Source organism: Lonchura striata, chromosome 1 (genome assembly GCF_046129695.1).
Source record: "Lonchura striata isolate bLonStr1 chromosome 1, bLonStr1.mat, whole genome shotgun sequence".
Classification (NCBI taxonomy): domain Eukaryota; kingdom Metazoa; phylum Chordata; class Aves; order Passeriformes; family Estrildidae; genus Lonchura; species Lonchura striata.
In genome coordinates this window covers 153,549,685-153,621,773 of record NC_134603.1, presented here as the reverse complement: position 1 = coordinate 153,621,773, position 72,089 = coordinate 153,549,685, and the positions used below count along the sequence as shown (strand labels likewise).

The 72,089-nt window shown below is 40.2% G+C and overlaps 1 protein-coding gene across 1 annotated transcript; it reads right to left on the bottom strand.

The window, feature by feature from the left end:
- Positions 1-44,099: 44,099 nt before the first annotated feature.
- Positions 44,100-62,754, bottom strand: GHRHR (growth hormone releasing hormone receptor). Its single transcript, XM_021541862.2, has 13 exons — positions 62,698-62,754; positions 58,842-58,947; positions 58,177-58,284; positions 56,921-57,021; positions 54,177-54,274; positions 52,558-52,690; positions 51,524-51,677; positions 50,197-50,257; positions 50,022-50,091; positions 48,391-48,482; positions 47,745-47,874; positions 46,255-46,296; positions 44,100-44,222 (listed from the first exon to the last, which is right to left on the bottom strand). Exons 1-13 carry the CDS (start codon positions 62,752-62,754, stop codon positions 44,100-44,102), a joined length of 1,275 nt encoding a protein of 424 aa, XP_021397537.2.
- Positions 62,755-72,089: the final 9,335 nt, after the last annotated feature.

The following is a 72,089-nucleotide window of genomic DNA, read 5'->3' as shown; positions in this document are numbered from 1 at the left end:
TTGTGGCTTAGGAAAGAAAAAAAACCCTGTGTTGTGAGGGATGTGGATACCCATATCCCCACAGACCAGTCCATCCCTGGATAATGTGTTTATCTGTTCTCTGAACTGCCCCTTGCTTGTGAGCATTTAATGCCTTTTGCTCTGCAAGCTTTTGAAGCTGGATCATTCAAACATTCATTTAAGCTCTGGTCAATATTGCTGCAGCAGTTTATTGACAAAGCCAGGGCTGGGTTCACAGCCTGGGTCACCCAACAGTTTGCAGCGTTGCAGGGAGTTAATCCAGCTGCTGATTTGAGGATTTAAAGTGCAAGTTATGCAAATCTGCCAGGAATTATTTCAGCAGCTGTCCAGCTTCTTGTGGTCTTCTTTGCCTGTAAAGAAAAAAATAAAATATCAACACTTTTGGCTTGCTGCAGACAAAAGTTTTCCTCTTTCTTATTTTAAAAAAGGTTTCTCTCTGTGGTGTTTGGGGTCTTTTTACATTTGTATGCATTCAAACATACCATGAAATAAAAAAAAATCCATTTCATGCATCCACTCCACTTGAAATCACCTTGAAGCAACAAATCCTTGCTGTTGGCTGATTCAGAAGTGCAACCCCTTACACACTGATTTTGAAACTCAGCACACCTTGATTCTGTATCACTTATGTCCCCAACATCTACAGAACAACTTTTATTTGCTCCCTGCTGGAGAAATTGGAGGAAAAAGACCTAAAAAGCCCACACTAGTTCAGTGCTTCTCTTGGCTCCAGTGTGAAAAAGAGGGAGAAAAAAATGGAATCTGATTTCTAGAATTATTCTTTGTCCCAGAATTCAACCTTATTTATATAAATTCAGGAAATTTTTTTTTTCTTCCCTCAGTCTGGATGTCCTGATTGCTTCATTCTTCATTACAGCACGTCTTTACTCCAGGACTGAAAACAAAACAATGACCAGATGCTCAAAGAGCTGGTTTAGTGCAGGACCTTGCAGTGTTGAATGAATTGTTGGACTCAATAATCTTAGAAGGCTTTGCCAACCTGAATTGATTTGAAGTGTTCTCACTTGATTTTTTGTTAATTTGGACTTTTCTTTCAATTACATGTGCAGTTTAGAAAAGAGAGGAGGAACCAAAAATCCAAAGAGAAAAAGAAATATTGATAAGGGCATAAAATAAAACAGAAGCAAACTCCTTTGAATAAGAACCTGGTGCAAAACAAATTCTTTATTATTCTTGTTGAAGTGTTTCTCACAAGCCAAGGAAGAAGCAGGTGAGCACTTAAGGGCTCTTGTAGAAATCAAGAGAAATCTGACTCATAAATAAACATTCCTGTGCCTTCCATCTCTGAACATATTACAGCTCCCTTGAAATGAGGGAAATTCAAGAATAATCAGCTTAAATATGAAATTTGGACATCATTTTGAGATGTGCCAGAGGCCTACAGGAGAAAGTTATCCATGCCCATCTCCTCACCTTCCCTTTCCCACTTCTGCAGGCAGGCAGAGGGATTGGTTCAGCTGAAAAAAACACACCAAATCAATCAGTTTGCATCTGATAAAGCCTCTAATCTGTTCCTTTGTGGATCCCAGAGCAAAAATGCTCCATGGAGAGCAGCAGTTTTCTGTGGGCTGGTCTTGGGGTTCCGTGGTCAAGATGACCCCGAGATTGTAAAAAGTCTTTTCCTCCCAGCCCTTCAGCCAAAGAAAAAAATCCAGATGCATCAGTTTTGCTTCTCAAGGTTGTTTATTTTCTCTTATCTATAACATTCTTTTTCTGACCTGCTGAGCTCTGTCTAGCAAGTCAGATCGTGGCATTCTCTCTGCCCTCCAGAGCAGTGTTTACATTTTATACTATGAACTACGTGTACTTTATTTACAATTAATTCCCAATAGCTATCACCTACGTTAGACAGTGTGTCTCTACTCTAAACCAGTAAAAATTGTCACCATCACAGTGAAAGATGGAGGACAAGAAGGACAAGACACACCCAAATCCCTCCATCTTGCCTCCTGAACCCCATTCTAAAAACCTCCAAAATTCTACTTTTTCACCCTGTGTTACATTAACTCAAACTCTTGTGGCCTGTAAATCTTCACACAAAGTTGGCAGCTTTTTCCATGGGCTAAAATGGAAGCCACAGCTGTTTTTGATTTCATGCCAGGGTCCACCCACAGCTTGAGAATTTCTTTTGTCTCTTTTGGAGAAATGCTGCCACGTGTCAGGGTTTAATATCTGCAGAGGATATTAAATAGCAATTAAATCGTAGGTGTTGCAGAAGAACAAATTGTTTAAAAAGGGAAAGTTCATTTTTTGTTTTGTTTCCCTCTTATTCTGTGCAGAGCATACGTGACAGGACTGTCCTGTAAGATGTAAACATGGAATTTCTGACCTGAAATCCTGAAAATAAAATAGTGCCCTGGCCAGTGCTCAGTGTATTCCCAGCACAGCACAGAATGAGAGGCTAGGTGTTTTTAAAATCTCCAGTAGCTGCCAATTGCTTGATATAAAATCTCCTTGGTGTCAGTTGGTCATTTATCATTACAGAAGTGATGAAACAATTCCAAGTTTCAAAAAAAAAAAAAAAAAATCAAAACAATAAATGAAAAATATAGAGGTTTTTTTAATGTTTAATTGATTATAAATAGGTTTTACACATGTGCCTCAACCTCTCATTTTCCCTGCTTTCATGTTTTTGTACAAAAAAAGGGATTTAATTTTTTGAATCACAATTTCTGAAGTCCCTCCCATCCAAAATTTTCCTTCCTTGTTTCTTCATCCAGAAAACCTGAACTGGTCTTTTATGCTTTTCTTACTGATCTTTGCCTTGTTTAACCTATGATCCCAGCTTTGGCTTTAAGCTTTATTTTCATGTCTTAAACCTTGTTGAAGGTTCCCTCAATAAGAGGTATTTTCTCATGTGTTTTCCACTTAATTTCATTTCACACCTCAGTCTACCTCTCAGTAATCAGTGGAGGAAATCCTTCCTCACTCCTGTGGAATGAGGGGACACCTGGGGACATGAGTAGGGAATCCCTCATCAACCCATTTCTCATTTCAGATCCATCATCTCTCAGAGAAAAATCTGTTCCCTAATTTGTTACAGATCAACAAGGTTGACAAACGAGAGAAGAAATAATTCTAACCCTGGAGCTGCTCAGCAATCCTGAGTTAGAAAGTATCAAATCCACTGTTTTCTCCTAAAATTACTATGCAATTTTTAACCTTTTCCTTCTAGTTTGGTCCATAAGGAATGTCATGACTTCTCCCTAGCTAAAGCATTGGTAATGAAGTTTTTCAGCTCCTAAATCATTGCTTATATCACTGATATAACAATAAAGCATCTAAAAACCTGCTGATTGCTCAAATATTCAGCTACTGAATAGCTAAAAATAGCTTAGGTGCCCTCTGAAACTTCCTTTTATCTACACGCTTGTTTTCTCCTCACTCTGTCCAAAAACTGATATTACAGTGATTTCTTTTTCCTTCCCAAAAGGCATATTTGCTAAATCAGAGCTTTTGACTGTTTTACAGTCTGGATCCTTTTTTGGGTTAGAAAATCCCAGATTGCAGTGGCTTGTCACAACTGCTAAAGTTGGCGACATTTTATTGCAGGAAGATGAAATTTTCTTATTTTAAGACATTTTTGAAGCCATGTTGTGACATCAGTGCAGAATTTCCTGTATCATCCCTGGTGTCAGTTACATTTGCTAATCTGACTGGATCAGTCTGCAAATCTAAAATATTATTTGTGGTTCTCTTACAAAGGTGGTGTGAACATGATGCCTGAAACAACTCTTTTTTTGTATTTTGTTATTGCTTTTAAGGATCCTTCAATAAAAAAGGTATTTTCCACTCCCCTCAAACTCTTCCTCACTCAACACTACTGAATTCATTTATTATACTTGTGAAAATATTGTCCCCAAACTGACAGGAATGAACATAAATATTACATTGAGGTAATGTTGTCAATGCTATCAAGTCCCTGTTTCAGTATTGGCCAAACTCGTTCTACAATCATTGTGCTAAAAACCACAAAGACAAACACGTACAGATGCTGGATAAAGCTGAATCTGGTACTGTCAGCTAGATGATGCAGGAATAGAAACGAATTTTTCCACAGAAACAATCATTTAAATGCTGTTCATTTAATCTTTTTTTTTTTTCACATTGTAGCCTTAACCAGTATATTACCCTTTAAATTTCCTGTATTTTGTGAAATTTCTCTTTGCTGCTGCTTATTTTAATCCCAGCTTTAATAAGCTGCTCATCCTGAACATCACTGTTATCCATGGGTTTAAAACCAAACTGAAATGCAGGTTTATTTAGTGGAACTATGCACACCTACAAAGCAGGAAAATTATTTTTTGCTTTGTTCTCAGGGGTAGCATAAGCCTTCAGGGAAGGTAACAATAAACAGGAGACATTGTGCTTCTAAATGTAATTGGACAAATATAAAATGTAAAGTATCTGATTATAATAAAAGGTTGGTTAAATTTCATTTTATGCAAATGTACTTAATTGTAAAGTAATGTCAGTCAAGGAGTCTTTTTGTGAAATGACAGCTCAAGAAGTGTTTGGACAACTCTCTCAGGCACAGGGTGGGATTTTTGGGGTGTCTGTGTAGGAGCAGGGTTTGGACTCAATGATCCTTGTGGGTCTCTTCCAGCCCAGGATATTCTTGGATTCCATGATCCCACTGGGTTGGGAGTTGCTCCCTAATTCCCACTTGGTAGTAATGTTGTCCCAAGATCTGTCTTTCATTTTCAGCTGATAATTATCTTTACCAGATCTGGTCAGGAAATAGAGGATATTTTACCCTGTACCATTTAGGTCTCACAGTGAAAGGGAGGAAAAAATTCTTTAAATGGGTCCAGTACCAAAACCCAGATTTTCCTGTGTGGACACACAAGTTGTTGATTTGTGTCCCAGTAAAAAGAGCGGGAATGTTAGATCTGGAGAAATTCCCAATAACCCCTTTATCTCAAAACAAGGATTTCTGATCCTAAAACATAAACATACCCCAAAAATCTGGAAATTCAGAGAAGGAGAGATTTCAGTGAGCTTGAACTTTCCTCTGAAATCACTTCATGCTGGTCCCACTGATGAGATAATTTCATTTAACCAATGTGAGTTTCATGACCCACAATTCTGTAAAACACAACACACCCTGGTCACATTTTAGGAGTGTAATTGCTCATGGAAAGCAGAATGGAAAGGTAACAGGAATAAAAGGGTCACGGCACCTTCCAGCTCTTCCTTGATCTCCCCAAACTCCTGGGGCATCGTTGTACTTTGACAGCAGGAACTGGCCCTGACCTCAGTGGAATTTCTTTAAGAAAGATTTGGACAAGGAATTCTTAAATATAAAATCATTCAGGCAAATCATAAACTCACACTAGATCTTTAAAAACTGAGAAATCAGCAATATCAGCACAAAATAACCTCAAGTTACAGTTCTCCATCTGTATTTATGATTAGGTGGCAACTGAATATCTGCAATTCTTGAGTTCAGTGAAGAAAAGACCTCCAACTTCCACTGATTTTTATCAATAATTTCTATTAAAATATAAAATATTCCATTTAAGTTCTTAATTTAAGATCTGAAGCTCAAGAATTTGTTTAAATATAGTTGGATAATGTTTTGCTTGATGAGGCTGCGATTTGGCCTCATACAAACACAAATGTAGTCTAAAGAGAGAGATCATAATCAAAAAAGAAGGTACATTTTTATTTCCTATACAACACACACAAATTCCACGTGGCACTGAAATAGGCCATGAAAAGAATGCAGAATGAATGCAACTTATCCTACAGCCCTAACTCAAAATTAATTTCATTTCAGTTAAAGGAGAATTTTTCACTCCCTCTCCTCTCATTTCCCCAGAACTCCGGTTCATAAATGAGTGAATAATTGTAAGATAGCTTTGAAATTATTTTAATGATTCAAGGTTCTATCCAAAGGGTGACTGCAAGAATTTTACCATGAAGTGGGCACTGCCTGCTGCCTTTGTGGGATGAGGTGGAAGGAAGAGATCAAAGCTGAGCTTTAATTATTCCAAGGAATGCTGTGTGTACATATTTTCCCTTTGCTTTTGAAGAAAAGCAGCAAAGAGTGGCTTTCAGGTGAATTTCTGCTGCTCCTGCTAGTTCTGTAAATAGTAGGAATTCAAATGAAAAATCAGAACTTGTCATTTACACTTTCAGCCTCTTCACAAAATTAAGGTTCCGTGGAACTTAGATGAAATTCAGAAAGTTCTGGTTTTAGTAATTTTTCCTGCTACAATGGTAAAAAAGTCTGATCTGAGGGAATATAAATACTTTGGAAGAGGAATTCACTCCTCCAGCCTGGCTGAATTACCAACTCAGGCTTCCAAATCTCCAGGAGGATTCCTGAGACCCCTGTGTGGAAAATACCAATGTTTGGTGCATTTTAAATATCCTGTTAGTCAGAGAGGAAATTAAATGGAAAGTGGAAAAGAAATAACAAAAGTTTGATATCTACCTACAAAATTCCAAAGCCCATACCCATGGAAGACACCTGCAATGGAAGCATAGCACTGGCGGGGATTTAATTTAGGAGAAATCCTGGTTATTAATGTTCCTGTTTTCTGAAGAAAAAATATCACTTTTGGTTAAAATTTTTATATGAGATACTGGTGGTCTGGCCTGACTCTTTTTCTTACCACCTGTGAGTGGAGCAGATGGGAAGGATGTGTTGGCATCTAGGGGAAAACAGCAAATTGGTTTTTATGCATCACAAAGTACACAAAAAAAGACAACGTCTTGAAAATAAATATATACACTTACTAGAGCAATTGATTTAAAATTTAGACTATTTTATATACTGGTCTGGCCTTAGAGGAAAGGAAGAATTAGACACATGAATTTCAAAGCAATATTTTTTTTTTTTAATTTTAGGCGCACTAAACTATTAAAACTTGGATTCATAATAGAAAAACAACTATCACTGTGTCTTTCCCTGCTTTTATGAATTTGAGGCAAATTACCTGGAGAAAAATCAAAACAAAATTCTGAGTATTTTAAATATGCACAGAGAGCTGGTTGCATTTTCTTGGCCAAAACAGTGTTTGCAATAATAATAGGGTGGTCCAAACTGGAGAATACAAAGGCTCAAACTCAGGCAGTTTTATCCTACATTCAATCAAGGTTTGTTTTGTATGTGGGGATCAGGATGGTGGTTTCAGTTTTCCTCCTCGGAAATGCTGATTTAATCAAAACAACCTAAAAGGGAATAATTAATTATGAGTAGCTTTCAGCAGGAAAAAATGAAGAGATGAAGGTTGGGTAAAGCTTGGTCAGAGTTATGGCAAAATTAACACCTCTTCATGAAGCCCTGGACATTTAGACCACCTTCTAAATGGATTGAGCCTGTAGAATTCACTTCTCCTGACTTTAGGCCTGCTGGGGAGTCCAGACTGCCTTACACAAAAATCTGTATCTTAGCTCATGATTCATGCAGCACATTTAAATACCTGCCTTTGCAGGGATGAATCAGGCCTGAGTCTCAGTGATTTTTTGATGACTGTGTTGAAGAACCTGTGTTGAATAATTCAGATACTGATGATGCCTGGTGGGGAAAGAGCTGGACATTCCTCTTGCTCTGTCCAGGGTGTTTCCAGATGCCTTCTGTTCCTTTGTGGTCACCAGAAAATGATGCTTTGTGAAGGCTGACCTAGAACAGAGACCAGACAGAGCTAAAGAATAAAGCAGGGATTCATTCAAAGGATCTCCTCCATGGATCCACCTTGGGCAGCACCAGAGCCCAGCCAGGGCTGCACCCAAATGACCCAAAATGGTCCCAAAATGCACGAGCGCTCCCGGGGCTCTCCCTGGGATCAGTTCTGCTCCATTGGCACCTTGGAGTTCATTGTCCCATTCCAGCTCCAGCCCCTCAGTCCCACCCTGCTTGTTTTTCTCTCTGCAGCCCACGGTGTTTGTGCTCCTGGGCTGAGGTTTGGATCATTTGTCCTTGGTGCCCAGCTGGAGCAGGAATTGTTTTGTCTCCCTGCTCTGTGCACAGAGCTCAGCATGCCCTGGTATGGAGCTCAGACCCACACACTGAAGCCACACAGAATGTGAAAATATAAAAGCTGAAACCTGAGGCCTCACTGACACATGAAGTTAAACCAGTCATCCATCCTAAGGGTTTGTAATGGAATTGTCAGCTAAAGGTTGTTTGTTGCTTTATATCTATTCCTGTATTCTAAACCCTCAAACTCTGAGTTTCCCAGCCTGTGATATCACACACTTCTATTCAAACTCCACCCCCACAATCCCAGTTCTGCCATTCCATTTTGGAAGCTTCTCCACAGCCTCAGGAAAATGCAGTGTTCTCCAAGGGGTCAGTGCCTGGCAGCACAGAAAGTGAAATTCTCAGTATCCAGGGTTCCAACAGTGGTGCTGCAAAATTCCCAGGGATCATGGTGACAATTGCTTAAAATTTTGGGAAGTTGCTAATCATGGAAGAAGTAGTGAGTCCTAAAGGGAAGACAAAGCTTCCTCAGCTCATAGCCTCAACTTCAGCACTTTACCTCTTAAACTTTTCTCTTTACTCTGGAATTCTCTTTCCATGGAAAAAGAAGATGAAGGAATCTCAAGGCTGTGCTAAGACTGTTGAAAATAGAACCCCTCTTGGACCAAGGTCCCCACTGCTGCCATTTTCTTTACATGCAACCATTTCTTCATGCCTAGGACAAATAAACTCACATTTGTTTTCACAGGAAAATATCTCTACTGATGAAAGTCACCACTTGCTAAGAATTATGAATTATTTTTTTTTCCCAGGAAATGAGTCTCCCAAGCCAAAAAGATTTAATCAAGAAAAAATATGGATTTTTGTCAGCTTGTTTTTCCTCTGAAACTCTCTGAATCCCTTTGTCTTATTCCAAGCAGATGTCTTATATCACTGCTCACAACTTCTTTTTTGCCAAAGGCAATAAGAATTAAAAAATCACTTTCTTTTGAATTTTTAAAAGTAATCTATATTTCCAGCTCTTGTCCTGCACACCACCAGATTTTTAAGCATTTGTTTCCCCAGACAAGGGCTAAGTCCTGAGCTGGTAATGCATTTTGCAAAACTTGTGTACATAAGTCTAATCTAGGTGAGGCTTGATTTACCTTTTGTTTAGGAAAATCTAAAGAAATCTTTCTGAAAAATCAGGTATAGAATTTAAATACAGGGCAGAGGAGTTACTAGAAGTACACAAGGTCATATTCTGTTAAGTGGAAATATACCCATGGTTTGGAGAGTTTTAGGTCTGAATCCCACTGAAATTAATCAAAAGGTTTCAAATTATGTATTGGTTTTGCTTCAGAAAAAAACTACTTAAAAATCTTTACAGATAGGCTATTGGTTTTTCCTTCACCATCCAGCTGACACACATGAAAGGCTGCATTTCTTGTCATCTAATTACAGCACATCAGGGATAATGAAACTTTTTTGAGAACTGATCCATAATACTGCTCATGCCTTACGAAGCTATTTCATAAAAGCCGGAAATAATCCCCTCATAAAAATAAAAATTACAATGTCTGAGGAGCATTAAATGGAAAAAAAAAGAAAGAAGGGCAGTGGGGATGGATAATTGAGGACTTTTGAACAAATGATGGACAATATTTCTAATGCACAAAGAAGAAATAAAAGCTGTTTTAGTGTCTATTAAAGTGACTAAAGGATTTTTTTTTTTTTTTACTTCACCTGTACAGGACAGCTGTATATCTGAGGGTCTGTATCAGTGTTTCTTTTCAACTTTGCAGGTCTTGATGGTCAAGATTTCACCTGTTCCTGGCTTGTCAGCAGGGAATTGACTTGGAGAGACTTTGAGCACGAATCAAAGCATGGCTTGAGGATGGGACAAGGGATTGCTCAGGGCACTGCTGCATTGCCACCAGCTCTGCCTTTGTTCCTGTCACCCAGGAGGGAGCTGTGTGTAGAGGAAGCTGAATAGGACATGAAGAGTGCTGCAGAGTGAAGGAGTCCTTCTCCAATTAATTAATTAATCTTTGGAGGTAGCCCTACACACACTAATAAAATCAGCATAGTCATTTCTCTAGAAATGAAAATTGAAAAGAAAGGAAACATGGGGGTTTGTGCATGTATTTAAGTAGCTGCCTTCCCTCTCAGTGAGGTGCCTGAAATCTGATTTAATTTCAGGTTTGTTCATATTAGCCACTAAGGAGGCTCAATCAGATTTTCACAGTGGTGCCAGTACTTAAGTGAAAAGTGGAAACTGCCAGAATGCTCCTCTTGCTGTTTGTTTCTAATGGAGAGTGAGGAATCACCATCTGCTTTCTACTATTTTCAGGCACTGCTTGATAGTGAAAAGGCTGTGTCAGCACACAGACCCTGGAGCCTAAGGGATGAGAGTGCTGGAGCTCTGCCTAGGCACTGCTTTCTGAAAAATCAGGGTCTTCTGCATCAACAAGTTGAGCACATGGAGACATAAAATTGTCTGTCACAGTATTGGACCTCCTTCAAAACATGCTCAACTTGGCCACTAAGTGCTGTCTATGACACACCAGGAAAAGCACATTTCTCCTGGGATGGGGGATTGATGCCAAATTTATTATGTGGTGTATATTTACTGAAGGGATGTGGAAACCCAGGGCACTGGGAATATTTCTCTGTCTGCTCTGGGGTGTCCTGACCCCAGTGGAGCACTGACTTTGACCCTCATTCATGGAGAAAACTTCCAAAGCCTCAAGGTAAACCAGAAACCACAAAAGCGTGAAATAGATTGTAGAGATTGTAGATAGTATTGGAGTATGTCACATGGGTGAGAAATTTAGGGTTTAGGATTTTTAGTATGTTATAGATGGGTTCAAGATGGAGGATATAGGGTGTTGTCTCGAGTTCCTTTCTTCTTTCTTCTTCTTCCTCTTTCTTCCTGAGTTTGGGTGGTATCTTGTAATTGGGTGGAAAAATCCACATTGCGGGTCTTTAGGGGTCAGTTATTGGGTTAGAAAGGGAAATAATCTAGGTGTCATTTCTTAATTGGGTAGTTTAGTTTTTGATTAGACTTAAAAGTCCTTGTAACAAGACATTGCTATTCATTTTTTTTGTGCTGTTTTTCCTGCAAACAGAATCTGATGCAGACAGTGTGCTGAAGTTTTGATAAGAGAACAATAAACAGAAGCTGAAGACCAAAAAAGTCCAATGCATTTCTCATTCCTGACACAGAACTGCTCCAGGAGGGTCCCCCCTGCCAGGGTAGCCCCCAGGGAGTTGCCCAACTTGGGGCCCAAAAACTCCCAAAGGAACTTTTTAGAAAATTGTGTATTCGTATTAATTGGGGCAGTAGTTTTCAGCTGTGTCTGTGCTAATGCATTTCACCATAACCTGACCCTTGGTTAGTGACACGCTCTCACCTGTACTATTTAATTCCCTAGGCTAGCAGGGTGAAGCATTGTACTCAAACTGTTCTGTGGGTAGAGTCTCTGGACAAGTCTAAAGACTGAACTGTGCCAGGAGTCCCAAATAACCCTGACCCAAAGGGTAGCAAAGACAGTTTTTACCACATCCACCTTGGATTTCAGTGTATCCATGCTTTCCTTGGCATTTTGGATAGCACAGGTACTGCTCGTTCTCTGTAATTTCTCTTGCTAGTTATTTCCACTTAAAATGGCTTTTTTGTGCTGCTCCCCAAGCCCATGAGCTTCATCTCTGATCCCACTCCTTGGTGTCCTATTATCTATTAACCTTTTTTGAGGGTATCTGCAGTAACTCTAAAGCCCCACACCATGTCTCTGAAAATGCATCTTCAGGAACTGTACTTACTGTGGCAAAATATTTAATGAAACAGTTAATTACTGATTGCTCTGAAGCTGATCCCTTTGGAAAATTACTCCATTTGCTAATTCTCCTTTCATAATAACCAATTTCAATCAACCCTTTCCTTATTTCATCCACTGCCTGGAGTTCTCCCAGTCTTAGTTTGCAATGCAAGATGTAACCAAAAGTATTTATTCTATTACCAGGTCAGGTGGTGTTCTTTATCTTTCCCATGATTCATCTCTCATCATTCCAGAAGATCTCTTCTGTTCATGGCCACTGAGTGTCCCTGCATGGCTGAAAAAATTCCATCATCCCATGGGGAGATGATCTGCCCAGGGGAGGAGCCAAACATTCCTACCTGGATCCAATCTGACCTGGGAACAGCACAGCAGCCTTTGCCCCCTGCATTCCCAGAGGAGCAGCTTTCTTCCCCCTGCATTCCCAGAGGAGCAGCTTTCTTCCCCCTGCATTCCCAGAGGAGCAGCTTTCTTCCCCCTGCATTCCCAGAGGAGCCCAGGCCCATCTCCCCCAGCCCTGGAGCTCCAAGGAAAACTCCCCCCTTGTGCAGATCCTGCTCCAGCAGAAGCACAGCTGGCACTGCAGGAGGGCTGAGCCACCCTGGGATGGGGCTGAGCCACCTCCCTGACCCACAGGGGGACAGGGCCTGCTCTGACTCTGTGTTGTTTTGTATTACTGAATTTTTATTTTAATTTTCCTATTTTTCGAACACACGTAAGTTATATATGTTCCTTTTTCGGGTTAAGTAAAGGTGGCCCACCCACCTTGGACAAGTCCAGTGAATTGGTCCAAATGAGATGTTAATTGACGTGTTATGAAATAATAAAATTCTGTCCCTACTCACTATCAGCTACCTAACTGGCTTGTGGCTGCTCTATGTCCCTAGCTGTCATCTACTTTATTAAAACAAAATAATATAGAAAAATAACAGTACGCAATAATACAAAAAATAACAACAATATCAAAATCCAAAACAAAACAAGGAGAAAAAGTAAATAAACTAAGCATCTAACCTGAATTACATAACTTTCTGGCCCTACTGGCAAACATATGTACAATGTCCACAGGCACATAAACACCCAGGCTGTATTTAACATTTTTGATTCCACACAAATGCTAAAGGTAATGCAGGCTGTGTTTAAAATGGGAAACATTAGTGTTTATATTCCTTAAGCACAGAATCATAGTCATCAAAAAATTTATATTGAAAAGACCACCAAGATCATCAATATACAAATCTTACCATTTTCTGCAAAAAGATGTGACAAAGATATTATTGTCCATAAAGTGATGTTTGCTGATAGGATTTTTTACTGCTAATGTACAAAGATCGGAGCTTTGTCACTGAGTGAAAATGAGTTTTTAATGTGGAACTACATTACTGCCCAAGGCTTAGTTATGTTCAATTGCTGATATAATGGAGAAGTCTCAGTGGCTCAGTCACTGATTTCATACAGCTGAGGAGAGGTTTGGCCACTGATTTCACACTCCAGTCTAGGAGATACTGGAAATTTTTATATTCTTCTGGTGAGGCTGAACCTTTCCCATTACTCACCCCTTTAGCATCAAGCTGCCTTGACAGGCAGTCAGGCTGACAGATAAAGTAGATGTGGTAAGGAAAACAATTTTTTTGGCAAGGTACATCCTCAGCAAAGCTCAGAAATTTCTTCAGGCTAAGAAAGAAAATTTAGGAAAGGCTGACAACTGAAACTCTCTCTCAAGTCACTGGAAAACAAAAAAAAAAAAAAAAGGATAACCAAGACCCTCCTTTACAGAAAAAAAGAACCCAAATCAACAAAAACCAAAACCAAATAACCATACACCTCAAATCAATAAAGGTATCTCTGTAAGTAATTGTTCTTGATGCTTTTACTTCAATTTCTAATACTCCTATCGCTGCTAATAATTTTAATTATGACTTTAATATCAATTTTCCTACTGTAAGGATGGGCAACTAGAAGGAAAAATTGCCAAGCCTTGACCAAGGTTATACAAGTCTGTGGAAAATTAGAGAATTAAACAAGGTCCCTTGACTTCTAGGCTAAGAACATATTTAAAAACGTTCTGTCAACAACAGAAAAATGTCCAAAAAGTAAGAAACAACCATTGCTCACCATAAACAACCATAACCCCCCTAATTTTTTTTCACTAGAACCTAAGATGTGGAAATATTTTTCACCAAAGGCTGAAGAAAAAGCCCCAAAGCCTCATTTTGGACACCTTCAGAGCTGAGCACCACAAAGTGAACAGCATTTTGGAGAGCCAGCACTCAGATGCAGTCACTCAGAAATTGTGTGTTGTGTTTTCCTTCATTCCTCAAACACTCAGGCACGTTTTCTGGTGACAGCTTTATGCAAGTGACAGTTCTCTGTCAGCAATATGCTCCTTCACACAGGCAATTTGGCAAGCAGAAAGCCTCTTTTACCAGAAACAGTGTGTGAGATGATGTCATTTCTCTATAAAGATATCTTCTCCTAAAGGGGACTCAGGCCAGTGAAAATACCTTCCCTAATAAATATTTTAGAGCTTTTTTTTTTTTTTTTCCTACAGCTGTGCTGTTCAAATCCTGTCTTCTATGTAAGCACACCACAGATAAAGTATTGGAGATCAGAATTCTGTGCCTTTGCTTTGTGTCTTGCAGAAGCAAGACAACATTTTGGAGCTGGGGGTGCTCAGCCTGGAGAAAAGGAGACTCAGGGCTGACCTCAGCACTCCCCACAGCTCCTGAAAGGTGGCTGTGCTCAGCTGGGGCTGGGCTCCTTCTCCAGGAACTGACAGAGCCCGAGCACACAGCCTCGAGCTGCACCAAGGGAAACTCAGGTTGGATATCAATTGTAAATGCAGGTGAACCTGGTGGGAAGAAATGCTGATGTCTGACTCCAGTTCAGAAGGCTGAATGATTTTTTTATTATAACTATACTATAATACATTAATATACTATTTAAAGGAGATAGTAAAACTACAGACCTGCTTTTATAATTATCATATCCTACTAACTCACCACACGTGACACTCTCTCCATAGTCCAGCCCCAGGGGGGTTGGATTGGCCATCAGGCTCAAACAATCCTCAACAAATCCAACCATCAATCACCCCTGGTAAACAATTCTCCAAACACATTCCACATGGGAAAAACAAGGAGCAGAAATTGAAATTTTTTTCTCTTTCTTTCTCTCTGTGCCCCTCTATGAAAAATCCTGAGAGAGAGAAATGTACTTGCCACAGATATCAGGAAAATGTTTTTTTCCAGAAAGGTGATAAAGTTCTGGAATGGCTGACTGGAGAAGTGGTGGAGTCCCCACCCCTGGGTGTGTTTAACAAAGCCTGGATGTGGCACTGGGTGCCAGGGTTGAGTTGAGGTGTTGGGGATGGGTTGGACTCGATGATCTTGAAGGTCTCTTCCAAACTGGTCATTCTGGGAATTCTGTGAATTCTATGCCCCTTGCTTTGACCCTGAGATTTGGGTTCAAAAGCAGGATTTGTGTCAGGGGAGACACATCTGACCTGCACAGAGGGAGGCAGGGTGGAAGAATGTAGGGATGACTCCAGAAGGTGCTGCTCATGCCTTTGGATGAGAACAGGTGGAGGTGCCACAGGCACGATGTTGGGAGTTTTTTGTAATGTAAGTACAGACCTTCAGCAGGATGGAGCAAATCTAGGAAATGAGCATTGCAAAAAATTGTCAATTTTTTGTTTATTTTCTGCTAAAATTTGGATTAAATTGTGAGACAGCATTTTTTGTTTGGATCAGATATTTATTAGTTCTTATCTATGTTAGTCTCACAGAGTGTGAGCTCTGCAGTACTTTAACAAGCTACAATATGGCCTCATATCTCTCTCTACAAGGCTTTTTAAGGATAAACTGTCCAATTAAGAAATGATAATTAAACTATTTTTACTTTTAACCTACTAACTAAGCTACCCATGGTCCACAATGCAGAATTTATTATCTAATTACACAAAACCACCCAAACCCATGAAGAAGAAGGTGAAAAAGGATTAGCTACTGTTTTAGAGTTTCTATCTTGTTTTATATATATTATTATATTTTAAAATCTTAAACTCTATGTTTTTCATCATGTGATGTCACACACTTCTATTCAAATTCCACCCCCACAATCCCAGTTCTGTCATTCCATTTTGGAAGCTTCTCCACAGCCTCAGGTCAATGCAGTGTTCTCCTGGGGGTCAGTGCCTGGCAGCACAGAAAGTCTGAAATTCTCAGCAGCCAGGGCTCCAACAAAAAATCATTTAAACAAATGGAAATCTTTATTTTGTGATTTGCACTGGGGCTGCTGTGGGAGGCAGAGCTGGTAAATGGGGGAGGATTCTCACGCTGGGGTTTTCACTGGTCAGGTCAGGTTGTTCTCCTCGTGGAAAACCAAAAGTGGATGCAAAGCAAACATCTATTTTTCACAAAGGTGATGGGCAAAGAGTGAGACAAGCTCAGTATGCTGCACTGCAGGATACTGAGATAATCCCTGCTTGAGGCCTTTTGCTGTATTTATTGCCAAACCCAGACACTCTAATCTAAAGGGGTTCATGGTCCTAGTGGGCCAATATGTAGCAAAATTAAGCCTCAAAAAGAGGTTTTGTTTCATGTTTCAATATAAAGACTGGAATTCCCTGTTGCCTCTAGTCTTTTCCTATACTTGCAATTAATGAGTTGTCATTCAAATTGTATATTAAATTCTATTTTTAGATTATCCTTATTAATTTTATTTTTTAGAACAAGAATTGCTGTATTATGTTTTAGTTCTATTTGACATCATGGTAGTTTTCAATTTCAGTTTAATCCAGACTAATTTATCCTTATAATCTGACTGCTACGTATGAGCACAAAATTATTTAAACACACAAACTATCCATGAAGATTCAGAAGCACAGATTTATTACATATAAAAATGTGGACAAAATCCATCTGTGTAGGCATAAAGAAATGCAGATTAAAATTGTAAATTTATTTTTATTTCTTTCTGAATTTATTCAATTCCAAGCTTGGAAACAAAGCTGGCATAGAAGACATTGAATATACTGAGATATGTCTAGCACAAGTCAATGTAAATTGTACTGTCAGTGCTGTCTCCTTGCTTACACCACCAATTTGGGAACAACTTTTAGCTTTGATTCAAATATCTGCTCTTTTTAAAAATGACAAATGAGTAGGAAAACTTTTCCACTGACATGGGGACATTGGTTTCTTAGAACCCTCAGCTACAAAAACACTGGGTGGTCAAAATTATGAAAAATTGTATTCCATTTTCCCTGGGAGAGATGTATGTGAGACTGCCCAATTTCTTTTTATGCACTGCCACATTTATTACTATAGTAACAACATACAGCTCTCTAATTTGCTTGATTGCAGGCTGGGGATCAGAGAGAAAAGCAGATTGGTGAAATTTTCAGTAAGATATGAATCTTTCTACTTAAAAATTGTCCAAGAAGGAACATGCAGTTCTATGCTGTTGCTATACAAAAATGAAGCCATTTTATTTTTTTGTCCTCAGCAAGACCTGATGGAAGAAAAAACAAATTACTTTTTCTTTATTTTAGCTTTTATTCCTTTTAGTTTGTCACTGTGAGTATAGAACTTCCAAAACACTTCCCCAATATTGATGTTTTGCATCACTGTTCTGTTATTTTTAATTTCATTTTGGATTGGTTTATTTTGTCATTGTTGTAACACCAGTAGCTCTAAAATCCAAGATTCCACTTAAATTTGTTTCTCTTCAAATGCCACATACAAACAGGAATCTTCTTGTTCCTACCACTGTACAATGATTTGGGGTTAAGAGAAGTGGGTTTACTGAGTTTTTTGCCACATTCTTTGCTCTGTTTTTAATCTTATGGACAGCAAACACCATTTGTATATTTATCCTTCTGCACTTTCAAAGGGGTTGGGAGACCAGGCTTGTGCTGGTGCACTGGAATATCCTGAATTTGTATTTGGCAAGCAGGGCAAAAATGACAAATTTTCCTGTGCTCCAGATGTCTCCTGTAGTTGCAGACACCCAGAGAGATGCCCAGAGCAGGATTTCTCCCTCTTTTTCTCTCTACATATTTGAAAGCCTCTGGCAGAACTGCAAGAGAAGCACCCACAGGTTCTCGACTTAGATATTTCCAAACAACCTGGTTGAAATACAACCACTTCCACCCTCACTTCAGAGCAAAGAGTGCATTTTTGCCCTGCTAAAGCTCAAACCTATTTTGATGAATCCATACTATTCAGATTCCATAAAATCAGAAAGCCATTTTCTATGTTATTTTTCACTTGAATGTGAAATGCTGTAATCCTGGGAACGCAAAGCAGGAAATGAATTATATTTTGTTTGATAAGAAAGTATTTTTGATAGGAAAAAACCAGCTCACTTGCCTGGAGCTGTTATTATGTCTACCAAAATCAAAAGTGCTCTTAAGTTACCCTTAAAGCAGCATAATATGCACACAGCAAAAAAATATGAAGCAGAAACTCTGCAAGTTACTCTGCAGTGTAATTCATTCTCAGGATCCAGCTCCTCCAAAGTCATTATACACTTGATAATAGAATGCTCCAAACCAAATACAGGATATGTTTTCTACAGCCTATTATGGCTGACATCAAAAGAGTCAGGAAAGCAGAGATTTCATGCAATTTGAATAAACTAATTTAAATGCACTGCATCTGCCCAATGATCAAAACAACGTGTGGGAATGATAAGGCTTTTTTCTTTTTTAGTTTTCCTTTTCATGATTTCAAGGGTGATTTTTTTTACAATCTCCATCCTAATGGCCACAATTTGTACTTTTTGAAGAGACTCATAAGAGATTTAAGTGAAAAACAAAGAGAGAAACACCAACATGTACATGAAAGTGCAGAGGTCATATAACTTCATGCTGAGCGATGTGTACTGAAAGTCCAGCAAGGAGATTGTCAACAAACTCTGGAAAATTACTATGGATGTAAAGGCACCATGCCATGAAGACGAGGATCAGAAGTGTGAAGTACAAGATACTGGAAACCAGGGAATAATAAATTGGTTTGGCTTGGAAAGGACCTTAAAAATCATCCAGTTCCAGCCCTTACCATGGGCAGGGACACCTTCCACTATCCCAGGTTGCTCCAAGCTCTGTCCAGCCTGGCCTTGGACACTTCCAGGGATCCAGGGGCAGCCACAGCTGCTCTGGGCACCCTGTGCCAGGACCTTCCACCCTCACAGGGAAGAATTTATTCCTAAATTCTAAACCAAGTTTCCCCTGTTCAGTTTGAAGCCATTCCCCCTTGTCCCAAATCCTTTCCCATCTCTCCTGGAGCTCCTTTAGGCCCTGGAAGGGGCTCTGAGCTCTCTCTGGAGCTTCTCCTCTCCAGGTGAACATTCCCAGCTGTCCCAGCCTCTTCCAGAGCAGAGGGGCTCCAGCCCTCAAAGCATCCTCGTGGCTTCCTCTGGACTCATTCCGAGAGCTCCACATCCTCCCCACGTTGTGATGAGCCCATCACCACCCCAGGCTGTACTACAAGGTTATAACACACTAAATCCTATCCCATGGGCCTCTAGGGTGAGCCCAGTGATATGGATAAGGCCCAAAATACTCAGGAGATAAGGAGGTGAAGTCAAGCTTGTCTTTGAAAAGGAGGCAAAATCAGTTCCCTAGCTTGAAACAAGTGCTCCACTTTTAACCAATTTTGTGTTGCCATTTTTGGTTGATTGGTTGGCTGGTTGGTTATTTGGGGGTGTATTTCTTTTTTTTTTTTTTTTTTTTTTTTAAGACCAACCATACCCATCAAAAAAGGTAAAAGATCATGAGTTTGCACATGCAAAGGCACAGTCGAAGTGTGCAGATTAATTGATATTCTGGGGAGGGTTGTACTACTTTTAGCTCATAATGAGAGTAAAGAAGAGTTCAGGATGTGATAAGAGTGCCCTAATTTAATCCTTTTAAAGGTAGAGGTCTAATCTTGAGACAGTCACTGCTTTAAACATCCATGGAGAGAAATAAACACTCCCTTGGAATTATGAAAGTTCATCAGATGAGTGAGCTCTGGGGGAAACTGCTTCCAGTGACAGAAGAGAGCAGAAGGTGATCATTGATGTCTTTGACACAGAAAACACAGAGAAAAGAGTTAAATATCTTTAAAAAAAAAAAAAAATTACTTCCAAAAGAATTCCATACACTCTTCTGAATTAATAGATGTCTGACAGTTTTATACATGAAGGCATGACTCAAGGTGAAGCAAAGCTCAGAAAAAATGTTCCTTCAGATGAATTCTGGAAGATGTTTTTCTAGGAGCACAGACATCCACTTTCCCCAATAATTACATTAAATATGAACTGGGTTTGGCACAGAAACAAGTTAATAAGTGTGAACCACTCAGAAGCGATGCTCCTCTAATTTTAATCATTTTCACATGGGTAACTGTTAATTTTTCTAGTAAAGGGAAAAAAAATCATCCTGTTGGAGAAACACAAATATGTGAGAGTAAACAAGCAGACTCCAACCTTCAGCAGGGAGGGAAGGGGAAGGACTTTCAGAGCATGAAGTACAGTGAGTGAAAAATAAGCCATATGCCAGCCATTACCCCTTGATAGTTGCTTTGGATACTGAGGAGCATTTCTCTGTCTGTTTGTGCAATGTGAGAAGTGGAATTAAGATTTCAGGGGCACAGTTTATTATTCAGGGAGGCTAATACATATGCATAAGTTAGGAGCATTAGGTTTAATAAGGAAATTCAGTAGATTACCTAGAAGCATTTTATCAATTTTTATTAAAAATCCAAGTGGTACTCTGTTACAAATAAATTACTGCTGGCTGACAAGCCCCAAATTCTTTAACTTCATCCTACTTTGTTATTTAATGCAATGCGAATACTTTGTTATTTAATATAATGAGAATTTAATGCAATGAGAATATAATATGGTTTCTTCGGTGCTTTTCTGAAATGAGGAGCTATTAATAAATCTGATTTTGCTTGGCTTTCTCCTCAAGGAGATCTTTAAAATACTTATATGTTAATATTGAATTAATGTTTGGGTAGGGACAGACCTTTAGCTGGCCATCACTACCTCTTTTCTACCAAGGGCATGAAGCTTGCTATGCTAATTTACTTCAGGTGGGAACTATGAATATTTCAATACAATTAAGTTGCTGAAGAGAAAACTAGGTCCTAAAAAGGGGCAGAACTGCAAGCTTTCTCTGTGGTCTCTAAAGCTCCATGTTCAAAGAATTGCCTGTAGATTAAAATATCTTTTGCAGTATTAATTTAATCAGAAATTAGAGGAATTTAGAGGTATTTATGTACCTGAAAGAAGCCTCAGGTACCCAGTTCCTTTATGGAGATTTAGTCTGCAACACTTAAATTGACCATTCTGGAGCCTTTAGCTAGAGGACCTGGATTGCACCCCTAAAAATAAACACCACATCTTATATATTTCTTTTCCCAAGAAGATCTTTTCTCTCAGTCTCATTTATAGGTCTTAAAATTTTATAGTTTGGACAATTCAATCTCAGCTTATAATGGATAAAGGAAGATAAAATTTATGACTGGGGGATTTTCCCTAAAACTTTATTACATTCTAAGACATCTGAGGGACAATAATTTAAATAACCCATTGTTGCAAATAAATGGTTAAACCTACACTTGTCTATTGTGCTTATTTAATAAAATTATGTGGCTTTTAGAGTCACACAGCATTTCCCACTCCAGCTTTTGTCTGTGGAGATTGCTTGAAACCAGACAGCAGAACATTTTAATGTGCAGTCAGAGTCAGAAATGTAAGGTCTCTCTTTTTCAAAGAAAATAGGGCAACGAATGTGGAGAGCCATACTGGTGACAGGCTGTGAAAAGGAGCAGGAGTGTACCAAGGTCTTTAATTGAGCTCCTTCATTCTTAAAATGAATCCCATGCAGCAGCTCTTTGGCAGGAGTAGCTGGGCTGTTCTGAAGAGCTGTCTGACAGTAACCACAAGGCCATATTAATTCTCCTGACACCTGAAAGCATTGGACCATCACATGATGACTTCATCCTCATTAAAATCTCTTCTAAACCACCTTTGATAAGCTGCAGGACTGCATAACAAAGAAAAAATAGACTTGGTGAAATTACTGCTCCTAATTTGGAGGACAGAAATCAAAATTATCACTTTCTGGAACTCCCTGAAGAGAGGATGGAGCAAGGGGAGGGTCAGCCCCTTCTTCCAGGCAGCAAGGAACAGAGGATTTGGCCTCAAGCTGTGACAGGGGAGGTCCAGGCTGGACAACAGAAAGGATTTCTGCCCCAAAAGTGATTGTTAAATATTAGAATGTGCTGCCCAGGGAGGTTTGTACTCCCCATCCTTGGAGGTGCCCATGGAAGACCTGGACGTGGCACTCAGTGCTCTGGGCTGGGGACAAGGTGGACATCAGGCACCGCTTGGGCTCGATGCTCTTTGAGGGCTTTTCCAACCTCAGTGATCCTGTGCAATTCCATTCCATGATCCTTTTTGAGGCTTTTTTTTTGTTTTCCTGACTGCAACAAGGAGATGAGGAAGTGTTTGATATAGCCCTTCAGGAAGAAGTGCTGGTTGCCCATGTCCAAGCTGCTCAGTCAGGTGTGGTGTGAAGTGGAACCCTCTGGGAAAGGAACCTTTTCCTGATATCCAACCTAAACCTCCACAGAAATCATGTGAAAACAGTGTTTTCTTTTTTAAAAGGCAAATTTGGCTTCCTTCATAGTTAATATGGAAAAGAGAGAGTTATTTTATGCTTTGTTTTATCTATTTTAGATATTTATTTGGCAAGGGGTGAGTTGGTTTCACAATCCACAGATTGTGTGACTGGATCTCCACTGCCAGAGGGAGTCAAAGGTCAAATATAAAGATTGGAACTATAAATACCTACACTTTGCATATAAAACCCATATTCCACGTTGAAAATCAGCCAGTCCTCTGGTTCCCAAACAGCCAGCCGTGGGGAAAGCAGCAGGCAGCAACCACCCCCAGCCTTTCCCAGTAGAAAAAGAGTTCCTTCAGCGACTGCACTTCCAGCAGTCAGCTTCCATGAGCAGATAAATGCTTCCTTTGGGACATGCCCACAGCCATCTACATTTGGGTGGCACGGAGCAGCCGAGTGTGTAATTCATATTTATGTGCTGTCAGGATTTAAAAACCAATAATTTCTCCCAATCCAGTGAAAAGACATACAGAAAGAAATTTTTTGCTGAAATTATAGGTTCAACAAATTAAGGCTTTTTTTTTTTTCCTTTTCTATCCAGTAACTAGTGGTGAGATTTTAAATCTGTCGCAGCCAAGGAGAGCTAAACCCACATAAGCATTTTCTAACCACTAGGTTGAAGTCTGGTGGGTTCTATAATTCTCCTGACAATATTTTTTTTTTTTTTTTTTTTTTGTTATGCATGCTAATTACCAGTTACCTATGCTCAAGAAAGGAATAGTATTTGTGGTTAGCTGATGCACCCAGGAGACAGGGAGCTGCATGTTCACCATGCTCTGATGAATGCATATATTACACACATTAATTGGAAGTGGGACTGAAACCTTGCTCCCTTTCCTCCAGTAAGTAACTGGCCTCTGGGGCTCAAAATCACATTTACTAATCTCTCTCTCTCTCTCAGTGGTCCAATTCATGCTGAATTATTTCATGCAAAGTGGAGCAGCTTAAGGAGAGAGTGGAAACATCTGCTTCCCACACACCAGACAAGTCCCCAGGAGCTGGGAGCCTTTTGGCTGGAGGATCTTGTGCCCACACAGAGGGTTCATCTTTGGGATTATGCCAAGTTTTCTCACCATCAAGGGTGCCCGGATAAAGGGTGGCAGAATTTCCGCCATGGAAGAAAGGATTCCTCTCTATTTTGGGACTTATTTTTGGTTTGTGTGTTTGGTTTTTTTATATGGACAGAAGACTAAGTTGTTAAATTCCAGGAGCAAACATAACTGTGAATTCTCCACAAAGAGAAGACAAGTCCTCACAGTTCAACATAAACACTGAAATCCTGTAGAGTAGTACAATTCAAGGGACAAACCTTTTTTAAAGTTACTTTTTGCCCAGCCAACATCTTCCTACAGGTAGGACTGGTTGTTTTAGCTCTCCTCCCCCTTCAATTCCAGTTTGAATGCCTCTGGATCCTGCTCAGCAGCCTAGCACCTGAGGGCACTGTCACAAGTGGCACATTATCCACCACCCCCATGTGACACACAATGATTTATTAACTCTCACACAAGAAGTGTGTGGGAAATGGCAGGGCTGAACCTCTTTTCCTGAACCCTAATGTAATATCTTACCTGCTGGACTGTGCTCTCAAGGTTTAAATTCTGAAAGTTTTGATAGCCAGGTGCCTTTCAGTTACAATTTAATGTCTCAGAATTCAGTCATGCACATATTGCCCAGTTCAGATTCTCATCTGTGGTATCAAAGACAATTATTTTTCATTTTTTCGATCCTGGGTAGGCGATTTGCAATGTGAAATGTAACTTGACTGTCCTATTTGATGTATTGATGGCTCTTTTTCTACTTGAAATGGAAAAGATTATTATTTTCCTAAAACATTTTTCACATGCAAGAAAATGTAATTAGTAATTTCTTTTTCTCCTGTCTTTTTTTTTACTTTTTTTTTTTTATTATTTTCTAACACAGCATACAAAGGACTTCTCATTCTGGTTACTGAAGCTTGAAAGAGAAGAGCAGTACCTCCAACAAGGCTTGAACCCTCAGTGGAAATAAAAGTAGCTGAGCAGGACTATTTGGACTAAAAAACCCATTCATTTACACTATTAATTTTATTCTGTGTGGGAAGGTTCAGTCCTCAAAAATTAAGGCTACTCTACACCAAACAAAGTAGTATGATTAACTTTATAGATCTGAACAAACCAACTTGCCCTGCCTGGATCGGTCAGACCAGCTGAATTACAGAATTTAGGGTACCAAAATCCTAAATCAGGGGCAGGGAGAAGAAGAAAAGTGACCAGCAGGTCGAGGGAGGTGATTGTCCCTCTCTGCTCTGCTCTTGTGAGATCTGACTTCCAGGTCTGGGGTCCCCAGCATCAGAAGGACGTGGAGTTGTTGGAGAAAGTCCAGAGGAGACCACAGAGATGCTCCAAGGGCTGGAGAACCCTTTTGTGACCCACCTCTGAGGGAGAATTTCTGAAAGTCTTGCTAATAGATCCCTTTCACTCTTTAGAGTGAAAGAAAATGAGTTAAACGTCAGGTTCATTAAAAAAAAAATAAAGTTGTAGTGAAAAGGAGTTATTTGGATGTTGTAGTTCCTTTCTGTAAAAATATAAAAATATAATGAATATTTATGTAAGGGGAAGATGGAAGGAAGGAAGGAAGGAAGGAAGGAAGGAAGGAAGGAAGGAAGGAAGGAAGGAAGAAAGAAAGAAAGAAAGAAGGAAAGAAAGAAAGAAAGCAAAGAAAGAAAGAAAGAAAGAAAGAAAGAAAGCAAAGAAAGAAAGAAAGAAAGCAAAAAAGAAAGAAAGAAAGAAAGAAAGAAAGAAAGAAAGAAAGAAAGAAAGAAAAGAAAGAAAGAAAGAAGGAAAGAAAGAATAAAAGAAAGAAAGAAAGAAAGAAAAGAAAGAAAAGAAAGAAAGAAAGAAAGAGAAAGAAAATAATGCAGATGAAAGATATCATTACCCTTGCATCCAGTGGCAACGCCTGAATTTTGTTCTGTAGTTTAAAATACACAAATTTAGTTGTCTAAACACAGATATTTACATGTGCAAAGTATCCAAGTTTTCCTGATGGCCAGTGAAGGTCTGATCAATACTGTGGAGTCAAGAGGGCTGTCCCAAGCACCAGGAGGAGGATGGAACACCAGGATGGACCTCCCAGCACCTCCCTCAGCAGGCTGGGCTTGGTTTTTTGGAGTTTTTTGGTCCCTTGGGCCACCAGTGAGGCACAGAATGGATGACTCAGATATGGACATCTCCAGGACCACTTGACACCTGTGTTATCACAGCAGAATCAGGAGTGGGGTCTGGGCACAGCATCCTCTGTGCACAAACAAGAAGATCTTCAGAGAGAGCGATCAGAAATGCAGCCTGGCTGCTTTCACGTGAGGAAATATTTGCAGACAATTTGCCTTTTTGGGGTTGAACAATTTCCTTCTCCAGCAGAGCACGGAGAAAAGGTCACTCTGATTTTGAGATAATGGCTGCTATTATCTACAAGAGGGACAGGATGTGAGCACTGAAGCTCTTGCTTTGTATATTCCAGACCATAAATTCCAGAGAGTACATTATTCTGAGAGTTTCTTACAGGGAAGGCTACAAGATTTCTCTTCTCTAATGAGCAGTGAAGGAAAGAAGGAAGGTTATGTAAGAGGTAAAAAAGTCTCAGAATCCCAGAATGGTTTGGGATGGAAGGGACTTAAAGCTCATCCCAATCCACCCCTACCATGGGCAGGGACACCTCCCACTGTCCCAGGCTGCTCCAAGCCTCATCCAACCCGGCCTTGGGCACTGCCAGGGATCCAGGGGCAGCCACAGCTTCTCTGGGAATTCCATCCCAGCCCCTCCCCACCCTCCCAGCCAATAATTCCTTCCCAATCTCCATCCATCCATCCATCCATCCATCCATCCATCCATCCATCCATCCATCCATCCATCCATCCCTGCCCTCTGGCAGTGGGAGCCATTCCCTGTGTCCTGTCCCTCCATCCCTTGTCCCCAGTCCCTCTCCAGCTCTCCTGGAGCCCCTTCAGGCCCTGGAAGGGCTCTGAGCTCTCCCTGGAGCTTCTCCTCTCCAGGTGAACATTCCCAGCTCTCCCAGCCTGGCTCCAGAGCAGAGGGACTCCAGCCCCCAAAGCATTATATTTGAAAAATATTTATCTCAAATATTTGAGACACATTCCTAAAGAACATTTACTCTATTGCCCAGTCACTTTCTAGTTTTTCACTTGCTGGTTTTAGTAACTGTTTCTAAAATCTAGCACCGGCTTTTAGTTCTCATCTCAATTCCTCCTGCCTTAATTTTTTACTCTGGAGTAAGAGCCAACCATAGTGCCAGGAATTCACAATTCCTTATTGTTCTGAATCATGACAGGAGGACTCTCTGGAGAACTGGGTTTGATTCTTGACTCTGACATGGAGCTGTGGCATGGTTTTGAGGTAAATCCCTTTTCAATTTTGTCTTGGTTGGTTGAAAATTCTCATTAAATTTCATTTGTTTCATGTCCATATTTCTGTTTCTAGTCTTAGGTGAGCTTTATTTCTGCAGGGTAGGCTGGTTGCCTTTCAGAGCCTGAACTAGTCATCCTTTAAGTTAAAAAAATTTCTTTCTTAGGTGCCTGTTTTTCCCCAGTGACTCTAAAAAATGGAAGACTTGCATAGACTGAGAGATGTAACTTTTAAATATTTATAATTAGGTGAGGTGAATTTCATGTTTTATAAGTAGCACCTCAGGCAAAAACACTTTTAATATGTTGCTTATTTAAGTGGCTTAAATTGAGAGTTCTCATGATAAAATTAATTGTGATCAATTAACATATCAACCTGAATCCTTCTTTAAAGCTTGGGGAAGCATAAGATCTTGTGGTTTGCATTTGGCATCAAAAACAAGAAAAAGAAAGAAAAAAATCCCCACAATTGTGAAAGTTTTGGGGTTTGTCAGCTTTCTTTTCTGTCATTTATGTGGTCAATTAATAAAGAAGAGTGTAACAAATATTTTTATTTGCCTTTTTTGCTTTAGGATTTCAGCAGGGGCAGACTGCAGAAATATATAAAATAATTCTTTAGGCAAGCAGGGTCTCCCTTGGAGAAGGAATAGAGGCATCTTCTGGAGGCTTCCCAGCTGCTTTCCAATGATCTTTTGGTTTTGTGCTTGGCTGCAAGGAAAATCTAGAGAGCGTGTCTGTCAGGACACGGCTTTCATTGAGAGGAAATTAAAGGAAATCAGGACCCAGGCTGCACAGAGAGCTTCCAACCAGCCAGCTGGGCTCCTTGTTAGGGATACATGACTCAAAATGCACCATGATCATTTTGGAGATTCGTTACAGCTTCAAATTTCATGTTTATATGCGTGTTGTTGTTCCTCCGTCAGCCTCTTCAATCATTTAATAACAATAAATTGGCTCTTTTTAGGCTGCTTGGAAGATGCTTGACAGGGAAATGCTTGATTTCCTGGAGCAGCATGTGCTGTGGATAAACAGGCATGGAAATGGCTCCTTTTTCTCATGAATTAATGGCAGGGGGAAGAGCTTTCCTGGCATTCCAGGCTGGGAACAGCCACTGAGCTTTTCTCTCCTGTGTTTTCCACAAAAGACATTCTGGAAGGCATTAGGTCTGCAGTGGCAGAAGAAAGGTGGCAGGAAGAGTCCCTCCAGAGCAGAACTCCATCCACTTGATTAATGTGTGGAGAGATGATTTATGCTGCGTATTAACAGCAACAGCTGTTTGCCATGGTATTTTTAGTGGCTGCATCTGCAGTTAAGTCCTGACCACAATAAAAATCAAGCACACATCCTTAATATATAAAATCTTACATATTTTAGAGAGCACCTCTCCCATGCTGGGTTTCTGTTGTGCTTCCTTGGTTCAGCTGTCCCTGACTCAGCTCTTCTGAATGAGAATTGCTTTCATTTTCATCCAGCTTTGCAGGGAGGAAATCATCCTGGGCTTTTCCACCAGGGAAAGAAAACTGCTGATGTTCAAGTGGTTTGAGCAGCTCTGTGTTTGCTACTGGCTGACGAGTCCTGCAGAGCAGGGACTGTCAGATGATGGACAGATATTGCTGCCTGGAAGAGATGAACACGTAGGAAAACAGTCAGACAGGCCAGCAGATGAATAGATCTGCTGCTCCCTGATTGTCTCTGCTGCCAAGATTACAAGTGTAAGAGACTGACTGATTGATTATCTTCCTCCTCGATACTTAATGGTTATAATAATAGCTGGGGTCAATCTGCCAGCAGTTGCTCATGAAAAGTAATTAATCTGGTTCATACCCTCACCCAGGGGAAGATAAATTATGGATGTATCTTCCCCTGGTTGTCCTTTGCAGAATTTCCTGGCTCCTGAAGCACTCTCACTCCAGATAGAGTGAAGGTTTCTTTATTAAGGGAAATAGAAACTTAAAATCTGTGAAAGCTCAGAAGGAAAATGTCAATCATCTAAAGGTGAAAGCAAGAAATTTGGAGTCAACTCTTCATCTTTGCATTCACATCCTCTGGTACCCAAAAGGAATTGAGTCCTCTGTATGTGCCCCTGTCCTGCACTAAAAACTGCTCGTGGGGATGAACAACCATCTTTTGATAAACCCATTATTTTAGGCAGACAGATGAAAATTAATTCATTTCATCTAAAAGCAAAGTATCTTTTGAAGTGAATTCATCAGATGGTTTGTCTAGATTATCATTGTAGGTCCCTCCAGTGGAGAATTTCTATTCTATTCTATTCTATTCTATTCTATTCTATTCTATTCTATTCTATTCTATTTCTATTTCTATTTCTATTTCTATTTCTATTTCTATTCTATTCTTTCTCTGCTCTATTCCAGTCAATTTTTGAAGCTAAATTTGTAGGTGGCCAGGGGAGACATGGAGACTCTTTCTGATGTCAGTTGAATCTCTCTTTAAGATTTGGCCAGCAGAGGTTGGATGAAGCAGAGGTGGGAAGTTCTGGATTCCCTCTCACTGGATTTCATTTTAGTGACAATAGAGATGCTTTGCACAACCAGCTGAGATCTGATTCCTAACTTCAGGCTAGCTGAAAGAAGGCAAGAGAACTTCACCTGTTTACTTGTTTTGTCTGCACTAATTTATTTCAATCACTCCCTGAGAATTCTTTTATGTCTCTGAAGGCTTCCTGAACATATTCCTGCCACCATTTCCCACAGCCTCCCCTGAGGCAATGTCTAAAAGTTACAGTGATGTATAAATTGGGGATTTAAAGCTTGCTCCAGCAATTAGCCATGTAGGTTTAATTGCCATGCACTCAGATTTATGCATCATCTGTTATGCACCTTAGAAAAATCTTTCCCTCCACCTAAGCAATAAATATGCACAAAGACTCTCTTCTGCTTTCAGGCCTTCAGCAGCTAAGAGGACTAAACACTACAGAGATGCTCTATGGGGCCATGAATTTTGATTAATTTTCCCACAATTTGCATACCTAACTAAACAGATTTCCTTCATCATCTAAGTACTGACACCAGTTTTTAGGATTATGTTTGGTTCCATTTCTCTGTGTTTTAACTTGAAAAAAAATATTTCATAAAAGAAGATGCTGATTCTTCAACTTTTGCTGTTCCAGTTCTTTCAGGCTTTGTTTTTCCTGAGACTCTGAAATGCTTGAAGTCTCTGTGGTTTCATTTCCATTCTCTTGAGGGGAAACTACGGAGAGACCAGAACCAAGCCTTGCCTATGGCTTCTTACCTCTAGACAGGCATTAAAAATAAAATAAACTTTTTCTCAACTATAACACTGAAACCCTGTTTCCATGATAACAACAGTGTACTGGGTGAGTGCTGAGCTCAGTTTTTGTGGGGCCCATTCTAGTTGGCCATTCTGCACTGCCCTTGGTCTGCAGAGCTGCTCCTCTCACATATCCTCACTCCTTTCTCTGGATGAAGTTGCAGGTGGTTTTTCCCCTCTTTTTAACTCTGTGATGCCAGAGTCACTCCCACTGTCACTGATGGGATTGACCTTGGACAGTGGCAGGTCCATGTTGGAGCCACACTGGGCATGGGGAAAGCTTCAGAGCTTCACACAGAAGCCACCTCTGTAGTCCTCACCACCAAAACCTCGTGTGCAAACCAAATTTTCATATGAAAATTGATACAGCTCATACATGAAACATACATGGAAAGAATGTAAGGAAACGTTTAAGGCAACTTTATTTTAGCAAATAACAGAAATTAAACAGGTGAAATCCTGAAGAACTCATAAAGCAGATTATAAGGTTTTCTTTGTTTGATTGCTTTTTGTTTATGTAAAACTTTACTTCATGAACACTGACCAAGCAGAGCTGTAGAGAAAAGCAGATTGAAAAAACAAGCTCTAAGGACCATGTTGCAGATCTGCTTGATATTTTCAGTTTGCTCTCTGGCAGAATTCAGAGCATGCAGCAACAGGTTTCTCCTCTTCACAGCTCCAAACATCTGAGACATCAGGGGAGTAAATTAAACATTTCACCTGCTGAACATGTCCAGAGCTGCTGCAGAGGAGACTGAAGTAAGCAGCACAGCAAACGAGAGACAATGGAGCAGGATTTGATGCTTCTCAGCAAGTTCACTGTGTTTCACCTGCTGCAGAGAAGCTGCCCTGATTTTCTGTCTAATATGTGGGTCTGTCTCTTCTGCTTTTCTTTGGTGGACAGCTCCATTTGCCATCTCTTTTTTTCAGCTTCTGTGCTGTAATGTCTCATAGAGCACCACTGTTCTTCATTCTGCTTCTCTCTTAACTTCCCCTCTCGCTCTTGGTACCCTGCTTGTCCTGTTTCTTTAGAAAGCAGTGGGATACTGAAAGGGTGAAGGGTCTGGAGCACAAATCTTATAGGGACCATGTGGTAGACCTGGGGATGTTTAGGCTGGACCAAAGAAGGATGAGGCCAGACTTTAGTGCTCTCCACAAGCACCTGAGAGCAGCTTGTAGCCAGAGGGAGGCAGTTTCTTCTCCAAAGTCCTGAGGAACTTGAGGACTTGGCCTCCAGTTCCACCAGGGGAGGATTGGATTGGATATTAGGGAAAACTTCTTCCCAGAAAGGGTTGTCAAGAAGTGGAACAGGCTGGACAGGGAAGTGGTGAGTCCCCAGCCCTGGAGGTGTTTAAAAGACACAGATGTGGCATGTGGGGATGGTGTTTAGGGGTGGGCTTGACAGTTCTGGGTTAATTGTTGGACTCAATGCTGTTAGAAGGTTTTTTTCCCCCCTCCTAAATTATTCAATATAAAATATTCATCCCCCTTTCAGCTGCAATTCAGTACAAAAAATCACTTACACATGCATGAAGTAGAGATAGGACTCAGCTGTGATTCTTGAATTGGGATTTAAATTCTGCAATTTAGACACTTTTGAAGTCAGATGCCTAAAAATTAAGCATCTAAATTAAACAGAGAACAATTTAAAAGCCACTGCTGAGTGATAACACATCTGTGGTGTGGTTCATCTCACTGTTTTACACATTTTGCTTAGGAAAAAATAACCAGTCCCTAGAAGTGCCTGTATACCCTGCTGACTCCCTAGGAAGACTCTGAAACACACCTTGATCTGGATCAGAGAAAATTCAACAACATGGGATGGTATTTAGGATCCAAGACAGATATTTAACAATTATCAGATTCCCAAAGTTTAGCCACTGTAGTTTAATTTTGGTGAAACAGTGTTGAGAGAATCGGAAGAGGGAACACATGAGTCAGAAGGTCTGAGATAGTCAGTCATTTTTAAACTTTACATCCCTGAAAAAGGAAGAATACTCTGTGTTTCTAGCTGCCTTCCCTGGCTGACTTTTACCAGGAAGAGCTTGAGTTGCACTCTGCTTTTTAGGTTTGATCTCATTTATATTTCATACCTTGGCTCAAAGATCCATCCTGAGCATCAAAGCTGAATTTCTGATGCACCTGTGCTGAAAATGGCAAAGTAGATTTGGCCAGACTGGGACTTTTTTCCTGGAGGTTTTGGTGACTTCTACCTCAGGCAGGTTTTTAAGCACACCTTACAAAAGAGAGTGTTGGAACCCTGGCTGCTGAGAATTTCAGACTTTCTGTGCTGCCAGGCACTGACCCCCAGGAGAACACTGCATTGACCTGAGGCTGTGGAAAAGCTTCCAAAATGGAATGACAGAACTGGGATTGTGGGGGTGGAGTTTGCATAGAAGTGTGTGATATCACAGGCTGGGAAACTCAGAGTTTAAGGGTTTAGAATACAGGAATAGATATAAAACAAGATGGAGGTTTTGGGATGGAGGGTGTTCCTTCTTCTTCCCCTCCTTCTCCATGAGTTTGGGTTTTGTGTAATTGGATAAAAAAGTCCCCATTGCAGGCACGGGTGGTTGGTTATTGGGTTAAAAGTAAAAATAATTTAGGTGTCATTTCTTAATTGGACAGTTTATCCTTAAAAGGCCTTACAGAGAGAGATGGGCTCCGTTTTTAGTTTGTTAGAGTGAAGGGCTGCAGAACTCAGGGTTTGTGAGACTCTGACAGAGATAATAACTGATAAACATCTGAGTCCCAACAAGAAATTCTGTCTTTTGATTTAATCCCAACCTGGACAGAGAAGAGAAGCAAAGAACTGGCAGAGAGCTGCTCAGCAGCACTGACAGCCTGCCCAGGGCTGAGCTGAGCCCTGCCAGCATCCCTCTGGCCCCAGTGCTGCAGAACCGATTCCTGCCCTCCAGCTGAGCACCCACAGCACAGAGCTCGTGCTCCTCGCCCTGCTGGATTATTTATCCAGGCTCCCCAGCTGCACACCCCCCCAGCAAAGGGCTCTCCCACTGTGTTTTCCCCCAGCACGTGTCAATCCCTGCAATTCTCTGGCTTTCAAGGTGAGCGCAGAGCAGCCACTGTGGAGGCCTTGGACTGCCCTGCACTGATTCCTCTGCACATGTTCACCCAGTGGGAAACCAGCTGCTTGCTGTTTGCCCAATTTTTCTGTTAAAAGCCTTGTTTTTCTCACCAAAAAATGCCCTCAGCGCTCAAAATCTCAAAAGCCTCGTGTTTTTTATGAGGATCTTTTATCAGCATATGTTCCATCGTTGCTTGTATCTGCTCCTGCTGATGGCACTCGCTGGCACAGAGTGGTTGTAATCTCTTTATTGAGATGTTTAGGTGGTTACAGTTCCTGGAGATATTTTATAAGTGCTCAGGTATACAGACATGCACGGGGAAAACGATGTGGAATTAGAGAATCACAAAAGCATGCAGTGGTTTGGGTTGGGAGGGATCTTCAAAATCATCTCGTTCCATCCCCTGCCATGGCAGGGACAGCTTTCACTGTCCCAGGTTGTTCCAAGCCCCATCCAGCCTGGTCTTGTGTCACAAGCAAAACCAGTATTAAGCAAATACCTGTTCCAGCTGCTCAGAGGAGCCCTAAGGAAAATGCAAAAAGAAGATGTTCACAATTAGCATTAAATTGCATTGAATTGTTCAAGTCTGATGACTCCATCTGAATTTTAGTTTTTCAGATAAATAAAATATTTCAGCATGGACTTGATAATCTTTTCTCAAAATCAACAGTCTGTGAAAAACACCTTGTTTTCATCAAGGAAGGATTTTTGACACCCACATTGATCTATAATGGGAACACTTCATTTTTCTTTCATTATTTTATCTTTCGTTGCTCAAATATGTGGCTATAAACAGAGACAATTGGAGCACTCATAGAAGAGTAATACATGACCAAAAGCTGAGCAGCCTCCTGTGAAGCAAAAAAGCAGAAAAATTAGAGGAATTTAACTTCCTGTTGTCTCAGTCTGTCATTACATGAGTCACCAAATATTCCTGTCCATCACACATCAGAAGCTGAGGTACCAATGTTCTGGCAGTTCTCTTGCTGGGTACAGACTTAACGACTTCCTTCTAAAAGCATCTGAATTGTTGTGAAATAGCTGATAAATGCAAGCATCAGAAAAGAGAGGAGGGGTAAAGGCAAAAAAAAAAAGAAAAAAAAAAAGAGAAAAATAAAGAACCCAACATTTTAAATGTGAACAGTGAATTAATCCAATTAAATATCCTCCACCGAGTCTCTGGGAGGAAAGAAAATTACTGGTGTTTCAATAGCTGCTACTTTATTAAAAGCCACTCTATTTTTTTCTCCAAAGCTTTTAAAGCAGAGACAGATGGAGATTAAAATATAACCAGTAGTTAAAAGCTACTTTCCTTTTGTTACTGAGGTTCTGAAAGAGCACTCAGAAAATAGATGCATTAAAAGCTGAGGGAGGAGGACAGACAGCACTTGCACCTGGTCAATTCAGTGTATTTTGTCCTGTTCCCATGTTTATGTCATGAATCACAGAATAATGAGGTTGGAAGAGACCTCTAAGATCATCAAGTCCAACCTATGCCCTAACACCTCAACTAGACCATAGCACCAAGTGCCTTGTCCAGTTTTTTTTAAACATATCCAGAGATGGTGATTCCACCACCTCCCTGGGAAGACAATTCCAGTATTTTATTATTCTTTCAGTGAAAATTTTTTTCCTAATATCCAACCTAAACCTTCCCTGACGTAGCTTGAGACGGTGTACTCTTGAAAAACAAAGCAAATTCCATGTGCCAGGAAAACAGGTAAGTACATGCTTAAATTAATACTGAAAAACCTTTCAGGATTGTCTGTGTAGTTAGGTGAGAGTAATCAGGATGTCAAAGAACAATGGGTGCATTTAATCTAAAAATAAGCCTGCAACTGCCAAGACTGGAGCATAACTTCATTTTTAGCATGGTCAGGAGAGCTTCTCCAACACTCAGAGCAGAAAGCAGGGAGAGCTGGGCTGGGGGTCTCAGATTCAGTCAAAGAGAGAAATGGAGAGTTTCTATCCAGGCAGAAGCCTGGGAAAGAGTTGGAGAAGAATGTAAATAATTCTTTATCTCTCTTGTTGTTCACATTGTTTATAGTTAAGTTCTATCACTGTGCGTCAAGCAATTTGCACCAATGCTGTGGGTTGTTTTCACTTCAGGACCACTGGAGTTGGTCCTCACAGAACTCTGTATAAAAGAGCAGTGTATTTTGAATAAATTGGAGTTTTACTCTCAGCAGCCTTCTGATCAGAGTCTTCTCATTCCTGTCCTGCCTCGACAGCGACACTGGGCTTCCACTTTCTGATCTGTGACAAAATCTGCTGCCCAAAGGAATGACTCTTGAGCAGCAGTGGAGCCAGGACAGAGAGATGGGATGAGCCCAGTGGCTGCAGGGCCATGCAGGGCTCTGAGAGTGTCCTGGATGTGAGCCCTGAGGCATCCTGTGGGATGCTGCCACATCCCAAAAATGTTGGGTTCTTTTTGTAGATGCAGGAGCTGCCCGGTGGGTGACCAGCAGGAGAGCTGGCTGCTGAAACTGCTCACAGCTGCTGGGAACCAGCTTTGAGGAGACTCCAGGGTGGCCTTGAAAACTGCAACTTTCAGAGAATTGTAGAGTGGTTTTGTTACTGTTCAGGAACACAAATAATCACGGGATATGATTATATACAGGTGCTTTTATTGAGAGCTCTGGGAATCAGGGGTACAGACCCAAGTCTGACTCCGTCATGGCTTTCAAGCAGAACATATTTTATATTCTATCGTTATATAACTAACATATTAATTATTAAACTTATATTGTTCTATAGTATAAATTGACTGTATTCAAGCACAAGTTTCTCATGATCTTTCTTAGGCCCCTGACCACAGTTTCTCATGATTATTCTTACGATTAAACAGTAATTATATTTAATTACTAAACAATCATCACATCTAACAATTATATCATTAATCATGTACTAGCTACACAGGTGCAGTTCTAGCAAGGTACAAGGCCTTCATGTACCTAGGGTACTTATTCTTTCCAGGGCCTACTAAGCTTAATTTTCCTTTTAACCCTAAATCCCCATGATTTTAAAACCCTTTTACTATCAGTTTGGGTAGGAAGGGATCTTAAAGATCAGCTCATTCTATCCCCTGCCATAGCAGGGGCACCTCCCACTGTCCCAGGTTGCTCCAAGCCCTGTCCAGCCTGGCCTTGGATGCTGCCAGGAATCCAGGGGCAGCCACAGCTGCTCTGGACAAGCCAGTACCTCACCACGCTCACAACAAAGATTTTTTTCTTAATATTCCATCTAACCCTTCCCTCTGTCAGTTTGAAACTTTTTTTTTTTTAATTTTTGACCTGTCACTGCAGGCTCTGGTGCAGTGTTGGCCACCATTTCCTGCCATGTGTGCTGGGAGGGAGAATCTGCCAAAACATCTCCAGCTGATGCAGGTGGGATTCCTTTGAAAGCCAAGGAGATCCAGCAAAGGGAGTCTGCTGTGCTATTCATCTCATTTTTATACTGAAATTCTAAAATGGATCAGGTAAATCACACCTCAAAATGTTCTCTTCTGTCTATAAAGACAGCCTGGGTTGCCTGGACTGTATTTAGGCACCTATTTCTTAGACTACTAAATATTGTCACATGAATCTCATCTCTTTGCACCTTCCTAGGTGGTAAAAAGTGTAAAAGTTTTAGTCTCCTATTAAAAAAAATATGAGACAGTTCCTCTGTCAGAGATCTCTTCAGCAAGGAAAAAATAAAAGGTGGCCAACAAAAGGGAACTCCAGGATATTTTTCTGCAGTAGATGAGAAATGTATTTTGATTTTTAATGTTTTCTGCATTTCCTGATTAAAAATACTAGTGCAAATTTAACATTAATAAAAATGAAACCAAACGAGTTCTTTGGAATAATATAGAATTAAGCATGTGTTCAGCACTGAATAAGGGAATGAGTCAATCTGGTTCCCACAGCTGGTGTGGACTATTGCCCAAGGATGCAACAGCCCTTCAGAAACATTACAGGGACTTTAGAATCAGTCAAAATAAAATATTTATTTTCAATAAAATGTCAATATTTCCAAAATGCTCCATCTAGCCCTAGGTATGACAATAATGGTAAGTTACTTTTGCCAATACTTGCATTGTTGCAGCCATTTTTTGAACAGGATAAAATTGCAAAAGCTATTTTTAGTCAGAATGGGAATGATATTTTTTAATCCCCTTTATAAAATATAAGAGCTCTGGAGACTGTGACAGTGGTATGTGGAAAATATTTCTATTAACATTCATAATTCCATAGCATCCATCAACATTCATAAAACTTCGCTTCCCTTTCCCAACTATCCACAAAAAAACCCACTTTTTTTTTTTTTTTTTTTTTTTAATAATAAAACCTGGAGATATCCAACCACCTACCAAAACCAGAATCCATCTTCACTTCAGGTCCAGCCTTTACCAGAACAGATCTTGACAAAGGTCACTATAAACCTACAATATTTTCTCTCAAAAAAACCCCCAAAAAATCCACTGAAATGTATTTCAATAACATAAAATCCCTAAGGAAACAAAATAGCAGAAAACTGCTGAGGTTTTGTCACAATGCTACGGTGGCACTTCGTGATTTTTAAAGCTGGCATCATAAATGTGTTCACTACCCTCACAACCAAGTGACCAAGGGGACACCATGAATGACTTTCCTACAGCTGAGCAGCCAAGCAGCTGTGGCACTAAGCCCAGGCCATAGCTGTTAATTCTTTTTTTTTTTTTTTTTTCTTGGCATCTCAGGTGGATTTGAAGCTTGAATTGAGCTCTGTGTAACCACAACCCTGCTGCCTGCTCCGAGCTCCAGGCTTTTGCTCCAGACCCACGTTTGCTGGGTGTCGGGATGCAGCCTGAGAGCCCTGCTCCTGGCAGGAGCTGCTTCACCTCAAACACCAGCTCTGAAACACTGATTAGTCCACCCAAATTGATGGATTCCTCTGGGAAATGGTTTCCCCCCCTGCCCCCCAGAGACTCCTGTAGCTGTGACAATGTTAGTTTAACCCTTCCTTCCTTTCTTGACCTAATTGGCTGAGAGCCAAGTATCTTTTCCTGAGCAGCAGTCTAGGTAAGGCTCTGTTTGTCCTTGTTCATCCTCTTTCCCTCTTTCTTCTCTGGAATAAACATCTTGGAATTATCAGGGGTTAGAGCCTCTTTTGGAATTTTTTGCCTTGCCCCTGAAATATCCCCCCAAAAGCCCTTTCAGCTCTGGGCTAGTCTAGTAACTCTGGGGGGCTGTGGGGGTAGATATTTCACCAAATGATTCAGCCTTTGCTTTGGCACCTTGGCCTTCTGCTGCTTCTCCAGAGCGAGGACTTGGCCCCACAGACCATCCCCTCCCAGACACTCCACCAGCAATGCAAGGCATTCCCACAGGGAATTTATTCCCACCATGTCTGGATTTGTCTGTCTGCTGCCATGGGATGTCATCGTGTCCCCGAGTGTGGGAAAAGGGAAGTGACACATCTTCCACTTGGCTCTCACTCACCAGTGTCCTCGAAATCAGCTCCCATGCCACGTGCTGGGTGGTCCAGGAGACTCTGGATTTTATTCAGGGATGAGTAGGAGCTCCAGCCATGCCTAAATCCACACCTGGGAATCTCACAACCCACACAAGGCTTGGCAGGTTCACTCCACCAAGGGATGTCCAGCATAAATAGGTGGCACAACCTTCCAGAGGGACTTCCAGGTGCTTTTATGACAGGAAAATTGTCTAAATCATCGAGTCCAAGCTGGACAAGCAGCAAGGGAAAGACAGATGTCATGTCCTGGCTGTGGAATGGAGGGTGGAGTTCAGTGGTGTGAATGCTGAGGGTGTCACTGGAAGGTTGGTGTGATAATTCACCCGTAGGGTTGAACATCTTAATTGGCGTGTGCCGAGGGAATCCGGCAAAAGGAGAATCCCAGCGGAGGGATGGGGCCTGGGAAGGTCCTGGCTGCCATCTAGTGGAGCAGGGATGTGTCTTTAAACTAAAATAAATATATAGGTAGCACATATCTGCGGCAAGCACATTTCTCTCCCTCTCAAGAGTCTTCATAGAGGTGCACAGAGAGAAATATAGAGAAAACCATTTCTATTTCTGCTCCTTGTTTTTCCCATGTGGAATGTGTTTGCAGAATTGTTTACCTGGGGTGATTGCTTGGTTGGATTCTGGTGAGGATTGTTTGAGCCTGATGGCCAATCCAACCCACCTGGGGCTGGGCTCTGGCGAGAAAGTCACGAGTTGTGTTAGAGTCAGAGAAAGTAGTATGTAGTTTTAGTATCCTCCTTTTATATAGCATATTAATATATTTTAACATAGTTATAATAAAGAAATAATTCAGCCTTCTGAATTGAGTCAGGCATCGTCATTTCTTCCCATTGGGTTCACCTACATTTACAATACATATCAAGAGAACCAATCTCTGATCTGTAGGATAAATCACATCTTTACTCGAGAAAAAAAGCCATAAAAAATAAAGTAGCCTAGAAACCAGTGAAACTGGGGACAGAACCACGTTGTAATTGCAGGAAACAAGGGAGAAAAGATCAGGAGGTAAAAGAACCCCTTGTCACTCTTTTCTGGAACACTTTGTGTCCTCCCTCTCACCTCCATGGAAAGCCACACAAGGGTTTTCATTCCAACTAGAGAAATTTGAGCTGTTTTCAGAGTAATCAGATGAAATTTCAGTTCCCCCACCCCAGTGTGTGGTCTACTGTGTGCTCTTTGCAACATAAGTGCACTTTTATTGCCAGGAAAGGGGGCAGATGTTTCAACTGGAAGTTCCCTTTGGGACTTTCTGATCAGCACTTTGTTCATCAGTGTCGATGGTCAAACCTCACACCCAGAGAAGAGGGAAAGCTTAGGGCAGGCATGTGATCTGCTTCCCAGATTCCCACTTGGCATTTTCCAAATTCTCCATTCATTTCTGCAACCTTGTCTTGAACCCACTTAGACTTTGCCTTTCTGGCAATGCTTTCAGTGTTGGGCAGGGTGTGAGGGAACTTTTCAAGGAAAAACCTTTTCACTTCCACCCTGACATTGTTCATTTTCCTTTAAAATGCTTCATTTTCCCTTAAAATGCTTCATTTTCCCTTATGGCATTTTACCTTTTCTCTGTAGGTCTCAGTGGCTAAGAAAGCAAGGTTAACACAGAATAAACAGAATATCTGGTGGCTGTTTTCCCATCAAGCTGATTTGGACTCAGAGTTCTGTTTTACTCACTGTCATCTGTTCACTCAGGAGATGGAGAAAATATTTAACTTGTTAAGTCACTCTGTGGATTAAGTGTGGGTATTTCTCTGGTTTCTAAAATCCCTTCAAATCATCAGAAATTAATTCTATTACCAAAACCAGGTGTTTCTACAATTTCCTGTAGACCTAATCCTCGGGAACATGGGGCTTTTTCTGGCTTGAATCCTGATGTATGAAAATAAAGCTTGTGCATAGGAAGGGGAGAAGAGCCACTACCTCATCCTCTCATCATTTCCTAAACTTAATTTAGGTAAAACAGCTGGAGATAAATCCCACTCCCAGCTTAAAAGTGTCATTTTAGTTTGTCCTGAACCACAGAATCCTAAAATTAGTTGGAAGGGACCTTAAAGATCATTTAGGTCCAACCCCCTTCCATGGTCAGGGAAAACACTGTTTAATTTTATTCATATAAAAGATATGCTGTTAGTAGAAGAGAATTTGCCATTAAACTTAGCAGTTACAGTGTGTGGGGAAGCATGTAAGGCACTAAGGTGGACAGAAAAAAATCAGTGTAAAAGGGTTTTTGCATGAAGATGAAAAAAATGATGACAAAACTAGTGGGCAAAAGCCCAACAGAAAATGCCACCTGAATGTGAATGTAGAAGAAACTAATCAAGTGCTCCCACAAAAAAAAAAAAAAAAAAAAAAAAAAAAAAGGGATATTTCCATTCAAAAACACTAATTGGAGGGTATTGCTTATTTTTAGGTATCTGGCAGGTGTTTTTGAGGATAGGAGCAGAAAAGTTAACCAATATAACACAATGAGTTGTGGTAAGACATTATTTTGAGACCAAGTGATTTAACTTGCACCTAAGCAGGCAGAAACTTGAAAATTAACACTTAAAACTGAATTTATTTTACTTCTGCAGCCTGCAGTGAGATCAGGTCATGCCTTCAGGCCTGGAAGCACCTTTTTATTTCTGTCTTTACTCATTGTATTGTAAACCCTGCAGCAATTTGCACACCCTGGGAATAATTTTCTGTCTTCAACCCCGTTTTCTGTTGCTCTGGCCCTACTTCAAGTGAAAGCAAACCACACTTAGCCAGATTTATTCTTCAAAGGTTAAGGAGTTTCTGCTGCTTATACTTTTCATACTTGTGTTATCAAACCTTGCATGTGACAGACAAGAACATGTAGGAAAATAATCTTATGTGATAAGTGTGCACATGCTCCTAAACTCATGTTAAGATCAGTAAAAAATCAGCTAAATTCAATGCAATTCCCATCCTGAAAAGTTGAATTGCTACAGGTTTTGAATCCTGCTCAACATTTTATATTCAATATAGGATTTAGTAAAAATGTAATGCAACCCTAATTTCCATGTCATGCCTTGTCATAACTGATATTAATACTCTAATTAAAAATTTTGAGTCATATCTTGTGATTTTAACCACTTCTGTTTCCATTTTCAGCCATCCCCAATGGAAATATTCCCTGGATAGTAGCTAGGGTTTATTTCAGGAAGGGACAAAATTAGATCTTTAAGATTCCTGCTCTTTTTCATGCCAGAAAAGCTGAGATGACTGGAGAAGGACAAAGATTCAGTGTGTAATAATCCTATTTAGGTGGAAATGGATGCCACAGGTACTAGAATGCAGCCAAATAATTGTGCCTATTATAGATTATAGAGATCCAATGGAAATTATTTGGACAGACCAACTACTTTTGATGCAGAGGGATTTGGATCAATCACTTAATCCAAATTTCTCTAAAAACATGAGTCCTGAGAAGTCCCTCTGTTCATGTTCTTTCATATCTGTTACTAACCCATCCTGTTAAAGTCAGAGTCAACGTGGAAACCCCATTTCAGAATTTCAGGGCTAATTACAATCTAGAACATCTATTTGATATGGTCAAGAGTCTTAATATAACACTTTAAAACACAGGGAGACCAGAAAGTACCATCACACATTCAGAAATCTGCTGAGCTTCACAGTGGTTGATCTGTTCAAGAGAAGAAGGAATTTAATTTGTTTTTTATTGCTTTTTGTCTTATGCTTTTAGGGCATGATGGTGTTCACAGTAAATTTGCTGATTTTCCCACCAGCAGCAATGCAGCAGCTGCAAGAAATTTTCTATCAAAACATTTATGGGGAGAGATGGGTAAAATTTATCTGTCTTTCCTGAGTTATTATCATTTTAGCTGGCAAAGACCGTGATATTTAGGAGGCTGAAAATCATTCCTGTCCAGGAAAGAGCTCCTGTTTATTGGTTATGCCACTTTTCCACCAGAGCTGGGTGCTGTGGGACACTGAAAGCCACGTGAAGGACTCTGTTAGGCCTTTTCTCTCCACCCAGATCAACTTGAATTCTTCTGGATAATTGAAGGAAACCAGTAAAAAACAATGTCATGGTCTCCACATTATAAAATGCGTTCCAAGGAATCACTTCAGAAATGGAAATAAACTTCCCCACCCTCAGGTCTGAATCCAGGCATTGCTGTAATTTTCACAGGTAGAAGAATAACAAGGAAAAGAAAAAACACTTTTTTTTTTTTTTTAAGTGGAAGAGGAAAATCCTGAGCAGTCAACTTTTATACAATGTTCCATTTCTTCAGGTTAGCTGTAATTACCTGGATTCAGCAAAGGGAATTTTCTGGTTTTTAATCAGACTTGGCAGCTCACTGAAATGTTCAGAAGTGCATTGTTGCAATGATCCTCACTGGTTGGTACAGCTTAACTTTCTTCACTCCTTTCCAGGCCCTGATATTCCCATCAAAAATTTAATCAATGTTTTAATCTACAGGTTACAATACCATTGTGGGAAAAACCCAAAAACAAAATAAACCAAAGCAAAACGACTCAAGTACAAACACTGTGAATCCAAGTTTATTTTCAAGCTTCTGAATATTTTACAACACTGGAGAGCAAAAACAGTCACACATAAGAAAATATTTAGCAATATTCCCAGTAGTCTCCCAGTCCATCTCCTGAGGGTCTGATTCTCTTTCTGTGTAAAAGTTGGCTTTTTCTTTTCATTTCCTTGCAAAGAACTTCCTTAATGATTTTCACATGGAGCCTTGGCCTTCCCAATGTCTCCCTTTCCTGCTACTTGGCTGCCAAAAATTTTCTAACCTGTAACTCTTGAAATAACATCAGAACCTGAGAGTGTTTTCTGGAGAAATTGAATCTTTTTGCTACTAAAGAGACAATGTAAAAAGACAACATGAAAGGGATTTTTGTGATGCAGTTCAGCAAGACTTTGGGCTTCTTATTTATATGTCTGCGAAATCAAACCATGGAACAAAGCTTGAAGAAGCTGGGTAGACTCCAGCTCCCAGTAAATTAGAATTGAATTCTGTTTTCCAGAGATGGTCATCTATGGTATCACTGGAGGGTGCTGCTGGTGGCCATTCATAAAACTTTGTGCTCTATCAGTGAAAGTGTAGAAATGAACCAGAATAAGTGATTTTTATATTTGCTGTGCTGCAGAGTTATCACTGAGAGGGTTATTTTGCTTTAGAAGATCAGTCAGGGTTTAATCTGTCCCTGCAATGCTTCTCTTATGAAAAAAAGACCCATGGTCAGAATTGAAGGATCCTCCCACCAATTTGCTGAGGATAAACTGTAATAAATACATTTGGTAAAATTTTGTTTGGTTGGGTTTTTCCCCCTCCAGAGCCTGAGGGCATTTTCAGCACACAGATGTGGTCATTTTCACCCCAGAGCTGGAGGGCACCGTCCACCTGGTCCTCCTCCACACTGGCACCAGCCCGTACCTCTTCCCGTGCCACCTCCGGCCGATTTCCGTTTGCACCTCAGGAACAAAGGAAAAGGCTTTTTGTGGTTGGATTTTCCTGGGGAGCAGACAGTGGGAAAGAAGCAGGACAGAAAGAGGGGCTAGAAAAGAATAAAGTTTTTAAACATCTCTGTCCAAGTCAATTTCCTTTTTAGCTGATAGAGAGAAGTGGAATCCTGTCTCAGCATGGCCATCTTTCTGCTCTGATGAAAACTCCTGAAGTTCTATCAGTACTAATTTGAGGTCTCTAGCACTATAAAACATTTTTTCCATTACTAAAATATCTTAGCTTTCTTCATGCACCTTCTCCTTTTTTTTTAAAATATTCCCATGAATATTTATTCTACCATCGATCTCACCAACGTAGCCTACACAATTAAATATATTTTCTCCACATAGCCTGCTCTTTCTCAGTTGCCAAAGGATGTTGTCTTGGTTCTATCTGCTTCTAGAAAAGTATAATCTGCAGTAAGTTTTTTAATCAGCATTCACCAATTTGTGGCTGGGAAATAATGCTGCTTTGCCATTTGACATGATGAGGGGAAAGCCAGCAGCAGTCAGGAGGCATTTGCTGTGTGTTGTTGACAGCTGTGTCATTGTGTATGGTGTACTGGCATGTTCACAGGAGCACAGAGTCCAGGCCACCCACTAAATCCTCCTGTCACATCTGATTCTTGTTAGGAATGCGCCTCCCCAGATGTTGAATAGGGAGGGAATTTCTGTATGGAAGTGCTGTGTGCCTGGGAAGTCGAGCTGGATGTGAAGCTGTGGTCTGTGGTTAGAAGGGATTAGGGTTATTAATAAACTAATGACAGGAATTTTATCTAAACACAAGCATCATTAGAGCAGCCAGTAATTCATGGCCATAAACCCAACCAAAAGGCTAAGAATATTAATTAATTTTTTAAAAATTCGTTTAATATTTCAGAATTTTCAGATAGAATTCATAAACTTTGGCCTATGTCACATGTAGGTGATTAAACACTGTTTGAAAGCTTAATCAACCCTTGACTTTAAACTTTAAACTGGAAAATGAATGTTTAGCAATACAGTCCAGGGAGTCTAGAGTGGTCAGGGATGGGATTTATCTCCTAAACACACCTCAGACACTCCAGGGATGCCCTTTCTGGGGAGAAGGGTGGGCAACTGTGGAACAGGATTCTCCTTTTCAGGGGCTGCAGACAGAATCCAGCAGAGTGTGTCTGAAACTGAACCCCAGCCATATTGCAAAGGAGCAATCTCAGCTACTCTGGAGTCAGAAAATTAGGGAAAATCCCAGAGTTTCAACATATTCTAAATTGTGGAGGATAAACTTTCATGTTTTCTGTATAATTCCTTCAAGATGCGTTATTATAACATCTAGATTGTGTAAATGGACATGGACACTAAGGTAAAAGGAAAGACTCCTCTCCCATCAACAGTAAAATTCGGATTTAGTCATTCTAAATAGAAAACCAGATTTACAAGAATTCTACTCAAATTTTACCAGTGAAATTCTGGCTTAAACATTCTAAACAGAAAATGAGATTTACCAGAATTTTACACGAATTTTACCAGTAAAATTCTGATTTTAACATTCTAAACAGAAAAACAGATTTTCATTTAACATGAAGAAATACTGAGATGCTTCATGAGACTATCAAAAATAGTAAAAAAATATATTTCACAACCGGGGAAAGGTATGCATTTAAATTTTTCCCAATTTGAACATAGACCTTTAGTAAGTTGGTATCTCTCTGCATCACTGAAGACAGTTGTATTTTCAGATCTGGACTTAGCAGGGGTTTTCCAAGCTCTGCTATAGGACAAAAATGTGCCAAAAGGATCAAAAATACTTGACAGAATAGCAAAGTAGTAAAAGTTCATTTCTCCACTAGATGGCTTCATTCCCATGAAGATCATTGAAATGAAATTCATCAACATTGTTACCCACGTAACAGTCATAGGAAAATGAAAGATTCTGTTATTATTTGTATGAAACTGATTGTTAACTATATATTTGCCACTGAATGCAATATTGTAGAAGATATATCTGATATAGTTTCCTTACCTCTTGGTTCAGGAAACAATAGAGAACTGCCACAATAAACCCCTGAAAAAGACCACAAGAAAAAGTTTTGAGGGTTAACACAGTCTGAAAAAGCCAGTTACATTATCTAACATCATGGTATGTGAATTAGTGAGCATCACTATAGGTGGGAGATTGCTGGAAGTTGGAAGATAATTTATGGATCTCCAAAAAAGCTGAAAAACTGCAAAGATAAACACTTGGTTAGTGGCATTTCACCAGAATCAGTCCCACGCTCTGGATTCACAACTGTGAATGATGATTATGGAAGTGTGGCCCACTCTCCAGCCCAACACGCTGCCAGCTGATTCTTTATGCACTCTAAAGAAAGTAAAAAGGAGACTTCTGAAGGAGATCCATGGATGGAGCTCACACAGCTCTCCAGCCAAATTCTGTCTCTGTGTAGATTACCAGAGGAGATCAAATTCTGGCCTATTAAATGTATTTTTTAAGATTCTGAACTGAGGTAAATCCAGGACAAATCCTAGGAGGTCAAAGGACCTGCATGACCAGATCTTGGCTCAACACCTCGACCTTTTATTCCATTAGATTATTCATTAACTGTTCATTAACTCAATGAAGGTCCCCTCCCTGTACAGAGGGTTGGGATTGATGGAGAGGGTTTGTTGGGCAGGACTGACACGATGGATTCAATCCTCAAGAGGAATAAACCAGAACAAAACTCGTGGATGGATGGTGATGCTCCCTGAGAGCCATCCCATAAAAAATTCCATGGAGCCATCCAGATCTGTTCCCTGGGGAGGTTTGGAGGCATTCCCACAGCTGCTGCTTTGGGCTGAGGTGCAGCACAGGGAACGGGAAGGAAGCAAAGGGAAATTCGGTCCTGCCCAGCTCATAACTCAGGGAGAAAAATCACCTGGAATCCACCTGCTCCATCAGAGTAGGAGCTTTTCTTGTTGCCATCCAGTTCCTCAAGCTGTGCCAATCCAGAGCAGTGGGAGGCATTTGCAGGAGGGGAAGGGATGTGGCATTCCTTGGGACAGCAGCCTGTGTGGGGCTGGTGCACACACCAGGCACTGCTTGATGCTTATGTTTAATTATCAATTAATTCTTTGACAAAAAATTAGCAAGGGGGCTGGACCTACAGTTTTGGTTGCTCTGGAGGATTTAAATCAACCCAAATTAGCTTGAATTTGTTAGTGAAGTCAGGGAAGGCAGGTGGACAAGTACTGGTATCAAGGAAGATTTTCCATGCTTGACTTTGGCCCCCCATTCAATTTACACATTTATCTGAAATTTGGTACTTGTAAAATCTGGAGGCCAGCCTAGAGCCAGGTAGGATTTGTCACCTCTTCAGACATTTTAGCTCAGCAAAGAACCAGGAACTTTGTGAGCAGACACTGGTTTCAGGACCTGAGGATTCTTTTTGTGCAATTTTTGTTGTCATGAGGACACAAGGCTAAAATAGAAAAACTGGTAAGAAGGAAACAAAGGATCTGTGGTAACTTTACCTGAAAAGATCCAATGCAGAGCTCCAAATAAAGCCGAACCCCCAGGCTGGTATATTCTGGGAGGAAGTTGAAGACAATGTAATGGGTTCCAAACAAAGGAATTAGAAGCAGAGTCGACCTTGAGAGACGTCTAGCACAGGAGATGAGAAGAAATAAGGTAATATTATTTTTATAAGTGAAAACTAATGCACTCAGTGTGCCACAGTAGTGAGCAGAAGTGAAAAAGAAACTAGTATAGATAAAGAAACTAGTATATATAAAAATATATATAAAATAGAAATAAATATGCTGGCTTCCTTTACAGTTCTCATACAGAGAAAGGCAGCTATAGAGTAGCATTATTCATGTCCTAAATAAGAGGTTTAATGCCAATTCAATTAATTTAGTTGTCTCCCCATTGATTTTAATTGGAAAGCAGACATCTGAGCTGATCTGAATACATCCTATTGGCCAATATCAGATGACTTGACCCTTTGACTAATTTCCTTTGGAATGGGATAAGGTTGGGAATTCTAAAATTTAATGCCAGTTAAACTGAGCCTGTCTGTGACACTGAGCAAGTAGTTCTCTGTTTAGAAAAGACAACATAACTTTTTATTATTATAACTAAAATAATTGATTTTTTAAAAATTATTCCATACATCACCTGTACTGAGAAGAATTATTGAAGTTGATTTGTCTAGGGTCTAGTTTTTTCAGCAAAATTCTGATGATGTTGATGAATAGGATAAAATTGACCTGTTCACAACATTTGAGGGGTGGGAGGGAAGGGAAAGAAAAGGTTAATTTCTGATGTAAAACTTTGCAGTAAAAATCTGGTGAGTTTTTGTTGGTTTTTTTAAATTTTATTTTAGTTACACTGTAATTTCTGCAGTTTCAATGTAAGGTCAATAATGCTATTCCTTCTTGCAGCATTCAAGTATTTAAATAAGTTGCATTACTGCTTGAAGTAATGGCTGAAGATGAAAACTGGAGACTTTCCCTTTGTTCAGCAAAATATTTTCGTTGCTAGCGTGTGTGACTCTCTTTTACCATTTGTAGCTCAAATCAGTTGAATTCTCCTTAGGGACAAATATTACATTAAATTCTGGCTGATCTCTCTGGGCACTATTAGTAGAATTTTTAGCCTAAATACCTCTACAATGAGATATTTCTATCAGGGGTGATCACCCTGTTCTGCCTTTGCAGTTGGTGGAGAACCAGCCAGGAGAGTTAAGAGAGCTTCAGGTGGGCCTGGGGGCAGGTCACCTCCTCCCAGGGTAGATATTTGTTTTAAATCAGGTGAATCACTTGCCAAAAGTGTATTTTTCACTTTTCTGGCTCTGAAGGAGCCCTTGAGGGGCATTAGCTCAGCTCCAAAGCAGTTAGAATCAATCCTAACTTGCAGTTCAATTCTTCTACAGTTGTAATTTGGCACAGCTTTATGCAAAGTCTGTGATGCTGCTCAGCTTTCCACAACCAGAAGGATTCTCCCCATGCATTTATTTTGAGTGCCTGTACACACCAGCCCTTCCATGGGTGAGGCTGAATGTTTAATTTTGTCTACAAATATCCTAATTTTACCAGAAAGTCCAACCTCATTCTATTTATTAGTGATGCTCTATGTGAATTCCAGCAGAAGAAATAACAGAGGTAGAAGGACATGAAGTATTTTATTGAAACCCAGTGAGCTCTGATCAGAATTCAACTTGAGATTCTTCACTCACATTGTTTGTGTTTATCTTTAAAGTCCCTTCCAATCCAAAGCATTCTGTGATTCCAAACCCCTCATTTGCATGCATCTGTCCTCCAATTAAAATAATGTTTTTATAGCTGATCTTAAGGTCATCCATTAACTGCTTTCTCAAACACTGCTTGGGTTTAATGACTTGTGGCAGTAAACATTTATGATAAAAATTTAAAACCCATCAGTTTTTTTAATAAATGTCAGGGTCAAGAGCTGTTATCAGTTGTCAGCTCTGAACAAAAACCTATTTCCCTTGAAAGTTTTGTATTAAAATTTATGTCTGACTCTGAGCTTTTATGCTAAAATATTGTTTTCAAATATTATAAGGAGTGTTTAGTCCACTCACTTACTATTAATTTTAACTAAACTGACAATTCTATGAAAGTTTTAATTTGTTTGAAAGACAAACATTTTAGTTTGCACTGGACACAGGTAGTTAACAGTAGAAATTTACTATTCGTCTCCCTACAACTCAGCAAAGAAACTCAATTTTAATACAAAAGCCTTTTTTTTTTCTTCTAAGTAATATCAGCAAACTCAGAAGTACCTACCCCCACAGAAATTATAATTGGTCCTTTGATTAGCCACCAATAAGGAGAGCCTTGATTAATATCCCAGCATCTGTGAATATGATAGTAAGTTTAGAAAAAGACATGTATGTTATCACTGCAATCATTTAAAAATATAATGCAAAAGTATAGAATAATGTGGGAAACAATGACTTACGCTGTGTCTTCGAAGTAGAATTTTGTCAATACCCATACAAGGGTGAAAAGTGTTGGAAAACCTGTCAGATATTTTAAAATAAGGTATAATTAATCCAAGCCTTGTCCACTGAAACTCTGCTGCAATGATGAAAATCAATAATTTTTGAGAGCTGGAATTACCTTTTGGGTTCAGTTCCTGTAACAGGAATTATTTTAAATACAGTCCCTAAAACACAAAAAATGCTTCTGTTTGCTGAGTTGTCAGGCCTAGCTTAATCTTTGGTGGCAGCAGGCATGGATTTCCCTCCCTGAAGCAACAAAAAATTCCTCTGGCCAAGTGCATTCACCTGCCATAAAGGAGTGTTCTGCTTTTTCCTTCCCACAGCAACTCTCTGTGGGCAGCCACTTGATTTCAGATTTCTAAATCTGAACAATTCAATTTATTCCAGACAACAACAAAATCAGAGGGGAGGATGTTGCTGATTCACTGCCTGTCGTGTTATTAGTGGACAGAGCTGCTTCATTCATGCAATATTTTAGTGCAAAAGATGGGCTGTAGAAATACCAGGAATAAAAAAAAAAAAAATCTGCTCAGGAAAAAACAATTCCCTTTCCCAACCTGTGTAACCATTCTGCACAAACAGCAGCAAGGCACATTGAACTCTGGTGTTTGTGATAACTCCTTAGAGGTGACCATGTTTTCAGTGGGGTGAAGAAGGTTAAGACTGGAGGATGTCTACTTGTGCATTCTCAAATATAATTGATTTTCCATCCCTTTCACAGGGGCTTTTTTGCCATAAAAATCTTGATTGCTTCTGGCTAATACGTACATAAAAATAAAATGGAAGCAACACCCAGGTTAGGTATTTTAGATAAGTCAATTGGGTTCCACATCCAATATTTTTAATTGGAATGATCATGGAATCATAGAACCATAGAACTGTAGAGTCATAGAATCATAGAACCATGGAATCATGGAATCATGGAATCATGGAGTCATAGAATGGCCTGGGGGAGAAGGCACCTTAAAAATCACCTGGTTCAAACCCACAAGGACACCTTCCACTATCCCAGGCTGCTCCAAGCCCCATCCAACCTGGCCTTGGACACTTCCAGGCATGGGGAGTCCACAGCCACCCTGGGCAACCTGTGCCAGGGTCTCACCTCCCTCACAGCACAGAATTCCTATGTCCCATCACTCCATTCCTTGGGAAAAGTCCCTCTCCAGCTTTCCTGTACCTCCTAGAGGTTGCTCAGTGGTCTCTGTGAAGCCTTATCTTCTCCAGGCTGCACAACCTCATTTCACACCCTGACTTTCACCAATTTCCTGTAAAATCTGTGCCTACCCCAGCCAAAGAGAACCAGCCACCAAAAATATCTTCTTCCATGAGACAGGGATGAGAGCAGCAGGCAGTTTAGGTAGAGAGCCTCCACCAGCAGCCACATGAAATTGGTCATCATGAAGTAGTGGCAGAAAACCACGGAGATCTTGCATTCAGTCTGGGGAGCAGGAAAGTCACAGTTTAGGCATTGCTTGGAGAAACATCTCTTTGGTTTGACCATGAGGTAGACATCTGTGATATTGGCTGAGTTCTACCAAGAACAAGATCTCACTATTAATTCAGGTTTAAACTGAGAGCTTCAAATGTGAAATGGATTTCTGAGAAGTAAGTCTTTAACCATCGTAACGCCTTGGAATCCCCTCTGCATTTTGCTTTCTATCTCTGTGTTAGAAATGTAACTTGGGCTGCATTGAGTTCTCTCACAAATTCACTGCCTTGAGTGTACCTTCAGTGTCAAATGCTCCTTGAATAAAAGTTCAAGGACCCATTTTTCTCCTTCTGCTCAGCTCTAAAATTCTGTGTGGCTGTGAGCAGTGCAGAACCATCCCATAAAACTCTGCTTGAAAACCATTGCCAAAATCTGGGGCTGGATAAATGCTAAATTCATTGCCTGGTACCTTGAGTGCTTTGTGGTTTACAGATAGAGCTTCCAACCAGAACAGGAAACCCGACATTTCCAGAAGAATAAGCTTAAAAAGTTGTCCTTTGATGTACTTAGAGATCTTCAATTTTATGCTTCAGATTATTGAAACATAACAGTGTAGTGATACTACTTTGTTGCTATGTGAAAGTCCAAATTTCATTTAGAGTACTGCAACATCACAAATTGATGCTGTAATATAGGAAGGCATAATGTACCTATTTATGGAAATAAAATATACTGAATGAAAGGATTTTATAATTTTCATTACCAGGTTAGAAGGGGGGAAAAAAACACTCTCAGTAAGTAGTAAAAAAGAGGGAAAAAAAGTGAAACCATAAATAAATGGTACATAAAACCATCAAATACAACAATATCTTGCTTTTCATGTGCTTACTGTGGAGAAGCTGCAGTGATCAATGCCTTCCTCCTGGAAAAGGACAGCATCCTTAATGAAAATGGCAATAGCCTTTAAGATGAATGTAAAAAAGAGCTGTACATGGATATAATTCCTGGGACAGCGAAGCCTCCTGCAAGAGAAGAAGAGAGGTCCCTCTGAGGTAATTAACTTACTTGTTAACTAAGCTGGCAGCAATTAAAATAAACAATAAGCTCATGTTTTATCTCAGGTACTTCCAGACACATTTAGGAAGAACTTTTTGATCCACTGAGCTCTTTCAGAAAGAGGCAGAAAACTTCCTCATGTGAAGCAAATCAGCCACAATCTACATCTTAATCTCTTTACTTGTTAACCAGAATTATAGTTGCTGCCTTACTTTGTCAAAGTTATTTTGATGAATTAAGTAAAAGCACAGAAGAACTTTAAAACAGTTTGGCAGATCTACTTTAAATTCAATTTGAATATCTACTTTAAATTCAATTTACACCTACCTTAAATTCCCAGTTAAATAAGATTAAATTTTTTCTGTAATTATATACAGATTTTGGAGGGAGTTATACAGCTTCATGTTTTCGTTTGGAGATGAGGATTTGAGTTAATGATCAAAAAGTTCCACTAAAAGCCAAATTCTATCCAGACCCAGTAATCAGAGGGTCACCTAATCTGAAAGTTCACCTGGAGTGTGCAAAATTTTATTGCTGACCTCAAATGTCAACCCTATTGTTAATTATGACTTTTTCCTCCCTATTACTACGTCGCCTTATGTCCATTGTTTTTTCTTTCCCCTCATTTGGGCTGGTTTGTTTTCCTGAGGTCAGAGTGGATGTCAATAAACATATCTGGTGGCTTCCAGACATGAACTAGGAACTAGCATAGGTCAAAAAATTTTCCCTAGAGAATCCTGATTCCCACAGCATAATAATAAAACTCCTGCCTTTGCCTTCTTTTTTTTTTTTTTTTTTTTTGTCTCACAGGAATACAAGAAATAAACAAAAATTAATAAAATAAATCCCATGTGGTGAAAAACATTAAATCTACATTAAATGATAAAATACATTAAATACTCCTAGTTAGACCTGAAAATACCTATAAAATAGGTATAAAATACCTAACACGGTAAGAAAGAATTCTCACCAAATGTGACAAAATTCTGAAACTAACTTTAAAACATGTCTTTAGTGGTAAATGTTTCAATAGTAATCTATACAATGCCATAGGAACATTCATTCAGAATCAAGTCCTTTTTGCATATTTTTATTAAAAATTCCCTGGAGCCATAACAGGCAGGCATGCATAGTTTATGGAAAAAAATCTTCATTTCAGCCTAAAGCAAGTAAATTTTTCTGTTGGTTCTTCAGGATCAAAGTGAGTTGCTGAGCTTTGCCAAGAGACAGCCAGGGTTTATTTCCAAGATCTGAATCTTCTTATTCCTGGCTCTCTCTGATGACTTTTAATTTCCAGCTTCAGTTTCATATTATTTAACCAACATGGCTGAAATGTTTTGTTTTTATTCACCTGAATTTCTATTTGTATTATTTTGTTATGTCTAATGCTGTATTCCACAGTCTAAGAAATTAAAACCTGTGAAAAGAATTGAGGTTAGAGGACACCTCTACCTGAATGCAATCAGAACTGTCACAGCAATGATGAGGGAGGTGATGGACACGCTGTATCCCACAGTGTAGATGATCTTTATAGTAGAAAAGTAGGATTGCTAGAAAAGAGAATGATTTGTCACACAAGTTGCTGTTAAATGACAGCTTTTTACTGATTCTGTCAGTTTTGCTCTGCTTGGTGCTTCCATTGTGTTGACGTCCCTGACTGCTTTTTTCCCCCTCTTCAAATCCTACAGCAAAGTTCAACTTAAATCTTAATTATGTATATCTTAATTTAATCTTAAATTAAACTTAATTACATTTCTTTGGTATAGTCCCATTCCATAGTTGTGTGGATACAGCCCAGTCTGGTGCTGAAACATGTATTGATTAGGGTCATTTGAAGCTCATTCACAAAATCACAAAAACCCACAGCAGCCTTCAAAAATTCATAGTTCAAAATCTTATGCAAATTTTATAAATGCTGTGTTCTATACCATGTTTTCTCCCCAGTAGTAGCAGGACAATGCTGCTGGCAGCATGGTGAATACAGAAATCTCTCAGCCTTTCTCTATTTTTCTCCACTTTTCTATTCTCTGTTTCCTTACTTTAAATCTTGCTGTCTATTCCTCCTTTCATCTTTTATTATGCTGTGGTGGGTTGTTTTTGGTTGTTTTTTTTTTGTTTTTTTTTCCTTTCTGGGGTTGTTTCTTTCCTCTGCTTTTCTTGCTGCCAAACTCAACTGCTGCTCAGTTGGAATGCCAGTCAAAATCCATTTCAAATGGCTCCTCTATCAGACACGATCCCTGAGTGAGGATAAGTTGACTTTAACTATCTCAGATGAAAGCACAAAACAGAATGAGCCAGCTCTAGGCTGCAAATCTAACTCCAGTCTAACATGATCTGTCTCTTGGGTCCCATTTCAATGCTTTTATAACCTAAAATCTGCACAGCTGTGCAGTGCATTCCTACAGTTCACTTGGGGAAGGTGAGATGCTCATTTTGAGCCATAAGGGGAACTTTATGCATTATAAGACTGGCATTTATTTAATTTATTTAGGTGCTTAAAAATTAGCTGCCTAAATATGAGTCTTTATTAGAATAAGAAGAACCTGGCCATAGGGCTGATCTGTTTAATTTTTAATACAAACCTGGTTTTTTTCTCATCCTTTTTCTTTTATAGTTAATGAAGGAAAACACTCTCAGAAGACAATTCAAATCTTTAGAAAATGAGACCTTATTGATTTCTGTGAGCAACAAAAAGGGTCTATCACTACACCTGCCTTAGAAAGAGCAGGTCATAGAATCATAAATCCTTGACTGGTTTGGGTTGGAAGGAACCTCAAAAATCATCTACTTCCAACTCTTGGATTAGTAAAGTGAAACCTTTTATGCCAAGGACTTTGCATCCAAGTGTGCAGATTTATGATTATCCACAGTCTAACCTAATGGGCTGAGCTGTTATTATTGGTCAGAGCACAGCAGGTGCACCCTGAATTTGCCTTCCAGTTCAATTTTATCCATAAGAAACCAGATTATCCTTACTGAGAGCATGCCCCAATGTGAATGCAGTAAGTGGGGACAGCGAAGAGATATCCCTGGAAAATTCCCCCCTGATCCTGACCAAAGCACTGAGACAGATCCATGGTGCAGAGATTAGCTCTCACTTTCACAGTATTCTTTTGAGACTGATTAAGTTAAATGGGGTGGAAAAAAGGCATAATGGGGTTTTTTTTGTCTAGTGGGTGAACTGTGAGTTGTATAGGATTACCCAAATCCCTGACTATGCACAATTCCAACCAGAGCTCACTGAAGTACCTCAGAGCTCCAAAGCTTGCTGGGAATTCTGGATGCACCACTCCATGAGGAACATCAAAACTGCACGAGGCTGACCATAGATGGCAACAAATCAGATGTGTAAAACTGAAAAGAATCAACTCCTTAAATAGATAAACCTACAACTGAGGAGTTTCCTCTAGGTAGAATAATGGAATCATCACAGAATGAGTGTGGAGGGACCTTAAAGCTCATCCAGTGCCACGTCCTGCCATGGGCAGGGACAACTTCCACTGTCCCAGGGTCCAAACCCCATCCAACCTGGCCTTGGAGACTGTCAGGGATCCAGGGCAGCCACAGCTTCTCTGGGCACCCTGTGCAGCATCTCTTCATGGTGATATGAACCATGATTTTATCCTTATTAATAAGGGGTCAAGGACTATATTTTCCCTGTGCCTGTAATCTCAAGATAACACCAACACTGAAAATCTGGCTGAAGAAATATGTCACATTCTGATCTGCATTGCAGAGATTACAGAGGTTTTGGGATTTTTTTTCCATTGTTGAATTAGATATGTCATGCAGGATGAGACATCCAAAGCCCCTATTTTCCTTAGATATTGCTAAATTTGAAACAGTGCTCTTTTAATAGCACATTCTCTGTACTGATGCTGTGCTACCACAAATTCATCTTGCTGAATGTTATTACTGAAATGTCTTAATACAAATTTTTTGAAGATTTTGCGCTACGTCTTTCTCTGTTATACTTGTGCATTTGCAGCTGGCTTTATTATTGTTACACCTGAATAATAAAATATTTTCAGTCATCTTACAAAATAGGTGGCCAGAGTAAAAATTGGAATTATATCCTATACTTAGAAAGAAATTTCAGATTCTTCAGAGCTCCCCTCTGCAGTGATCTTCAGGAATAGAAAGGAATACTATAACATCAGCACACCATTCACATATATTTAGGGAATTAAACTTACTTCTTCAAGAGGAATCTCATCTTCTACTGGACATGCCACATGGTAGGGAGGGAATGGGTCAGACCAGCCCTTTTTTGTGCAGTTTCTTTTTATCATCCCAGCTGAAAAAGTAGTATTTGATTTTTCTCAATGCAGGACAAGATAATATGGAAAATAAAAACCAGGAGACCTCTGGCTGGGACAAAGTTGTACCAGGAGAAGAAGATCATTAGCATCATTAGAGTGAGTAGAACAATTTTCCTGTGCGCATTCAGGACATCAGACACAACATTTTGTATTTTATTTGTAGACAAACAATGGGAAGAAGGGAGAGAAGGAAGAGGTGATGGGAAGGACTAAGGAAGGAATTATATCAGGCACACTGCAGAAATTGGGAATCACTGCTCCATAAATTTCTGCTCTGCACAGCACTCACCCTTCTACCATATCCCTTCTCATTCCCACCTCCCCTGGGGGTTACTCTTCCCTAGGAGATCAGAAACTGGGATAAGCAGCCCCTTCCACAAGGACAGCACGTGTCCACAAAAAATATTTATGAGTCAGACGAAGGAGAAGTCGAGAATCCCAGGGCAGGAAATGAATCTGCACAGATGAAAGGGATTTTCCTTATCCCTCGTTTATAACTAGCATGTGTTGGATGTGGCAGAGGTTGGGCTTTGCAGTTTCTTTTTCTTGTGGAACTGCCAAATCCAGGTCTTTCCTGGAGGGTGGTTTGCTCCTTGTGGGCTCACATTTTGGTACTGGCCATGCTCACGCAGAGAGGAAGCAGGCACAAAGGCATTTGTTTGCAGTTTTGCAGCATGTGTGCTGCTCCAAGGCCTAAATTCTGCTTTGTATCCGCAACCTTGGTCTTAAAGAACAATCACATTGTTCATTCCTCTGCCTTTCATTTCATCCCACAGCCATCACAGCATAAATCTCAAGATACCCCAAGCTTAACTTCTGACCTAGACAGCCTCCAGATGAGCTTTGTAGGAAACTCACACAACAAACTGATCCCAAAGCACATGGAAACCAAGGAATCACTCCTTGTGTTTCAGTATATTTTTGATCCAGGGCCTCATCAGAAACAATGGAAATCAAATCCAGTTATGGATAATCCTTAAAAAATGAGAAGAACTGCTAAGATCCTCCTAAAGTCTTTGCAGTACTTGTCTGTTCCAGCTCATGGGAACGTGAAATTATCTGTCTTCACCCTCCCTTTTTAGAAATGTTCTTGCCAGACACACATCACAGTAACCATGGTAGGACATCACCTGGCTCCTTCATGAAGTGAAAGAGGATGTTTGGACATGGTAAGGCAAGAATCTCTCCAGCATCTGCCTCTGGCCAGCACAGCAATTTGTCCCAAGTTCTCTTGCAACCTCAGGCAGAAAGTGAAATATATTTTTAAGCATGGTTAAATTTGAGCAAAATAAAACCCTAAACCTTTTTAAACTTTGCCACTCCACCACTTCCATATCTTATAAAAATAGTTTAGCCACAGGTTTTATTATGAGAAATAAACACCCCCAGAGTGCTATTTAATCTGCTTTAGTTAGACCCCTGTGTTAGACTGAGGTGAGTTTTCCGAAAGAATGCAATAAATGAAGAGTAATGATGGAAGAAAAAAGGATCAGATCATCATAATTGTTCAGGGGTTGCCCTATTTTTAAAGATCAACATTCCCTCACAAACAAGCAAACATGATGCCAAGGAATGGGACAAGGGCACAAGGATTCACTCTGATAAATTGACTGTCCATATTTGAATGGGAAGGACACTGGAAAAAAGAAAAGAATGGGAAGGAATGGGAGTAGATGGAAGAAGAGCTGACAAGGCAGCAGCACATGGGACCATAAATAAAACCCTCATGTCCTTTGGCAGCCTGGCCATGTCCTGACTCTGGTCCCTTCCCTCTCCTTCACACATGGGTGGATACCTGGTGATGTTGCATTTCCATGCTCTCGTGGGGCCTCCAGACATTCAACCTCCTTTTTCTTCAGCTCTACCATTAAATCACATTCTGGGTGGACATTCCCAGCAACCTAAAGGTAGGAGAGTTTTGGGGGATTAGTTGGAAGGGAAATTGGATGGGATCTCATCAGGCATTAAGTCCAGACCTACTTTTTCATCTAACAAGGCTGGTTTAAGGACATAGAACAGTGGTTAGGGTTTCCATCCAAAGGCTGCTACTGTCTCTGCACATGCTGGTAGTTACAGCTCTGTACTGGAAAGTTTATAAACGCCTCTGGCTACATTCATAATAAAAGATCTCTTTGCTAGAGCCTGAGTTTGAGTGCAGGATTCATTTCCACCCTAACTTTAGCTAGATCCTGTTAAATATGGCCCCAGAAAGGCACACTGCACCTGGTCAGGCTCATTTTCTTATCAGTGAAGGGCCCAGTGCTGCAGGAACCTGTGCACAGGCAAAGCCCTGCCAACCTCCAAAGAAGCATCATCATGAAATCACAGGCAATTTCTGCAAACCTGTCTCCTGAAAGAGCTCTTCACTCCAAAAGGAGTGAATCTGTTCTCTCCCTTCTGCCATCTGCCTTTTTCTACACAGGGTAGGAGGCAAAATTCCTTTATTGGTGAACAAAAAAAGCACTCTGCACCAAAGCATTTGTTGGTTTGGTATGATGGTGTAAAGAAAAAAGTGACACACAGGGTTTTAATAGCAGGAGACATTCAGTTCTTTAGTCCTTATTTAGACTTATATGGGAACCACAGAAGGATCTGAAGTCATCCAGAGAACTTTGGGTAGCCAAGGACAAAATCTGCCCAGGCTGTTACACCCAGACTAGTGAGGATGCTCCCACTGGGCAGGAGTGCACAGGACTATTTCACATAAATTAAAAAAATGTGCCTTGTCCAGCTTTAACCTCTGTCCCCAGTCCCCAAAGATGAGTTGTGATCAGAGACAATCTGACTTTTATCTCTATGCCCTGGCCACTGGTGCTGGTGTGTTCTGCATGTGTGAATATAGACACAAAAACAGAGACAAAACAGAAAATAAGCCCAGGATGAGACTTGCATGGTGAACAGGTGGCTGGCATATGGCTCAGTTTGCTTCCACCCAGAGAAGATTCATATTCAGGGAATTTGGAAAATAACTCTCTGACTTTCAGTTCATTCAGAGGGCAGATTTTATCCTTTCCAGTAAGCTAGTGTTTCCCCTCCATGTTAATGTCCATGTCTCATGTTGGCCTGCAGAGCATTTGAACTGCATATTGACCAAAAATTTGAGGCTCTCAGGCTGCTGGAGAGCACTGCATTAATTACACAGCATTTGTTTTTCTGGGGTTTGGGCCCTGGTAGTCAATAATGTCATTATCTCCACATGTATGCCCTGCAAGATCATCTGCTTCCCATTTACTGCATTTTTAGGAGGATGTGGTTTTCCTGCCAAATTTGCAGACAGCAGTGCCATGGATCAGTTTAAGGCAGAAGTGAAAAGCAGGAATCCTTCTCCAGGCTGAATGGAGTTTGGTGTGTGTGAGAGGAGGGTAACTGTGCTGGATGGATGGATGGATGGATGGATGGATGGATGGATGGATGATGGATGGATGGATGGATGGATGATGGATGGATGGATGGATGGATGGGTGGATGGATGGATGGGTGGATGGATGGATGGATGGATGGATGGATGGATGGATGGATGGATGGATGGATGGATAGATGGATGGAGCAGAGCACAGACATTTCCCTCCCCAAGGAGGAGGAAATCCGTGGGATGCCCCAGGAATATCATCCAGATCAGTTAAACCAGGGGGTCTAGGGAGACCCTACGTTTATCTTCACTAAAAAATGCAATGTGAGGCAGAATTACAGAAAATTGGCATATGTCTTGAAAATCTTTGCTGTCTTGATGCCTCTTTTCATGCCAACATATGTTATTTCTCCCCTTGTACTCACCCTGGACAGTAACTGCAGGAAAATACCCTAACCACAGTGTATGACAGCTATTGCAAGAAGTAGCTTTATTAGTCAGTAGAAAAAACAGTCAAATTATTCACTGAATATCTCTTTTACAACATTCTCTTGGTTCAGTGAACTGTGCCCAGAAAAACCTCAGCAGGAGGAAATGCACCCATTTGCACTATTCTAAATTATTTCTCCTGGCAAAAAGCATTGCTAGATTTTGCCTGTCAAAACTCTCTTTGCTCTCTGAAATGTTCATGGCAAGAGCAAAGCTTGTTTGGCTCATTCACCAGTCCAGGAAACTCCAGGAAATTATTTTTTTCCCCTTTTACTTTCTAAGTCTCCAGACTGTGAAAACACTCAATTTAGCACATGCATCTTGAATGAAAAGATGAGGCTGATCAAGTACCTGGTATTTAAATTGTAGCCTCTTCCTTCAAGAAGAACCAGCCTTAGGAGGTGCTGTCACAGTTTATTTTCAAGTCAGCCCTAACCACTGCCTGAGCAGACACTGAGTGCCAGATCTGATACAACAGAAACTCAGGTTAAATAAATGAGAAAGATTTATTCCACTCCCAGGCTGTGTTTTAGGCATATTTATCACCTCAAACTCTTTACCTCTAGCAGACCCCAGTTAAGGGGATGAGAGTCAGTTTCTTAAGCATTCCAAACCTCTCCAGGAGCTGAGTTCATGTTTTCCAGAGAAAGCATATTTTGGGAAAACAGAGGGCTGCTTTTCCACAATTTTATACTCAAATGAGGATTGTTTATCTATCCTCTAATAGGCAACACATACTAGGATGTTTTCATTATACACTAACACATAGACTTGGTTTTGATCAGTATATAATAATATAGCAAGCAACCCAACTTTGTAGAAAAAAATTCTGTTTCTCTTGGGTAAATGGGGCAGGTTCTTACAGAGACCTTCAGTCATATTTTGGACCATTAGCACTAAATCGTGATATTCTACTTAAGACAAATTACACTGATCTACTCCTAATTCAGGGAAGCGGGTTTGTCACACAGGTGGCACAAAGGAATCTCTCGTTTCATATCAGTAAAAAGTCTATTCAGCTATTTCACAGTGGTTTATTTTCCTCAATGAAGAAAAAAACCCAAGCTGCTGTGCCACCCCTCATGAAATGTCCCTTCAGGGAAGAGATTCCCAGGAAAGAAGAAAGGATACAGAGGAGGCAAAAGGAAGATGCTGAAGATGTGATTATTCTCAAATGCAAAGATAATACCCTGCCCTCGATTTGCACAAACCTTTCCTGATACTGGTGTGATCCTGGATCTTGGTTTGCCAATCTCTGTCCAAAGTGAAATAACACCAAGACCTCCAAGCTTTTTAATGGCTTTGGCTCTTTCTAAATCTGCCCTAAACATCTCTGTTGGTTCCACTCTTTTTTTACCTGCAGAATCTCAGCTGCTCACATGCCAAGTAATACCAGTGCTGCCACTAAGGCAGATGAAATTGTAACAAAAAACCTGCAGAATCTGAAATGAAAGAAAATTCTATCACAACTCATCTGGTGTAACAGCCCTCCTCCAGTTTTTTCTTCTTTGTCGCTGTCTTTCAAAGCCCCCACACACAAAATAAGAGTTTCTCTTTATGTGTTTCTCTTTACTGAGTGTGTCATAAGAAAGCAGAGAAATAAACTGATATAAGCATGGATCCCTTCTGCTGCTGTTCACACTTGTCATTGCATCTTGCCTTGTTTAACTAGAATCCAAAACAAACAGAGAGAAAAGAAACTCATTTAAAAAAATTTTAAAATAAAGCTGTATCTGACCATCTGCTCCCACAAGGAAATGAACAATTATTGAAACACAATGAAGAAAAAGCTTTTTTTCATGCAATTACTTACAAGCACTGCCAGACTCAGGGTGTGCAGAGCACAGTGATATAAAGAACAAGAGTTCATGTTCCAAAGCAAGACACAGACCTCACTTCTTCAGCTTCTCTTAGCATCTTTCACCTGCTTTTTGACTTCTCTTTCTCCTCTCAGTTGCTGATTTGAAACATTTATCTTTTTGCACAGAAGTGACGTAACAGGGATGTGAAGTGGGAGATTAATATTAAAAATTCTCCATGCTGTGTTTAAGCTTTGCAACTTTTTGACTTTGCTCACAGACTGGACTGGATGGATTGAGTGATTGATGCCAGGATTATGGAAATTCTCTATGCTCCTAGCAAGACTAATTTCTCTCTTTTAACACAAAATGGTTTTGGGGGGATGGACAGTTCTAAAGGTTACCAATCCCATATTAAATCAACATCACTGGCATAAAAGAAACACTGTCCTAACAGTTATTTTCAATTTTTTATAATGAAACCTTTTTGTTATGCAAGTCCAGCGTATCTGAGTGTTTTTATGGAGTGTAATGAGCACAGTGCTACACTTCAAGATGCAAAATCAAACCCTCACAGGCATGTGAACACAAATTTTGCTGTGTTTGGGCATTGAGTTCAAGGCAAAATTCACAGAGGATTCTTCCCAGTTTGCTTCAGACTTCTGAAAGTTCAGTGTCTGAATGTTAATGAGTCAAGTCCTTTAGCCATAGTCTAGAAAAACAAACATTCAGCTCATTCATCTCATCCTGAGCTTCAAGGCAGGGCAGCTGAATCCCACCCCAGAAATACCCATTCTCACTCACACCTAAAGGAACACTTATTTCATTTTTCTATCAGCTGGTACCATCTTGAATGACTTCAAACTTCCCATCAATATTAGGCAAGTGTCAACATTGCAAGTTCAGAGACTCAAGATATGAAATCCTTTTCAAATATTGTTCTCTGCTCTTCTCTTCTCCTATCATGCCATTCCTTAAAGTAATTTATGAACCCCAGCTCCCAACCTCCCACAACAATCCATCCTACAACCCTGTTTCCACCTCTGGCACTGCTCTTTGTCCATCAACCCTGCTCATCTTTCTTCAGCTATTTCAAGTATCTTCTGTCTGCTCCTCTACACAGATTATGGGAATGCTGAGAGCCTGCAAAGGAGCCTCTCACCTGCCAGAGCCACCACAGCTGTGAGGAACTGAAGCTGTACCTACTTTTGGGAATATCGGTGGGATTGAAGCCTCCAGGGCTTGGCTGTAGTTGTGTCTGGGAGAGAACTGAGCATTTCCAATGCAAGAAAGTGTATTTGGAGACTGAAGAGGGCAACTTTTCCTTGCAGTGCATGCTTAAGGATTTGTTTCATTTTCTCCAAAAGCCTTACACCTTCCTTAGTTATGCTAACTTTCAAAGGCTTGTCTAAAGCAAAATTAGGGCTGTGTTCCTGTCAGTTTTCCAGAGGATGAAGCTCTAGACTGTTAAATGAACAATTGTAAATGTATTTATCATGGGCAAATCTCATACTTTTTTCCCAAACTCATTTCAGAAGCTACAGAATGTCAAGAACTGAAAGATACAACTGCAGAGGTGTAACATGGAAAAATTTCAGCCCATAATGTTAAGTCTACTTTTTCAGTGGCTATGAAATAAAGCTGGTAAGTGAAATTAAACCTACAAAGTTTTAAATCACCATCACACAAACCTTCAAAATAATGTTTGGTGATAATATTCGGTTCTTACTTGCATTTTGCTGGTTACCCTGTATTCTCATTTGGGGAGAGTGTAAATATTCAGGTTGTCCTGAATTCAAAGTTCTTTCAGTAGTAAGACTACAACAGTTAGATGTCTTACAAACATTTAATATTATTATAACCCTTGAAAATCTTATAAAACCATCATAAGCAGTGCTGTCATTACAAGCTCATGCCAGAATTTGGACACATTCTCTCTCCCCTCCTTCCCAAAAACATTACGGATTTCAGAAAAATATTCTGACTGAGTGTCCATCATGTTTCCTGCAATGTATCAGTGCTTTAAGGTTAATAATCTTTAGGCTGCCCCACAAATTGTCTACTGACCATGCACCCCACAGCCACTTCAACCAGTGTTTGAAGAAGGATCATGAACAGACCCATTGCAGAAGAGCAACATCTCCCATTCCATGGGGATGCACTTTTTTTGGTCCATGTATTAGAAAAATAAATTGACTCTGAGTAAGCTTCTGCTGTCCACATCAGAATTTTCCATTTCAGCCACCACATCTGAACCATTCCATGTGTTTATTCAGTGCTGTTGAAGTCATGGCTATAAAAACCACAGAAGGCATTGCCTGCCACTTTTCATCCTAGGAGGGAACACAGAGAAACTCCAGTGCACGATATCTCAAAAGGTTTTCATTTTTCAGGCAGAATGAATACTGGTATGGAGGGGTTTTATGCTGAAATCTACAATGTAGGAACTCTGCTCACCATGGATCATTTTGGAAAAACCTGGCTTTTCTGTATTTTCATCCTGGTTCTGCCAGTCTGCAGTGCAGACATTCCATTAAAATGAGTTCCTTCCTACTGTCGCTGTTGTGTGCAAATTTCCAGCTGTTTGTGGTTAAGGAGAAAGACATGTCTAAAGGAAAAGAATGGGCTTATGGATATTTTTATTATTATTATTTTATTAAAATGGCTTTTTTTTTTTTTCATTTAAACAAAAAAGTTTCCACAATAACCAACAGAACTTCGAGCTGCTTAGTTTCACCATAAAAGAACATTTGAAGAACCAGTTTTCAATAGCCACAAACTTCTCACTTCCTACCACTCCTTGAACACCACCACCTCTGCAAGACTTCTCCCACACTCCTCCTGAGCACAGGCAGGCACGTAGTAGAACAGTAATTACTACATCTTCTCTCCACTCATCACCTCCAGCATCAACACACTCCCTGTTCCAGCAGCTCCTCTGCCAAGTTTTCTAGTGGTGGCAGTTTGCCTTCAGGATGCCACAACTGCAGAGGAGACACTGGATATGCAGTAAAAGGAGCTGTTTTTCTCCCCATGAGCTTTCCAAAGGTGGAAACCTGACATTTTCACGACTCTCTCAAATCCCTTCCAGCTCTGTGTGGAATGGTTTTAGTTTTTGTAAAATTTTGCACAGTTTATAAAATATTGGCTGGTTTCACAACAACTTGTTGCCTCCTCCCAGCCCTGACATCCCTGTTCCCCACACAAATATCCCAAAACTTAAAAAAACTTCTTGGGGTTTTTGGCCACTTCTTCTCCCTCTACAAGACCCCTCCATTATCACAGAATCACAGAATTCGTTGGCTTGGAAGAGACCTTAAAATCATTCAGTCCCAGCCTTCCACAACACCAGGTTGCTCCAAACCCCATCTAGGCTGGGCTTCAATACTTCCAGGAATGAGGTTTCCACAACTTCTCTGGGGAAACTCTTGTACTTACAAAGACATTTACACAGAGATTAATCTACAGCTGAAATGTTCAACAGGGTTGGACAGGGCTTGGAGCCACCTGGGATAGTGGAAAATGTCCCTGTCCATGGCAGGGGGTTGGAACTGGTCTTGATCTAAACCAGTTCATGATACATTATTTTAATTTTCTTATGATAATGGAAAGGTGGAGGAAACCTTAACACTCTAAATTATTATTTCACAATTTAACTAAAAAAAAGGCAGTAACAAGTTATTCCATTGACATGTAAACCCCATGGATTTTCCAAAGCTAAACGCAAACAATTTGAGTTGAATAGTTAGAGCTTCTGAGATGACATTGCTGCAGCTTCATATTTCCCAAGGAACATGCCCCCAAAAAAGGTATTAGAATTCAACATTGAGGGAAAAAAAGCTACAGGTGGCATTTTTCTTGAAGTCATTAATGCAACCAGCAGTGTCCACAGTGAAAATGGAGCTAGGAATGCTTCTGTGGGCTACCGAGGTCACCCTGATGACACAGACTGCTGTGGTGAAAATTGTAATACTGGAAGCAAATCTACAGAGAAATAAAAGGAAATTTCAGTCTCTACTGTTGTCTCACAGTCTCTTATTGCCATGATGATTCTTTAATACTATTGAAATTTATAGAGAAGGTGTGGGAGGGGAGGGAGGGGATGAGGAAGGATGGGCCTAAGTCACTTAACCACAGCTCCAGGAATAGGAGGTTTTGCTGTGCAGACGTGATGGATGAATGTTTTGTTTCTGAGGAAAATAGGGAATGTTCAAAACTTTACACAGCCCAGAGCTCAAAGAAGAATTATAACTCAGGCCCTGAATTATCATTTTTTAAGATTGAAAAATATGCAGAGTCAATAATTATGCAGTCAAGTTAATTTTTCCTTGCCGTGTAAGAGGTTGATAATGTTGCCCCTTTTGCTCTTATCATCTATGAAATGGGCTGATGGATTTCAACTAAAGCTGCTTAAACAGCACAAAATGTAGAGCATTAACTCTTTATCATGTGAAATTAAATCTATTTAGGCACTAGAATATTGGGACCTGTACCAACATGCTTGATTGATTTTATTTCCACTGGGATAATTTTTTTTAGCTTGGCAGCAAGGCTATGGCACAGCTATGTGCCCACACAGTGCTTCAGCTCATCTTCCCTCTCCCATTCCAACTTCTTTTGGGCTGCTCCCTCCCTGCCACAACTATTCGTGGGCATTGGAGGGAACTGGAGCAGGGAGCTGATCCAAACTGGAAATACACATTTTTTTTTCCCCCCGAAGAATCAGTTCCTCAGGGTACCTATTTAATGCTGGCAGTGGAAGACAGAAGGCAGCCCCTGGTATGGGAGTGGGGCCAGTTTTAGGAGAGGGCAGGTGCCCATCAGGTGATGTTTCCAGACAAACAGACTTTGCCATTTGAGTGCTGCATTTAACATTTCTCCTAACGGGGAAAAAAAACCCAGAAGTTTTTGGATGCTGAAATATTGGAAGGTGATTATTGTGTGGTCCAAAATATCTCTCTCTCTTGCTCCTCTTTTAATTGGTTACTCATTAGGACTCTGCAAGTTCTAAAAATGGTCCTTAAATGCATAATTCTTCATTATCTGCTGGTCATACTCAACCAGTGCCTTACATCAGAGGAGGAAAGTAATTAACTTTCTACATTAATAATTTCAGGATAAAATACAACAGAAACAGGTGCAAAAATCAACAGGCCTCCAAGAAAGCATTTAAGGGTTGAGCTGGCTACACAAAGTGAGTAAATTATGTCAGTGATGTGACAATACCAGAGAAAGGGTAAAATTCTTGGGTGTATAAATGAGGGAATCACTTATTTCCTGCATAAAGCAATACTTACGGTGGTAAGCAGTCAAACTGCCAGAGCAACTTGGCCAGTCTAAGATAAAGCCTTTTTAGGAAGTATTTTTCAAGAAAGCTTTGGATCTGCAGGAAATAATCCAGAGGCAAGCAGAGAGTTTGAGGAGAGGCCAGGAAAATGCAGAGTAAGGGGAAAGGTCGGTAGGAAAGCAATGGTTTTGCCAAAAGAGAAGATGAAGTGGACACATCACAGAACCACAGGGTCATGGAATGGTTTGGGTTGGAAGAGACATTAAAGATAATCCAGTTCCAACCCCCTGCTGTGGGGAGGGACACCTTCCACCACACCACAGTGACATGACACATCTCGTACTTTAAAAGACCTTTGGAAAGGAAACAGGAATCATTTTGCTGTGTCAGATCGGGCAAAAAGACACTGGCTAAAGGTGCAAGAGGAAAATGATGCATGGGATGTCTGGAAAAATCTTCATGTCAGTAAGAATTGTTAAAATCTTTAATAAATGAAGAGAAGAAAATGCAGAATCTCCATCATTGGATGGGTTTTGAAAAAGATCAGACAATCACCATGGGAATGATGTGTTAGACTGCCTTGGGGCTGGACAATGGCTTAGGTGATGTCTTGAAGTCTTTTCAAGCTGTTTTCCTGTATTTTGTTGGAATTCTACCAGTCACAGATCGGTCCTTGAAGTGCTCTGCCAACAGAGATGTCTTTAGGGGTGGGCTAAGTGAGTAGAATTTGAGAGGAGAAAACAATTTATAATAGTGTTTATAATAGGAAGTGTCATACTTCCTCTTCCCCACCAGGAATTCATCTCCTAGTCAAACTGGCAGAAAAAAAAGCACAATTATTCTACATTTTTTTTTTTAAGTTCAAAAACTTATGAGAGAAAAGACAATTTTTCTGCCCTTTTTTTTTTCCTAGACTACAGATTGAAACTGTCACTACCACTCATGTCTCTGAGATGAACTTCAGTATGAGCTCCTTTGTGCAAATGTTCCAAACATTGTAAAATCACAAAATATTTCTACAGAAGGAATGAGTTGGAATAAGATATAAAAGGGATATTATTTTTATAAATTAATGGAACAATTCCTGGCAAAAAAAAAGGTCTTAGTCAGTGGAAATAGGAATGTTTGCCATGCTCTCAGTAAGGAGCAAACTCATTTGTTCTTGATACACCATAAAGAAAATCACAGATAGTGCTAGAATATTAATAATAAACTAAAGAGACCCACTGAAGCAGTCATTATGTGACTTTATCTTTTCACTGAATAGACTAGGTCTGAGTTTTTTGGTTTTTTTTTTCTAACTGTTCTTTAATAAACTATTGCTATCCTGGCCAGAGACACAAAACTCACTCAGGAAGGAACATTTGTATTTAATTAAGCAGGTGGATAGCAATTTCATTACTTAAATTACAACCCTGTTCTTTTACAAAATCACGTTTATTTCTTTCGAGCCATTGCACTGCCAAATTTTACTTTGGGAAGGGCACTGGTTGTTCTTTTGATTGTATCATTGGCCAAAGGTTAAGATAATCAGTAAATCCCTGAACATTATAATCATGGGAGAGGCTGAGAAAAAATGAGCTGATGACAGACACCACTGAGGCTTTTTTGGTCTTTTTTTCCCCCTGACTAATGACAATACGAGAGTACGATGCATTCAAAAATGGAATTTATTAACCATGGATGCTGGAAATGTCAGGACTCCATGGTTCTGCTTCACACTCATTAACAAATCCAACTCTTTAATGCAAGAACACAGAGTGCAGCTATCTCATGACCTGGAGTAAGCAGCAGTGTGATGAGACCTATAAAGGATGGCTGAATATCTTTCATTTGGCAGTGACTTTTTTTACCTTCCTAAAGGAAAATTGCCTCCTGACACATTGAAGAGGTCCTTGTGGAATTCAATGTGCACCCAGACATCTGGAACAGGATTTAGTTACTTGACCATTGTGGTTATTGATATTTGAGCTGTTCTGGTTCATCCTGCTCGGCTTCCAGCCGGGCAGGAATAGCACAGGTGTTCCCTGAATCCATCAACATGGATATGTTCAATAGCCTGGCATTTCTCAAATGTCTACAGACATCATGTTAGGACAAGGACATTGAGTGCTAGGTCAGAAATTTCTCCCTCTGCACACATAGGTTTAGGTGCTGAAAAAAAAAGGTGTCCAGACCAGTCTGGACCTAGTCCCTGGCTCTGCTGGGCCTGGCTGAGGTGGAATTAATTTTCCACAGAGCAGCTGAGCTCTGTGTTGGTGGCTAGAAGGGGACACAGGAACATTTAGGCTACTGCTGAGCATCAACCTGTTGGAGTGAGACCAGAGGAGGCACCAGGATGATGAGGGATAGAGCAGCTCTGCTGGGAGAATTGGGGTTGTTCAGCCTGAAAAAGAGGAGGATTTGGGTCACCTTGTTGTGGCCTTTCAGTACCTGGAGGGATCCTGCAAGAAGGATGGAGAGAGATGGTTTACAAGAGCTTGGAGTGACAGGACGAGGGGAAATGGCTTCAAACTAAAGAGGGGAGCTTGGTTTAGATTTTAGGAAGAAATTGTTCCCTGTGAGGGTGGGAGGGCCCTGCCATAGGGTGCCCAGAGAAGCTGTGGCTGCCCCTGGATCCCTGGAAGTGTCCAAGGCCAGGCTGGTCAGGGCTTGGAGCACCCTGGGATAGTGGAAGTTGTCCCCGCCTGTGGCAGGGGAGTTGGAATGAGATTAGCTTTAAGCTCTCCTTAACCCAAATCAATCAATCAATCAATCAATCAATTATATGATTTTCCCCAAAATTTTTCTCTCACTACTAGGCAGGGTTTGGGCAGAATCTTGGGAAAGAACACAGTCAGGACAACTGATCCAAACCTCACTTTCAGGATATTCTGAGTTGTAAAGGACCCACAAGAATCATCAAGTCCCACTTTGAAATGAATGGCCCATACAGGGACTGAACTCACAACCTAGCACCTGACCAGAGGGATGCTCCACACCATATCACATGTGCTCAGCAACAAAAGTTAAGAGAAGGGGCTGGGAGGGACATTTGTTGTCACATCATTTGTCTTCCAGAGCACCACCAAGTGTACCAAAGCCCTACTTCCCAGGAAGTGGCTGGACAGCCTCTTCTGACACCAAGTAGAGAATAAATCTTTAGTTTTTCTTTGCTTCTGCATGAGGCCTTTGCTTTATTGAGTGGGCTTTTATTGACCTGTGACATATATCCATTTTATTTCCTTCCCTCCCTTCCCATCCTGCTGAGGAGGGGAGTGATAAAGTGGCTTGGTAGGAACATCACATCCAGACAGGACTGACAAATCACACTAATTTAAAAGTTCTTATGCTGCTTCTAGAATAAATGGACAGAAGAAGGGTCACAATTTGGGTGAGGTCAGAGACCAATCTCTTGCTCAGAGATCTTAATTTCCAGAGACTCAGTAATTATCAGATATCTTCACACAGCACCCATCAGAGTGGGGACTCAGACTGGAAGGAAAAAAAAAAAAGCCCAATAACAAAGTCAGTGGCACTCAAGTGATGATGGTGATGTTAATTACGAGTGGCATGAGACGAGTTAAGTCAACTCTTCTCTCTTGGTGGCACATGGGCCACAGATAAGCCTATGCCTGTGGTTGTTCTGCAGATGGTTTCACACTCTCACATTCTGGGCCAAAAAGTAAGGGTTCTGGTTGAACTGGTTACAATAGTGATGAGAAAAGTAAGAAACATATTATTATTTTGATTGCACAGTAGTAGCTGAGTAATTACACAATGTGGTGATTCAGGACTGACTAAAGAGAAAAGAGAACCATAATTAACTCCTCTATCTTGCAACACAGACCCTTATTTGAGGAAATGACATAATAACATGGAAGTGCTCTCTCTTTACAAACTTAAGGGCCATGGAAGTAGTTCTCAGCTCAGAAAAATTTTTCATCATCGGGAAAAACTGGAATAAAAGCTTTTGAAGGAAAACGGCAAGGAATATGCACAAATAAAAGTATAGATGAGTATAGAAATAGTTCAACTGTGATGATTATGTTGTCAAGTTTGGGTGAAGAATAAATTCTGACTCTTTTCCAACAAGCCACCAAATTCAGTGTCTATTCATACACAGATTTGAACTGCTTT

What these genes read in the sequence shown, in the direction of transcription:
- GHRHR (XM_021541862.2), bottom strand. Translation starts at nt 62,754, where the DNA reads ATGAACTCTTGTTCTTTATATCACTGTGCTCTGCACACCCTGAGTCTG. An exon ending in TCACTTCATGAAGGAGCCAG is followed by an intron (nt 57,022 to 58,176) that starts GTGATGTCCTAC and finishes CTACTTTTTCAG; the next exon opens with CTGGGATGATAAAAAGAAAC. An exon ending in TCTGCATTGGATCTTTTCAG is followed by an intron (nt 46,297 to 47,744) that starts GTAAAGTTACCA and finishes GGTCTTTTTCAG; the next exon opens with GGGTTTATTGTGGCAGTTCT.